Source organism: Apodemus sylvaticus, chromosome 7 (genome assembly GCF_947179515.1).
Source record: "Apodemus sylvaticus chromosome 7, mApoSyl1.1, whole genome shotgun sequence".
Classification (NCBI taxonomy): domain Eukaryota; kingdom Metazoa; phylum Chordata; class Mammalia; order Rodentia; family Muridae; genus Apodemus; species Apodemus sylvaticus.
Window position 1 is genome coordinate 93,288,973 of NC_067478.1, and position 72,089 is coordinate 93,361,061.

A 72,089-nucleotide genomic window follows, 5' to 3' on the forward strand; every position below is an offset into this window, starting at 1 on the left:
GAATTCAAGGCCCATATCTAAACATAGTAAAAGCAATATACAGCAAACCGGTTGCCAGCATCAAACTAAATGAAGAGAAACTTGAAGCAATCCCACTTAAATCAGGGACTAGACAAGGCTGCCCCCTCTCTCCATATCTTTTCAATATAGTTCTTGAAGTCCTAGCTAGAGCAATTAGACAACAGAAGGAAGTCAAGGGGATACAAATTGGAAAGGAAGAAGTCAAATTATCACTATTTGCAGATGTTATGATCGTATACTTAAGTGACCCTAAAAACTCTACTAGAGAACTCCTACAGCTGATAAACAACTTCAGCAAAGTGGCTGACTACAAAATCAACGCAAGCAAATCAGTAGCCTTTATATATTCAAAGGATAAGCAGACTGAGAAAGAAATTAGGGAAATGACCCCCTTCACAATAGCTACAAACAACATAAAGTATCTTGGGGTGACTCTAACCAAACAAGTGAAAGACCTATATGACAAGAACTTCAGATCTCTGAAGAAGGAAATCGAAGAAGATCTCAGAAAATGGGAAAACCTTCCATGCTTGTTCTAACACATGCCTTGACTCCTAGGCTCCAGCTGTCTGTATTCCACTGCTGCTGCTGTTCTTGGTGGTCATTGCATGGCACAGGCATCTACAAAACACTGCTGTTTTCTGCTGTAACTACACTTCACCAATAGCCTGGCATAGGCTCTTTTTCATGGTGCCAAGCCTCAACTCTTTGCATGACTCCTTCAGTCTTGGGCCTTCAATTGCATCTGAGGTTGCATCTTCACCAATGGCCTTCCACAGCCTCACACAGTGCAGAGCTTTAACTGTTCTTCATGACCACTTCATGCCTTCAAAACCAGGACCACCTGGGTGAATCTTCCAAAGTACCAACTCTAGCCACAGCACAAAATACAACCGTGGCTCTCTCAGGAACCCAGCCTCTGTGCTCTCAGAAAACACTTCCCAAAGTTTTCACCTCAGTGATGCTGGTCTCTTCTTAATCACCACTAATTTCTTAGCCCCTGTTAACCAGCATCAATATTCCCAGTAACACAAAGGATTGCTTTAGTGGTTCTGTTATCTTGTTAGTCACAGCTGATTCTTCAGCCCCAGGTAATCAAAACCACAGAATCTTCACAATCAAAACCTGCACCTGATAAGCGACTTTAATCTTCCCTCTGAAATGTCACAAGCCAGGCCACCATATCCTGCACTGTTCTTAACATTATCTTCCAAGCTCCTACAGAACTTTCCACAGAGCTCTTAACATCCTATTGGCTCTTCTAGCTCAAACTTCCACGCCCTCCCACAATCCTCCCCAAAACGTGGTAAAGTTGTCCCAGGAATACCCTACTACAGTGGTACCAATTTGTCTTAGGGTTTCTAGTCCTGTACAAACATCATGACCAAGAAGCAAGTTGAGGAGGAAAGTGTTTATTGAGCTTACACTTCCACACTGCTGTTCACCACTAAAGGAAGTCAGGACTGGAACTCAAGCAGGTCAGGAAGCAGGAACTGATGCAGAGGCCATGGAAAAATGTGTCTTACTAGCTTGATCCCCCTGGCTTGCTCAGCCTGCTCGCTTATAGAACCCTAGACTACCAGCCCAGAGATGGTACCACCCACAAGGGGCCCTCACCCTTTCATCACTAATTGAGAAAATGCCCCACAGATGGATCTCAATGAGGCCCTTCCCCCAACAGAAGCTCCTTTCTCTGTGATAAGTCCAGTGTGTGTCTAGTTGACACACAAAACCAGCCAGTATACAAGCCAATAAATTTCTTGCAAAAATAATTTATAATGAATATATGATCTCTCAAATACTGCAACTTAGTATTGACAAATTAAAGACACTGAATGATCTTTAAAAATAATTGGGAAATATTAACTGGACAAGACCTCATTTAAAAATTACCACAGGACAATTGCTTAATTTGTTTGACATTCTTAACGGAGATCCTGATCCTAAATCTAAAATACAGCTTACAAAAGAAGCATTAAAACAATCAGAATGGATAAAGCAAATGAATGATACAAGATGCTAAAGTAAATCAAAAAAACTATTTAAAAACTTGCTCGCTTATTATTCTTAAAACATCTTACACCCTACTGCAAGTTTATGGCAAGAAGTTTTATGGAAATGTATATATCTCACTCATAGTCAAGTGAAAATGATACCTTCTTATCCTGTTATGTGTAGTCAGTTAATTATTAAAGTGAGGTTAGGATCCAGGTAACTATTTGTCAAAGAAACTCATGACGTTTCTATTCCATATAATAAGGAACAATTGGGGTATTTACGTCAAACTGCAGATGATTGGGGAAATGCATTAGCTCATTATATGGGACAAATCAAATGTCATGTACCTCAACACCCTGAATTAAAGCTTGTAGAAGGAACAGGAATAATCTTTCCTTCTATACTAGCATCAGAACGTACTTCTGAAGCCCTCTTACTATTTACAGATGTGTCATCCATGGAATTTAAGCCATCTATATGAAAGATAGACCTGTGATTATTCAAAAGGCAAAAGAAATTTCTGCACATTAGGAGGAAATCATTGCAGTTATTACTGTTCTTGAACATATACTTGAAGAGGTCAACCTTTATACAAGTTCAAATTATGTAGTTTGATTATTTTCTGATATAGAGACAGCTCTTATATCTGGAAATTTTTAAATTATATCACTCTTGCTTCTGTTGCAAAAGATAATTCAATCAAGAAAAAGGAAATTTTATAGAACATATCAGAACACATACTGGCCTGCCCTGTCCAGTGGCTTAAGGAAATTCTATGGCAGATTTATTAACAAAAGAACCCTTGATTGCTAGTATGGTTGAACAAGCTTTAGAAAGTCATGCTTTTCATTATCAGATTGCACTGGCTTTGAGAAGGGTGTTCAGCACGGCAGTGGTGGCTCACGAGTTGAATCACAGTACTTTCTAGGCAGAGGTAGGTGGATTTCTGAGTTTGAGGCCAGCCTGGTCTGCATAGTGAGTTCCAGGACAACCAGGGCTATATAGAGAAAACCTCTCTTGAAACAACAAAAGACAGAGAGAGAGAGCAAGACAGAGAGAGATAGAGACATAGACACACACACACACAGAGTACAGAATGTTCAATTTGACATGAAAACAGCCTAGGCCAATTGTGAAGGACTGTGAACATTGTCCTGATATATAGCAACCATTAAAAATGGGAGTTAATCCAAAGGGCCTTAAGGCTCAAGTTTCATGACAAATGGACATAACAAGACAAATGGACATAACTCACTTCCAAGAATATGGAAAGTTGGCCTACGTATGTGTTACTGTAGATACCTACTCTCATGTGGTTATGGCCACTGCAAGAACCGTGGAGGCTGAGAAACATGTCATTCAACACCTTATTACATGCTCCTCCTCCTCAGGTAAGCCAAAAAGAATTAAAACTGATAATGCTCCAACTTATGCTTCTCAAGCTTTGGCAAAGTTTGCAGTCAACTGAGTATACAATGTACAATGGGAATTCCATATAACCCCCAAGGACAGGCTTTCATAGAAAGGACTCATCAAAATCTTAAGGTTCAACATCAAAGATTAAAATCTAGTAGTCTTTCTATTTGCCTCATCAATTTTTTGTTTGTTTTGTGGTTCTTTAGATTTTTTTTTTTTTTGAGACAGGTTTTCCCTGTGTAGCCCTGGCTGTCCTGCAACTCACTCTTTTGATTCAGCTGGCTTCGAACTCAGAAATCCTCCTGCCTCTGTGTCCCAGAGTGCTGGGATTAGAGGTGTGTGACACCTGTGCCCAGCCTTTTTTTTTTTGTTTTTTGAGACAGGGTTTCTCTGTGTAGCCATGGCTGTCCTGGAACTCATTCTGAAAATCAGGCTGGCCTCAAACTCAGAAATCGGCCTGCCTCTGCCTCCCAAGTGCCGGGATTAAAGGCATGTGCCACTATCACCTGTCTTCACCTCATCAATTATTAAGCTATGCTTTATTTACCATTAATCACCTTAATACAGATGATAAAGGATTTTATCTTATCCAAAAGCATTGAGCTCTCAGTACAGCAGACTGTTACAATTTTAATAATGAGGCTAGAGTTTTTCAGAGGCACCTGGATTTCAAGGACCCTCATTCCAGGGACCCCATTCCTGGCTGGGCTAGTCTGGGCAGGACCCTCATTATCCAGTCTCCATGGAGCCCCTGAGAGATCCTGGCTTCTTCTCCAATCACGGGGGATGCTTCCCATTCCCAAGACTTTTGCATTTCTCCAGACTTCCAGCCACCTGAGGGGTTCCTGTGTTTGCCTGCAAAAGGGGTGCGTCTCCTCTTAGGGAAGGTGAATCTTATGTGGAGACCCCTCCCAAAAGTATCCCCATTCCCACAAGAAATCATTTTGGGGCAGATTGTTTCTCTGATCCCTAAGTGAGGCAGTTCTACTTGTGAAAATACCTGTTGCAGTCCCACCTGTGGCGGTTTGTTCACAGACTTTGTTGGGCTGTGGAAGGGTCGAAGAGCAGCACCTGGATGTTCTAGTTCACATCCCTGATTTAAAGTGCTCTCAATGGACTGCAGTGCCGGGAAACATCCTGACAGTGTTTCTCGGGGAGCACATAAGGTCACCATGACTCTGGAATGATCATCCAGGACGGTTGTTTGTTTGTTTTATTTGAGTTAGACAATATTTCATTTTTTTATTTGATATATTTTTTATTTGCATTTCACATGATTTCACCTTTCCTGGCAATTCCCTGAAAGTTCCATAAGCTCTCTTCCCTCCCCCAGTTCCACCATCCACCCCTTCCCACATCCCTGTTATGGTATTGCCCTACACTGCTGCACTGAGCCTTTCCAGAATCAGGGGCCACTCCTCTGTTCTTGTTGGACATCATTTGATATGTGGATTATGTCTTGGGAATTGCAAGTTTCTAGGCTAATATCTGCTTATCAGTGAGTGCATACCGTGATTGATTTTTTGAGACTGGGTTACCTCACTTAGGATGATGTTCTCCTGCCCCATCCATTTGTAGAAGAATTTCATGAATTCATTGTTTCTAATGGTTGAATAATACGCAATTGTGTGTATATATACCACATTTTTTTTGTGTTCATTCTTCCGTGGAGGGACATCTGGGTTCTTTCCAGCTTCTGGCTATTATAAATAGGACTGCTAGGAATATAGTGGAGCATGTATCCTTATTACATGCTGGGGAATCCTCTGGGTATATGCCCAGGTGTGATATAGTAGGGTCCTCCGGAAGTGACATGCTCAGTTTCCTGTGGAAAAGTGAGACTGATTTCCAGATTGGTTGTACCAACTTGCAACTGCACCAGTAGTGGAGGAGTGTTCCTCTTTCTCAACATCCTTGCCAACACCTGCTGTCTCCTGAGATTTTAATTTTAGCCATTCTGATTGGTGTGAGGTGAAATCACAGGGTTGTTTTGATTTGCATTTCCCTAATGATTAATGATGTTCAACCCTTTTTAAGATGCTTCTTAGGCATCTGAAGTTCTTCAGGTGAAAATTCTTTGTTTAGCTCTGTACCCCTTTCTTAATAGGGTTATTTGTTTCCCTGGGGTCTAACTTCTTGTGTTCTTTGTATATATCGGGTATTAGCCCTCTTTCAGATGTAGGGTTGTTAAAGATCTTTTCCCAATTTGTTGGCTGCTGATTTGCCATTTTGGTGGTGTCCTTTGCCTTACAGAAACTTTCTAATTTTATGAGGTCCCATCTGTCAATTCTTGATCTTAGAGCATAAGCTATTGGTGTACTGTTCAGGATCTCCCCAGCCCCCATGTCCTCAAGGGTTTTCTCCTGTTTCTTTTCTAATAGTTTCAGTGTGCCTGGCTTTATGTGGAGGTCCTTGATCCACTTGGAGATGAGCTCTGTACAAGGAGATAAGAATGGATCAATTCACATTCTTCTGCTTGCTCACCTCCAGTTGAGCCAGCACCATTTGTTGAAAAGGCTATCTTTTTTCCCACTGCATGTTTTCAGCTTCTTTGTCAAAGAACAAGTGGCCATAGGTGTGTGGGTTCATTTCTACATCTTCAATCCTATTCCATTGATCCACCTGCCTGTACCAATACCATGCAGTTTTTAACACTATTGCTCTCTAGTACTGCTTGAGGTCTGGGATGCTGATTCCCCCAGAAGTTCTTTGACTGTTGAGAATAGTTTTAGCTACCCTGGTTTTTTTTTTTTTTTGTTTTTGTTTTTTTGTTTTTTTTTGTTATTGCTGATGAATTTGAAAATTGCTCTTTCTAACTCTATGAAGAACTGAGTTGAGATTTTGATGGGTATTCAATTGAATCTGTATATTGCTTTTGACAAGATGGCTTTTTTAACTATATTAATCGTGCCAATCCATGAGTATTGCAGATTTTTCCATTTTCTGAGTTCTTCTTCCATTTCCTTCTTCAGAAACTTGGACTTCTTGTCATACAGATCTTTCACTTGTTTGGTTAGGTTCACCCCAAGATACCTTACACTGTTTGTGGCTATTGTGAAGTGTGTCGTTTCCCTAATTTCTTTCTCAGCCTGCTTATCCTTTCAGTGTAGGAAGGTTACTGATTTGCTTGAGATGATGTTATAACCTGCCACATTGCTGAAGTTGTTTATCAGCTATAGGAGTTCTGTGGTGGAGTTTTTTGGGTCACTTAAGTATACTATCATATCATCTGCAAATAGTGATAGTTTGACTTCTTCCTTTCCTATTTATATCCCTTTGACCTCTTTATGTTGTCTAATTGCTCTAGCTAGTAGCTCCAGTACAATTTGGAAAAGATAGACTCTCCTATTGTGACATTCAGTGTCCCTGTGTCCGCTCCTGTAGACTTCCACACCCACTGGATGCCCCAGTATTCTCCTCTTGTGTCTGTGATTCCTAGCCAGGGCCTGTTGCCATGTTACCTCCCCTATTGGAGGACCCAGGATAATTTACCTCAGCTTTTAGTTGTTCACTCCCATTGTCAATTGGACCAACCTTGGGTGATGTTGATATCCTGGGCTGGCTTCATTGTTAATGTCCATGGGGCCTTTGCATCTGTTACCCTGGAGTCCTTAAGACTGTGTCACATTCCCAAGGCAAACAAAGATGTAATGTCACTAACCCATCTCACACACCCTGTGCATCCCTGCATGGCAGATTCTGGAAGTTTGCATTGTTTAGTCAACTGTGATCAAGAGAAACCACATAATCTATGATCTTTAATATTCTGTTTCCTTAAATGTATGTGTGAAAGGTCTGAGTCAAAATTTTGGAGCCTCATTTGAAATTAGAAATTTTGGTGTGAGGATGCCCAATAGGCAAGAGTATTTAGCACGATTACAGAGAACATATATTCAAATCTCATAAATCCCACAAACCATGATAGATGGCTTGTGATGAACATGCCCTAGAGGGCATGCCCATGAAACACACACACACACACACACACACACACACACAGAGAGAGAGAGAGAGAGAGAGAGAGAGAGAGAGAGAGAGAGAGAGAGCCTGAGAGGCAGAGAGGAACAGAGATAGACATAGGCATACAAAACAAACCAACTAAAAGCATGGTGACATACAGATCTCAGACATCAGGCCAGCCTGGAGCCTGATCTGTAAAATGAGGTCAAAGACCAGGCGGTGTGGTGGCCAACACCTGTAATCCAGGCACTTGGGAGGCAGAGGCAGGCAGATTTCTGAGTTCGATGCCAGCTTGGTCTACATAGTGCCCAGACAGCCAGGACTATAGAGAGAAAACCTGTCTCGAAAAACCAGAGAGAGAGAGAGAGAGAGAGAGAGAGAGAGAGAGAGAGCACAAGAGAGAGAGAGAAAGAGAGAGAGAGAGAGAGAGAGAGAGAGAGAGAGAGAGAGAGAGAAAGAGAGAGAGAGAGAGAGTTGATCCTTGTAATCCTGACTTTCCAGCAAGTGTATCTGTCGACCAGTCTTTTCTCAAATTCATTGAACCTCCAGGCTCTGCCTCCAGAGTGGGATAGAGTGCATACAACCCAATGCCCAGCAAAAATCTTTCTCATTCCTTTGTTTTGTGCTACTTTTTGGTTAAAATGTTTAGTTGTTCAGAACGTGGAGCCCCTGCTGTTCTCTTGTCTGTTTCAGGTTTAGAGGTAGTGGAAGAAAGACAAAGTCTGTCCAGCAAGAGCACAGACATGTTCTGGATGTCTCCGTTCTCTGACGCTCTGCCACATGCTCCCAGTTAGCCTTGGAAATTCTAAAACATTCTTATAGATTCTATGCACAGTTGCTGTTGTATCATTCTTTCTTCAATGTTTGCCATGTCTCCTAATGAGATTGTTTCCATTCTAGGGAAGCTGGGTGGGCCTAAGTCAGCTGAGAGCCAGTGATTGGTTGAGACCCCAGTGGGTGGGCAAGCTCTTCTTGCCTCAGATCTTCATGACTATAAAAGACGAAGCGATTAGTTTACCTGCTCATAGGAAGAGCAAGTCCTAAGGGGGAAGCTTCTCTCTGTGGCTGGATTGTCTCCTCACAGGTCTCCATTCCACTGGTGTTGGGTAAGTCCTATCTCTATTCACAGCTTTTGGAAATTTGTTCTTGTGAGGAAATGAGTCGTGGTAATAGTTGATAAGATTCAATCATTCTACAAAGCATTAGAAAATGCTGGTCAATTTTTGGCGTTAATGTGTGAGTTTCATTTCAGATTAATTTGTGTTCCTTTCTGACAAATATGGCATTCAGATGTGGTTACTATTAGGCAGGAACCAGAGAAGAGAGCAGGGAATGACTTTGAAACTGTAGAAAGACTTTATCAGCTTCCAGACATGGACTCTGGGTGTTGAGGATCCCTGGGTAGCACTGAGCTATTCTCAAGAGATCTTCATTTGGGAGTAAATCTCTCTCTACATGGGGCACAGAGGACCCAAAGCAAAGGCAGGATGTCTATAAAGTGTGTAATAGTTTCTTTCAATGTCTGATAATTTATTTTTACCCCGGTGGAAAACCCTGGTTATTGTTTTTGTTTTTTTGTTTTTGTTTTTGTTTTTGTTTTTTGAGACAGGGATTCTCTGTGTAGCCATACCTGTCCTGGAATTTACTCTGTTGACCAGGCTGGCCTCAAACTCAGAAATCCTCCTCCCTCTGCCTCCCAAGTGCTGGGATTAAAGGCATGTGCCACCACTGCCTGGCAGACTAGAACCCTAAAATTCCATACCAGCAATGTATTTTTTTGTTGTTGTTTTTTGAGACAGTGTTTCTCTGTGTAGCCCTGGCTATCTTGGAACCCACTCTGTAGACCAGGCTGGCCTCCTACCGAGAAATCTGCCTCCCTCTGCTTCGCAAGTGCTGGGATTGAAGGCATGCACCACCACTGCCTGGCTAAACACAGTAAGATGTAGAGCAGGCTGGCCTCGAACTCTGAAATCAACTGCCCCAGCATCCCAAGTGCTGGGATTAAAGGTGTGTGCCACCACTGCCTTGCAAGAAAAATCTCTCTCTCTCTCTCTTTTTCTTTTTGGATTTGGTTTTATTTTTGAGATTTGGTTTCTCTGTATAGCTCTGACTGTCCTGGAAATCACTCTGTAGACCAGGCTGGCTTGGAACTCAGAAATCTGCCTGCCTCTGCCCCCCAAGTGCTGAGATTAAAGGCGTGTTCCACCAATGCCCAGCTAAACAAAGTAAGATGTTTTTTGGGTTTTTTTTGTTTTTTTTTTTTTGGCGGGGGTGTTTTGTTGTCGTTGTTGTTTGTTTTTTGAGATAGGGTTTCTCTGTGTAACCCTGGCTGTCATGGAACTCACTCTGTATACCTGGCTGGCCTCAACTCAAAAATCAACTGCTTCAACACCACAAGTGCTGGGAATAAAGTTGTGTGCCACCACTGCCTAGCTGGTTAGAAGTCTTAAGGACCATACCAGTAATGAATATTTTTAGGTTTATTTATTTTATGTTTAGGTTTTTATTTTCAGGTTTAGAGGTGGTGGGAGAAAGAGAAAGCCTGTCCAGCAAGAGCACAGACACGTTCTGGATGTCTCAGTTCTCTGACTGCTCTGCCACATGCTCCCAGTTAGCCTTGGAAATTCTAAAACATTCTTATAGATTCTATGCATAGTTGGTGTTGTATCATTCTTTCTTCAATATTTGCCATGTCTCTTAATGAGATTGTTTCCATTCTAGGGAAGCTGGGTGGGCCTAAGTCAGCTGAGAGCCAGTGATTGGTTGAGACCCCAGTGGGTGAGCAAGCTCTCATTGCCTCAGGTCTTCCTGGCTATAAAAGACGAAGCCATTAGGTACCCTGCTCATAGGAAAAGCAAGTCCTAAGGGGGAAGCTTCTCTCTGTGGCTGGATTGTCTCCTCACAGGTCTCCATTCCACTGGTGTTGGGTAAGTCCTATCTCTATTCACAGCTTTTGGAAATTTGTTCTTGTGAGGAAATGAGTCGTGGTAATAGTTGATAAGATTCAATCATTCTACAAAGCATTAGAAAATGCTGGTCAATCTTTGGCGTTAATGTGTGAGTTTCATTTCAGATTAATTTGTGTTCCTTTTTGGCAAATATGGCATTCAGATGTGCTTACTATTGGGCAGTCACCAGAGAAGAGAGCAGGGAATGGGTTTGAAACTGTAGAAAGACTTTATCAGCTTCCAGACATGACCATGGGTGTTGGGGATCCCAGAGTAGCACTGAGCTGTTCTCAATAGAACTTCTTTTGGGAGCAAATCTCTCTCTACATGGAGCACAGAGGACCCAAAGCAAAGGCAGGATGTCTATCCAGTGTGTAATAGTTTCTTTCAATGTCTGATAATTTATTTTTACCCGGGTGTAAAACCCTGTTTGTTTGTTTTTTTTCCTGTTTTTTTGTTTTTAGTTTTTGGTTGTGTTTGTGTTTGTGTTGTTTTTTGAGACAGGGATTCTCTGTGTAGCCATACGTGTCCTGGAATTTATTCTGTTGACCAGGCTGGCCTCAAACTCAGAATTCCTCCTCCCTCTGCTTCCCAAGTGCTGGGATTAAAGGCATGTGCCACTACTGCCTGGCAGACTAGAACCCTAAAAGTCCATACCAGGAATGTATCTTTTGTTGTTGTTGTTTTTTGAGACAGTGTTTCTCTGTGTAACCCTGGCTATCTTGGAACTCTCTCTGTAGACCAGGCTGGCCTCGTACTGAGAAATCCACCTCCCTCTGCTTCGCAAGTGCTGGGATTAAAGGCATGTGCCACCACTCCCCGGCTAAACAAAGTAAGATGTAGAGCAGGCTAGCCTCGAACTCTGAAATTAACTGCCCCAGCATCCCAAGTGCTGGATTTAAAGGTGTGTGCCACCACTCCCTTGCAAGAAAAATCTCTCTCTCTCTCTCTCTCTCTCTCTCTCTCTCTCTCTCTCTCTCTCTCTCTCACTTTTTTTTTTTTGGATTTTTTTTTTTTTGTGAGATTTGGTTTCTCTGTATAGCTCTGGCTGTCCTGGAAATCACTCTGTACTAGGGTGGCTTGGAACTCAGAAACTGCCTACCTCTGCCTCCCTAGTGCTGAGATCAAAGGCGTGTTCCACCAATGCCCAGCTAAACAAAGTAAGATTTTTTGTTTGTTTGTTTTTTTGTTTTTTGGGGGTGTGTGTTTTGTTGTCGTTGTTGTTTGTTTTTTGAGATAGGGTTTCTCTTTGTAACCCTGGCTGTCATGGAACTCACTCTGTAGACCTGGCTGGCCTCGAACTCAGAAATCAACTGCCTCAACACCACAAGTGCTGGGAATAAAGGTGTGTGCCACCACTGCCTGTCTGGATAGAACTCTTAAGGTCCATACCAGTAATGAATATTTTTAATGCATGCCTAAACTTTAGCTATTGATTGAAAGGTTTGTAGCTGTGATAGCCAGGCCATTGTTGGACCCCACCCATATGGGAGGGCAAATCAGCAGACAAGGTCCTGGGGATCTTTTCAGCTACTGAGCATGATCAGTGAGAGTGGAGATGGGGCAGAGGGCTGCCTAGTTTGGATTTACTTGAGGACAGACCAACCTGGCTTCTGGCAGAGAAATCATCCCTTAGACCTTCTTTGGCCTAGGTGTGACTAGAAACAGAGAGCAGGTTTTGTATCCCGGATGAGTAACCTTGTGAAGGTCAGGTAGTAGATTCTACCAGTTCTTTTAGAATGACCAATCTTTCTGAGGTCCTCCCCCAGCCTGGATAAAATGGATCAGGTCTTCTCTCTGGGCTGAGAGTCTTGGCCTGGGCCCCAATAGTTCCAGTTACACTAAGGACTGCAGTACCCATGGAGCTAATGTCATCTCCCCTCATGTGACAGGCATAGATGAGCACCAGCAGATTGTCACCAGGCAAGAGAGTAGCAGGGTCCATGACAGTTGTTTAGGAGGTGAGCAAGGGCCCGGGTCCCACTGACACTAGACAGTCAGAATTCTGTTGCTCTCAGGAGGAGGCCTCAGCTGCAGTGTGGGATGTTGTGATCCAGATCAGCTGCTGTTTGTTTTTAGTTTTTCTAGTAGACTTGGGAGAGCGAACCCTAGGAGAGCTAACAACACTTGGGGCAATACCTCTTTATGTAGCCTTGGTCTGGTTAGAGGCTCAGTGCTCCCCAGCCCCACCTCCTGCTTGTATATGGAAGGCATGTTACTCCCACAACACTGCTACACAGAGGCTGCCATACTCTGACACAGCTGGAAAGACTCACAGCTCTTTTTAGTCTAAGCAGCTGGGATGACAAGGCTGGCAGCAGTCCTCCTCTGAGACAGCCTCCTTATGCCCGCCCTCAGCTGGGAGCCAAGACAGGTCGCCTCTGCTGGACAAATATGGGCCAGCATAACCAGCATGCTGGAACACAAAGTCAGTAATTCCTGAGGAACTATTAATTTAGTTTCAGAGACTAGGAGGCAATGATTTAAATATTTTGAGATCAGGTCCTGAGAAACCTCTGATGATTTTTGCCCATCTCAGTAAGAATCTTTGTCATATGAACCACCTATGATTGTTCCTTGGGTAGATGACTTTCTACTTAAAAGACGAAGGGCACTGAGCCTCCCCAATCAACACACAGTGACCAATGGAGTCCAAGGATGAGTGGGAATCAAGCGAGTGCTCCAGGAGTGGGATAGTGCTGTGCTCCCAGTGCTGCTGTAGTGGCATAGGGATTCTGCTCCATAGAAACTCAGTTTTTCAAGGTGAAAAGTGCTGACCAGTAAGAAGATGCCCTGGGAAACCAAACTATCAGCCAAGAAAGAAGGCTTCTTCTTTCTTACATTTTCTTGTCTTTTCTGTTGATTGTAGAGATTAGAAGGGTCTTGCTATATATACAGTGTTCTACTCAGACAAGCCATTCTCCTGAATTCAAATTTATCTTCAAAATGTTATCTTGTCCACCAGGAAACCTAAACCATAGAACACAGAGAAGAAGGCATAAAAGACAAGCCTAAGGACAGATCAGACTGTGAAGAAAATACAACAGGAAGTCAGGAAAACTCAGAGAGAGAGAGAAAGAGAGAGAGAGAGAGAGAGAGAGAGAGAGAGAGAGAGAGAGGGAGAGGGAGAGAGAGAGAGAGAAGTCTCAGAAAACATAAACACCCAGGGCAGCCAGGACCCCAGGCTGAGCTCCTGCATTGCTGTGGCCATGACAAACCCTGAGCAGGATATGTCCCAGAACCCAGGCTGTACCATCATGACCTTCCGCCCAAACATGGCAGAATTCTCAAACTTCAGCAAATACATCACCTACATGGAGTCCCAAGGCGCACACCGAGCTGGACTGGCCAAGGTCATCCCACCCAAGGAGTGGAAAGGCAGTGGAAAGTCCTGTGAGGATGTCCTGGATATGTCAATTCCTGCTCCTCTGCAGCAAGTGGTCTCGGGGCAGGCAGGTGTGTTCACCCAATTCCATAAGAAGAGGAAAGGCATGAGTGTGGGTGAGTATCGTGAGCTGGCCACCAGCAAAAAATACCAGACCCCGCCACACCTGGATTTTGATGATTTGGAGAGAAAATACTGGAAGAATCGTCTGTTTGGGTCACCAATTTATGGTGCTGATGTCAGCGGCTCCCTGTTTGATGAGAACACTCAACACTGGAACGTGGGCCACCTGGGGAGCCTTTTGGATGTGTTGAAGCAGGACCATGGCATAGTGATTGAGGGCGTCAACACGCCCTACCTGTACTTTGGCATGTGGAAGACCACCTTTGCGTGGCACACGGAGGACATGGACCTGTACAGTATCAACTACCTGCACTTTGGGCAGCCCAAGACTTGGTATGCTGTGCCCCCTGAGCATGGCAGGCGCCTGGAGCTCCTGGCCAGGCAACTCTTCCCTGGCAGCTCCAAGGGCTGCCAGGCCTTCCTGAGACACAAGGTGGCGCTCATCTCCCCCACCGTGCTCAAGGAGAATGGCATCCCCTTTGGCCGCATCACCCAGCAGGCTGGGGAGTTCATGGTCACCTTTCCCTATGGCTACCACGCGGGCTTCAACCATGGCTTCAACTGCGCAGAGGCCATCAATTTTGCCACCCCGAGGTGGATTGACTATGGCAAGGTGGCACGTCAGTGCAGCTGTGGGGAGGCCAGGGTGAGCTTCTCCATGGATGCCTTTGAAAGGCTCCTGCAGCCTGAGAGCTATGAGCTGTGGAAACAGCAAGGGGATCCTAGAGGAAAGGACCAGCTGGAGCTAACCTCCTGTCCCAGGCAGGAGCTGACACTTGGGACCTACACACTGGATCAGGGGAAGCCCACTTCCATCTGGAGGCATTCCCATTTGGGACCCCTCAGGAGTCGCGTGAGCAGGGGCCACAACAGCTGTCCTTATTACAAGGAGGTGCACCAAGAGTCCCTGTGCCTTTCCCCATCCAAGCTTTTGTATCCTGGATCTACTCCACAAGGGACAACATTCTCCAAACTCACTTCTGGAGCCTCCGGGATCCTTTTTGATTCTGCTGATGCTATAGGTCCCAGGGAACCACTCACAGGTCTGGAGAATCTTGCATAGGAGCCCCCAGGTCTTCCAGCCACTCCTGGTGGTGGAGTAGAAGTATCATCATGCATGATCACCTCCAAGGTCTGAGGCCATCAGACTCTCCTTCGGATGATGCATCTGAGTGTCCTCTTGGATTGGGCAGGGTCTCCTTCAGAATTTATGGTGATCTGCAGGATCTTGTGCCATTGTAGGAAGAGAAAGCTTCCAGATTCTTTATCTTCTAACAGTATCCTGCTGTTCGCCAAACTGGGACTTCCCTACACTCAGAAGGAAATGCTTGGCCTGAGGATGCTGAGGATACTGATACTACCTCCTTCACTGCCCGCTGGCCCTCCATTGATTTCAGTGTCCGGCAATAGCATGCCAGAGAGAGAAACCAAGCAGGTCTCAGGCTCACAGCATAGCCCTCGATGGACCTGCAAGTCTGACAAGATTCACCCGGAGATCATTGTCTTCAGAACATCAGTAAGGACCTACAAGAGACCCAGATGGGTTCATTGACTTTGACTTCTCCCTCCTAGGAGGAGGCAGGGAGGAGGGACAGAGAGCCTGCAGGCTGCTGCTCCCTTACTTTCTGTTCTGTCATTTGGTTGTAATGCTGCTCTCATTTCTCATAAACTCAGTGGGACTATAGATGAGACAGGGTGGGAGGTTTACAGTAGGTTGTGGGTGGGGACATTCGACATGTGAGGACATGAGTAACCTGCTGTTCACACTAGGGTAACCCGGTTCTTAAGGACAGGCATTTACTCCACACTTATTTCAATCCCTGGCTCTGTAACTAGGCCCAAGAAATAAATATTTTAGTTTGCTCACTAAACTGTAGTTAATACTTTACTATGTATTTGGGTTCTACGATGTTGGGTAGAGGGCATGTCTCCTAAGGCATGGGTTTTTTTGTTTGTGTTGTTTTGTTTTGTTTTTTTAGATTTTATTTTGAGACACGGTTTCTCTGTATAGCCCTGTCTGTCTCCTAATGCATGTAGTCTCCAGCATGTCCCTGTATTAGTCTGAATGGGGCAGAGACTCCATGTGTCCCTGTTAGTAAGCTCTCCCCACACGCCATAGCTCTTCTGTAAGGGTTTCTCTTTATAGCCATGGCTCTCCCGAAATTCAATCTGTGGACCATGCTGGCCTCCAAGTCAGAAATCTGCCTGCCTCTGTCTCCCAAATGCTGGGAGTAAAGGCATGAACCACCACCACCGGCCAGCCTGCTCTTTATAGAACCCAAGAATACCAGTCCAGAGATGGTACCACCCACAAGGTGCCCTCCCCTTTTGATCCCTATAGTGAGAAAATGACCCACAGACAGATCTCCTGGAGGCACTTCCCAACTGAAACTCCTTTCTCTGTGATAACTCCAGTCTCTGTCAAGTAGACACACAGAACCTGCCAGTACCATTGACCCCTTGACAACTTGACACAAAAACACACCACTATTAAGCCTTCTTGCCCACCGAATCCAAGAACACATCAAAACGATCATCCACCATGATCAAGTAGGCTTCATCCCAGGGATGCAGGGATGGTTCAATATACGGAAATCCATAAATGCTATCTACTACATAAACAAACTCAAAGAAAAAAAACCACATGATCATTTCATTAGATGCTGAAAAAGCATTTGACAAAATTCAGCATCCTTTCATGCTAAAAGTCTTGGAAAGGACAGGAATTCAAGGTCCATATCTAAACATAGTAAAAGCAATATACAGCAAACCGGTTGCCAACATCAAACTAAATGAAGAGAACTTGAAGCAATCCCACTTAAATCAGGGACTAGACAAGGCTGCCCCCTCTCTCCATATCTTTTCAATATAGTTCTTGAAGTCCTAGCTAGAGCAATTAGACAACAGAAGGAAGTCAAGGGGATACAAATTGGAAAGGAAGAAGTCAAATTATCACTATTTGCAGATGTTATGATCGTATACTTAAGTGACCCTAAAAACTCTACTAGAGAACTCCTACAGCTGATAAACAACTTCAGCAAAGTGGCTGACTACAAAATCAACGCAAGCAAATCAGTAGCCTTTATATATTCAAAGGATAAGCAGACTGAGAAAGAAATTAGGGAAATGACCCCCTTCAAAATAGCTACAAACAACATAAAGTATCTTGGGGTGACTCTAACCAAACAAGTGAAAGACCTATATGACAAGAACTTCAGATCTCTGAAGAAGGAAATCGAAGAAGATCTCAGAAAATGGGAAAACCTTCCATGCTTGTTCTAACACACACCTTGACTCCTAGGCTCCAGCTGTCTGTATTCCACTGCTGCTGCTGTTCTTGGTGGTCATTGCATGGCACAGGCATCTACAAAAAACTGTGTTTTCTGCTGTAACTACGCTTCACCAATAGCCTGGCATAGGCTCTTTTTCATGGTGCCAAGCCTCAACTCTTTGCATGACTCCTTCAGTCTTGGGCCTTCAATTGCATCTGACGTTGCATCTTCACCAATGGCCTTCCACAGCCTCACACAGTGCAGAGCTTTAACTGTTCTTCATGACCACTTCATGCCTTCAAAACCAGGACCACCTGGGTGAATCTTCCAAAGTACCAAGTCTAGCCACAGCACAAAATACAACCGTGGCTCTCTCAGGAACCCAGCCTCTGTGCTCTCAGAAAACACTTCCCAAAGTTTTCACCTCAGTGATGCTGGTCTCTTCTTAATCACCACTAATTTCTTAGCCCCTGTTAACCAGCATCAATATTCCCAGTAACACAAAGGATTGCTTTAGTGGTTCTGTTATCTTGTTAGTCACAGCTGATTCTTCAGCCCCAGTTAATCAAAACCACAGAATCTTCACAATCAAAACCTGCACCTGATAAGAGACTTTAATCTTCCCTCTGAAATGTCACAAGCCAGGCCACCATATCCTGCACTGTTCTTAACATTATCTTCCAAGCTCCTACAGAACTTTCCACAGAGCTCTTAACATCCTATTGGCTCTTCTAGCTCAAACTTCCACGCCCTCCCACAATCCTCCCCAAAACATGGTAAAGTTGTCCCAGGAATACCCCACTACAGTGGTACCAATTTGTCTTAGGGTTTCTAGTCCTGTACAAACATCATGACCAAGAAGCAAATTGAGGAGGAAAGTGTTTATTGAGCTTACACTTCCACACTGCTGTTCACCACTAAAGGAAGTCAGGACTGGAACTCAAGCAGGTCAGGAAGCAGGAACTGATGCAGAGGCCATGGAAAAATGTGTCTTACTAGCTTGATCCCCCTGGCTTGCTCAGCCTGCTCGCTTATAGAACCCTAGACTACCAGCCCAGAGATGGTACCACCCACAAGGGGCCCTCACCCTTTCATCACTAATTGAGAAAATGCCCCACAGATGGATCTCAATGAGGCCCTTCCCCCAACAGAAGCTCCTTTCTCTGTGATAAGTCCAGTGTGTGTCTAGTTGACACACAAAACCAGCCAGTATACAAGCCAATAAATTTCTTGCAAAAATAATTTATAATGAATATATGATCTCTCAAATACTGCAACTTAGTATTGACAAATTAAAGACACTGAATGATCTTTAAAAATAATTGGGAAATATTAACTGGACAAGACCTCATTTAAAAATTACCACAGGACAATTGCTTAATTTGTTTGACATTCTTAAGGGAGATCCTGATCCTAAGTCTAAAATACAGCTTACAAAAGAAGCATTAAAACAATCAGAATGGATAAAGCAAATGAATGATACAAGATGCTAAAGTAAATCAAACAAACTATTTAAAAACTTGCTCGCTTATTATTCTTAAAACATCTTACACCCTACTGCAAGTTTATGGCAAGAAGTTTTATGAAAATGTATATATCTCACTCATAGTCAAGTGAAAATGATACCTTCTTATCCTGTTATGTGTAGTCAGTTAATTATTAAAGTGAGGTTAGGATCCAGGTAACTATTTGTCAAAGAAACTCATGAAGTTTGTATTCCATATAATAAGGAACAATTGGGGTATTTACGTCAAACTGCAGATGATTGGGGAAATGCATTAGCTCATTATATGGGACAAATCAAATGTCATGTACCTCAACACCCTGAATTAAAGCTTGTAGAAGGAACAGGAATAATCTTTCCTTCTATACTAGCATCAGAACCTACTTCTGAAGCCCTCTTACTATTTACAGATGTGTCATCCATGGAATTTAAGCCATCTATATGAAAGATAGACCTGTGATTATTCAAAAGGCAAAAGAAATTTCTGCACATTAGGAGGAAATTATTGCAGTTATTACTGCCCTTGAACATATACTTGAAGAGGTCAACCTTTATACAAGTTCAAATTATAAAGCTTGATTATTTTCTGATATAGAGACTGCTCTTATATCTGGAAATTTTTAAATTATATCACTCTTGCTTCTGTTGCAAAAGATAATTCAATCAAGAAAAAGGAAATTTTATAGAACATATCAGAACACATACTGGCCTGCCCTGTCCAGTGGCTTAAGGAAATTCTATGGCAGATTTATTAACAAAAGAACCCTTGATTGCTAGTATGGTTGAACAAGCTTTAGAAAGTCATGCTTTTCATTATCAGATTGCACTGGCCTTGAGAAGGGTGTTCAGCACGGCAGTGGTGGCTCACGAGTTGAATCACAGTACTTGCTAGGCAGAGGTAGGTGGATTTCTGAGTTTGAGGCCAGCCTGGTCTGCATAGTGAGTTCCAGGACAACCAGGGCTATATAGAGAAAACCTCTCTTGAAACAACAAAAGACAGAGAGAGAGAGCAAGACAGAGAGAGACAGAAACATAGACACACACACACACACACAGAGTACAGGATGTTCAATTTGACATGAAAACAGCCTAGGCCAATTGTGAAGGACTGTGAACATTGTCCTGATGTATAGCAATCATTAAAAATGGGAATTATCCAAAGGGCCTTAAGGCTCAAGTTTCATGACAAATGGACATAACAAGACAAATGGACATAACTCACTTCCCAGAATATGGAAAGTTGGCCTACGTATGTGTTCCTGTAGATACCTACTCTCATGTGGTTATGGCCACTGCAAGAACCGTGGAGGCTGAGAAACATGTCATTCAACACCTTATTACATGCTCCTCCTCCTCAGGTAAGCCAAAAAGAATTAAAACTGATAATGCTCCAACTTATGCTTCTCAAGCTTAGGCAAAGTTTGCAGTCAACTGAGTATACAATATACAATGGGAATTCCATATAACCCCCAAGGACAGGCTATCATAGAAAGGACTCATCAAAATCTTAAGGTTCAACATCAAAGATTAAAATCTAGTAGTCTATCTATATGCCTCATTTTTGTTTGTTTTGTGGTTCTTTGGATTTTTTTTTTTTGAGACAGGTTTTCCCTGTGTAGCCCTGGCTGTCCTGAAACTCACTCTTTTGACCTGGCTGGCTTCGAACTCAGAAATCCTCCTGCCTCTGTGTCCCAGAGTGCTGGGATTAGAGGTGTGTGACACCTGTGCCCAGCCTTTTTTTGTTTTTTTGAGACAGGGTTTCTCTGTGTAGCCATGGCTGTCCTGGAACACACTCTGAAAATCAGGCTGGCCTCAAACCCAGAAATTGGCCTGCCTCTGCCTCCCAAGTGCCGGGATTAAAGGCATGTGCCACTATCACCTGTCTTCACCTCATCAAATATTAAGCTATGTTTATTTACCATTAATCACCTTAAAACAGATGATAAAGGATTTTCTCTTATACAAAAGCATTGAGCTCTCAGTACAGCAGACTGTTACAATTTTAATAATGAGGCTAGAGATTTTCAGAGGCACCTGGATTTCAAGGACCCTCATTCCAGGGACCCCATTCCTGGCTGGGCTAGTCTTGGCAGGACCCTCATTATCCAGTCTCCATGGAGCCCCTGAGAGATCCTGGCTTCTTCTCCATTCCTGGGGGATGCTTCCCATTCCCAAGACTTTTGCATTTCTCCAGACTTCCAGCCACCTGAGGGGTTCCTGTGTTTGCCTGAAAAATGGGTGCGTCTCCTCTTAGGGAAGGTGAATCTTATGTGGAGACCCCTCCCAAAAGTATCCCCATTCCCACAAGAAACCATTTTGGGGGAGGTTGTTTCTCTGATCCCTGAGTGAGGCAGTTCTACTTGTGAAAATACCTGTTGCAGTCCCACCTGTGGCGGTTTGTTCACAGACTTTGTTGGGCTGTGGAAGGGTTGAGGAGCAGCACCTGGATGCTCTAGTTCACATCCCTGATTTAAAGAAGTGCTCTCAATGGACTGCAGTGCCGGGAAACAACCTGACAGTGTTTCTCTGGGAGCACATAAGGTCACCATGCCTCTGGAATGATCATCCAGGACGATTGTTTGTTTGTTTTATTTGAGTTAGACAATATTTCATTTTTTTTTATTTGATATATTTTTTATTTGCATTTCACATGATTTCACCTTTCCTGGCTCCCCACTCCCTGAAAGTTCCATAAGCTCTCTTCCCTCCCCGAGTTCCACCATCCACCCCTTCCCACATCTCTGTTATGGTACTGCCCTACACTGCTGCACTGAGCCTTTCCAGAATCAGGGGCCACTCCTCTGTTCTTTTTGGACATCATTTGATATGTGGATTATGTCTTGGGAATTGCAAGTTTCTAGGCTAATATCTGCTTATCAGTGAGTGCATACCGTGATTGATTTTTTGAGACTGGGTTACCTCACATAGGATGATGTTCCCTGCCCCATCCATTTGTATAAGAATTTCATGAATTCATTGTTTCTAATAGTTGAATAATACTCAATTGTGTGTATATATACCACATTTTTTGTGTTCATTCTTCCGTGGAGGGACATCTGGGTTCTTTCCAGCTTCTGGCTATTATAAATAGGACTGCTATGAATATAGTGGAGCACGTATCCTTATTACATGCTGGGGAATCCTCTGGGTATATGCCCAGGTGTGATATAGTAGGGTCCTCCGGAAGTGACATGCTCAGTTTCCTGAGGAAAAGTGAGACTGATTTCCAGATTGGTTGTACCAACTTGCAACTGCACCAGTAGTGGAGGAGTGTTCCTCTTTCTCAACATCCTTGCCAACACCTGCTGTCTCCTGAGATTTTAATTTTAGCCATTCTGATTGGTGTGAGGTGAAATCTCAGGGTTGTTTTGATTTGCATTTCCCTAATAATTAATGATGTTCAACCCTTTTTAAGATGCTTCTTAGGCATCTGAAGTTCTTCAGGTGAAAATTCTTTGTTTAGCTCTGTACCCTTTTCTTAATAGGTTTATTTGTTTCCCTGGGATCTAACTTCTTGTGTTCTTTGTATATATCGGGTATTAGCCCTCTTTCAGATGTAGGGTTGTTAAAGATCTTTTCCCAATTTGTTGGCTGCTGATTTGGATTTTGGTGGTGTCCTTTGCCTTACAGAAACTTTGTAATTTTATGAGGTCCCATCTGTCAATTCTTGATCTTAGAGCATAAGCTATTGGTGTTCTGTTCAGGATCTCCCCCCCCCATGTCCTCAAGGGTTTTCTCCTGTTTCTTTTCTAATAGTTTCAGTGTGCCTGGCTTTATGTGGAGGTCCTTGATCCACTTGGAGATGATCTCTGTACAAGGAGATAAGAATGGATCAATTCACATTCTTCTGCATGCTGACCTCCATTTGAGCCATCACCATTTGTTGAAAAGGCTATCTTTTTTCCCACTGCATGTTTTCAGCTTCTTTGTCAAAGATCAAGTGGCCATAGGTGTGTGGGTTCATTTCTACATCTTCAATCCTATTCCATTGATCCACCTGCCTCTCACTGTACCAATACCATGCAGTTTTTAACACTATTGCTCTCTAGAACTGCTTGAAGTCTGGGATGCTGATTCCCCCAGAAGTTCTTTGACTGTTGAGAATAGTTTTAGCTACCCTGTTTTTTTTTTTTTTTTTTTTTTTTTTTTTTTTTTTATTGGTGATGAATTTGAAAATTGCTCTTTCTAACTCTATGAAGAACAGAGTTGAGTTTTTGATGGGTATTCAATTGAATCTGTATATTGCTTTTGGCAAGATGCCTATTTTACTATATTAATCGTGCCAAATATGAGTATGGCAGATTTTTCCATTTTCTGAGTTCTTCTTCCATTTCTTTCTTCAGAAACTTGGACTTCTTGTCATACAGATCTTTCACTTGTTTGGTTAGGGTCACCCCAAGATACCTTACACTGTTTGTGGCTATTGTGAAGTGTGTCGTTTCCCTAATTTCTTTCTCAGCCTGTTTATCCTTTCAGTGTAGGAAGGCTACTGATTTGCTTGAGATGATGTTATAACCTGCCACATTGCTGAAGTTGTTTATCAGCTATAGGAGTTCTGTGGTGGAGTTTTTTGGATCACTTAAGTATACTATCATATCATCTGCAAATAGTGATAGTTTGACTTCTTCCTTTCCTATTTATATCCCTTTGACCTCTTTATGTTGTCTAATTGCTCTAGCTAGTAGCTCCAGTACAATTTGGAAAAGATAGACTCTCCTATTGTGACATTCAGTGTCCCTTTGTCCACTCCTGTAGACTTCCACACCCACTGGATGCCCCAGTATTCTCCTCTTGTGTCTGTGACTCCTAGCCAGGGCCTGTTGCCATGTTACCTCCCCTATTGGAGGACCCAGGATAATTTACCTCAGCTTTTGGTTGTTCACTCCCATTGTCAATTGGACCAACCTTGGGTGATGTTGATATCCTGGGCTGGCTTCATTGTTAATGTCCATGGGGCTGTTGCATCTGTTACCCTGGATTCCTTAAGACTGTGTCACATTCCCAAGGCAAACAAAGATGTAATGTCACTAACCCATCTCACACACACTGTGCATCCCTGCATGGCAGATTCTGGAAGTTTGCATTGTTTAATCAACTGTGATCAAGAGAAACCACATAATCTATGATCTTTAATATTCTGTTTCCTTAAATGTATGTGCGAAATGTCTGAGTCAAAATTTTGGAGTCTCATTTGAAATTAGAAATTTTGGTGTGAGGATACCCAATAGGCAAGAGTATTTAGCACGATTACAGAGAACATATATTCAAATCTCATAAATCCCACAAACCATGATAGATGGCTTGTGATGAACATGTACTAGAGGGCATGCCCATGAAACACACACACACACACACACACAGAGAGAGAGAGAGAGAGAGAGAGAGAGAGAGAGAGAGAGAGAGAGAGAGAGCCTGAGAGGCAGAGAGGAACAGAGATAGACATAGGCATACAAAACAAACCAACCAAAAGCATGGTGACATACAGATCTCAGACATCAGGCCAGCCTGGAGTCTGGTCTGTAAAATGAGGTCAAAGACCAGGCGGTGTGGTGGCCAACACCTGTAATCCAGGCACTTGGGGGGCAGAGGCAGGCAGAATTCTGAGTTCGATGCCAGCTTGGTCTACAGAGTGCCCAGACAGCCAGGACTACACAGAGAAAACCTGTCCCGAAAAACCAGAGAGAGAGAGAGAGAGAGAGAAGGGGGGAGAGAGAGAGAGAGAGACAGAAAGAGAGAGAGAGAGAGAGTTGATCCTTGTAATCCTGACTTTCCAGGAAGTGTATCTGTCGACCAGTCTTTTCTCAAATTCATTGAACCTCCAGGCTCTGCCTCCAGAGTGGGATAGAGTGCATACAACCCAATGCCCAGCAAAAATCTTTCTCATTCCTTTGTTTTGTGCTACTTTTTGGTTAAAATGTTTAGTTGTTCAGAACGTGGAGCCCCTGCTGTTCTCTTGTCTGTTTCAGGTTTAGAGGTGGTGGAAGAAAGACAAAGTCTGTCCAGCAAGAGCACAGACATGTTCTGGATGTCTCAGTTCTCTGACGCTCTGCCACATGCTCCCAGTTAGCCTTGGAAATTCTAAAACATTCTTATAGATTCTATGCACAGTTGCTGTTGTATCATTCTTTCTTCAATGTTTGTCATGTCTCCTAATGAGATTGTTTCCATTCTAGGGAAGCTGGGTGGGCCTAAGTCAGCTGAGAGCCGGTGATTGTTTGAGACCCCAGTGGGTGGGCAAGCTCTCCTTGCCTCAGATCTTCATGACTATAAAAGACGAAGCCATTAGGTTACCTGCTCATAGGAAGAGCAAGTCCTAAGGGGGAAGCTTCTCTCTGTGGCTGGATTGTCTCCTCACAGGTCTCCATTCCACTGGTGTTGGGTAAGTCCTATCTCTATTCACAGCTTTTGGAAATTTGTTCTTGTGAGGAAATGAGTCGTGGTAATAGTTGATAAGATTCAATCATTCTACAAAGCATTAGAAAATGCTGGTCAATCTTTGGCGTTAATGTGTGAGTTTCATTTCAGATTAATTTGTGTTCCTTTCTGACAAATATGGCATTCAGATGTGGTTACTATTAGGCAGGAACCAGAGAAGAGAGCAGGGAATGGCTTTGAAACTGTAGAAAGACTTTATCAGCTTCCAGACATGGACTCTGGGTGTTGAGGATCCCTGCATAGCACTGAGCTATTCTCAAGAGAACTTCATTTGGGAGTAAGTGTCTCTCTACATGGGGCACAGAGGACCCAAAGCAAAGGCATGATGTCTATTCAGTGTGTAATAGTTTCTTTCAATGTCTGATAATTTATTTTTACCCCGTTGGAAAACCCTGGTTTTTGTTTTTGTTTTTTTGTTTTTGTTTTTGTTTTTTGAGACAGGTATTCTCTGTGTAGCCATACCTGTCCTGGAATTTACTCTGTTGACCAGGCTGGCCTCAAACTCAGAAATCCTCCTTCCTCTGCCTCCCAAGTGCTGGGATTAAAGGTATGTGCCACCACCGCCTGGCAGACTAGAACCCTAAAATTCCATACCAGCAATGTATTTTTTTGTTGTTGTTTTTTGAGACATTGTTTCTCTGTGTAGCCCTGGCTATCTTGGAACCCACTCTGTAGACCAGGCTGGCCTCCTACCGAGAAATCTGCCTCCCTCTGTTTCGCAAGTGCTGGGACTAAAGGCATGCACCACCACTGCCTGGCTAAACACAGTAAGATGTAGAGCAGGCTGGCCTCGAACTCTGAAATCAACTGCCCCAGCATCCCAAGTGCTGGGATTAAAGGTGTGTGCCACCACTGCCTTGCAAGAAAAATCTCTCTCTCTCTCTCTTTTTCTTTTTGGATTTGGTTTTATTTTCGAGATTTGGTTTCTCTGTATAGCTCTGACTGTCCTGGAAATCACTCTGTAGATCAGGCTGGCTTGGAACTCAGAAATCTGCCTGCCTCTGCATCCCAAGTGCTGAGATTAAAGGCGTGTTCCACCAATGCCCAGCTAAACAAAGTAAGATGTTTTTTGTTTTTTGTTTTTTTTTTTTTTTTTTTTTTTTTGGCGGGGGTGTTTTGTTGTCGTTGTTGTTTGTTTTTTGAGATAGGGTTTCTCTGTGTAACCCTGGCTGTCATGGAACTCACTCTGTAGACCTGGCTGGCCTCAACTCAAAAATCAACTGCTTCAGCACCACAAGTGTTGGGAATAAAGGTGTGTGCCACCACTGCCTGGATGGTTAGAAGTCTTAAGGTCCATACCAGTAATGAATATTTTTAGGTTTATTTATTTTATTTTTAGGTTTTTATTTTCAGGTTTAGAGGTGGTGGGAGAAAGAGAAAGCCTGTCCAGCAAGAGCACAGACACATTCTGGATGTCTCAGTTCTCTGACTGCTCTGCCACATGCTCCCAGTTAGCTTTGGAAATTCTAAAACATTCTTATAGATTCTATCCACAGTTGGTGTTGTATCATTCTTTCTTCAATATTTGCCATGTCTCTTAATGAGATTGTTTCCATTCTAGGGAAGCTGGGTGGGCCTAAGTCAGCTGAGAGCCAGTGATTGGTTGAGACCCCAGTGGGTGGGCAAGCTCTCATTGCCTCAGGTCTTCCTGGCTATAAAAGACGAAGCCATTAGGTTCCCTGCTCATAGGAAAAGCAAGTCCTAAGGGGGAAGCTTCTCTCTGTGGCTGCATTGTCTCCTCACAGGTCTCCATTCCACCGGTGTTGGGTAAGTCCTATCTCTTTTCACAGCTTTTGGAAATTTGTTCTTTGCAAGTGCTGGGATTAAAGGCATGCTCCACCACTCCCCGGCTAAACACAGTAAGATGTAGAGCAGGCTGGCCTCGAACTCTGAAATTAACTGCCCCAGCATCCCAAGTGCTGGATTTAAAGGTGTGTGCCACCACTCCCTTGCAAGAAAAATATCTCTCTCTCTCTCTCTCTCTCTCTCTCTCTCTCTCTCTCTCTCTCTCTCTCTCTCTCTCTCTCTTTGGGGGGGGGATTTTTTTTTCTGAGATTTGGTTTCTCTGTATAGCTCTGGCTGTCCTGGAAATCACTCTGTAGACTAGGGTGGCTTGGAACTCAGAAACTGCCTACCTCTGCCTCCCAAGTGCTGAGATCAAAGGCATGTTCCACCAATGCCCAGCTAAACAAAGTAAGATTTTTTTTGTTTGTTTTTTTGTTTTTTTTGGGGGGGGTGTTTTGTTGTCGTTGTTGTTTGTTTTTTTGAGATAGGGTTTCTCTTTGTAACCCTGGCTGTCATGGAACTCACTCTGTAGACCTGGCTGGCCTCGAACTCAGAAATCAACTGCCTCAACACCACAAGTGCTGGGAATAAAGGTGTGTGCCACCACTGCCTGTCTGGATAGAACTCTTAAGGTCCATACCAGTAATGAATATTTTTAATGCATGCACACACACACACACACACACACACACAGAGAGAGAGAGAGAGAGAGAGAGAGAGAGAGAGAGGAGAGAGAGAGAGAGAGAGAGAGAGCCTGAGAGGCAGAGAGGAACAGAGATAGACATAGGCATACAAAACAAACTAACCAAAAGCATGGTGACATGCAGATCTCAGACATCAGGCCAGCCTGTAGCCTGGTCTGTAAAATGAGGTCAAAGACCAGGCGGTGTGGTGGCCAACACCTGTAATCCAGGCACTTGGGAGGCAGAGGCAGGCAGATTTCTGAGTTTGATGCCAGCTTGGTCTACAGAGTGCCCAGACAGCCAGGACTACACAGAGAAAACCTGTCTCGAAAAACCAGACAGAGAGAGAGAAAGAGAGAGAGAGAGAGAGAGAGAGAGAGAGAGAGAGAGAGAGAGAGAGTTGATCCTTGTAATCCTGACTTTCCAGCAAGTGTATCTGTAGACCAGTCTTTTCTCAAATTCATTGAACCTCCAGGCTCTGCCTCCAGAGTGGGATAGAGTGCATACAACCCAATGCCCAGCAAAATCTTTCTCATTCTTTTGTTTTGTGCTACTTTTTGGTTAAAATGTTTAGTTGTTCAGAATGTGGAGCCCCTGCTGTTCTCTTGTCTGTTTCAGGTTTAGAGGTGGTGGAAGAAAGACAAAGTCTGTCCAGCAAGAGCAAAGACATGTTCTGGATGTCTCAGTTCTCTGACGCTCTGCCACATGCTCCCAGTTAGCCTTGGAAATTCTAAAACATTCTTATAGATTCTATGCACAGTGGCTGTTGTATCATTCTTTCTTCAATGTTTGTCATGTCTCCTAATGAGATTGTTTCCATTCTAGGGAAGCTGGGTGGGCCTAAGTCAGCTGAGAGCCAGTGATTGGTTGAGACCCCAGTGGGTGGGCAAGCTCTCCTTGCCTCAGATCTTCATGACTATAAAAGACGAAGCCATTAGGTTACCTGCTCATAGGAAGAGCAAGTCCTAAGGGGGAAGCTTCTCTCTGTGGCTGGATTGTCTCCTCACAGGTCTCCATTCCACTGGTGTTGGGTAAGTCCTATCTCTATTCACAGCTTTTGGAAATTTGTTCTTGTGAGGAAATGAGTCGTGGTAATAGTTGATAAGATTCAATCATTCTACAAAGCATTAGAAAATGCTGGTCAATCTTTGGCGTTAATGTGTGAGTTTCATTTCAGATTAATTTGTGTTCCTTTCTGACAAATATGGCATTCAGATGTGGTTACTATTAGGCAGGAACCAGAGAAGAGAGCAGGGAATGACTTTGAAACTGTAGAAAGACTTTATCAGCTTCCAGACATGGACTCTGGGTGTTGAGGATCCCTGGGTAGCACTGAGCTATTCTCAAGAGAACTTCATTTGGGAGTAAATCTCTCTCTACATGGGGCACAGAGGACCCAAAGCAAAGGCAGGATGTCTATCCAGTGTGTAATAGTTTCTTTCAATGTCTGATAATTTATTTTTACCCCGGTGGAAAACCCTGGTTTTTGATTTGTTTTTTTGTTTTTGTTTTTGTTTTTGTTTTTTGAGACAGGGATTCTCTGTGTAGCCATACCTGTCCGGGAATTTACTCTGTTGACCAGGATGGCCTCAAACTGAGAAATCCTCCTCCCTCTGCCTCCCAAGTGCTGGGATTAAAGGCATGTGCCACCACTGCCTGGCAGACTAGAACCCTAAAATTCCATATCAGCAATGTATTTTTTTGTTGTTGTTTTTTGAGACAGTGTTTCTTGTGTAGCCCTGGCTATCTTGGAACCCACTCTGTAGACCAGGCTGGCCTCCTACCGAGAAATCTGCCTCCCTCTGCTTCGCAAGTGCTGGGATTAAAGGCATGCACCACCACTGCCTGGCTAAACACAGTAAGATGTAGAGCAGGCTGGCCTTGAACTCTGAAATCAACTGCCCCAGCATCCCAACTGCTGGGATTAAAGGTGTGTGCCACCACTGCCTTGCAAGAATAATCTCTCTCTCTCTCTTTTTCTTTTTGGATTTGGTTTTATTTTCGAGATTTGGTTTCTCTGTACAGCTCTGACTGTCCTGGAAATCACTCTGTAGACCAGGCTGGCTTGGAAATACGAAATCTGCCTGCCTCTGCCTCCCAAGTGCTGAGATTAAAGGCATGTTCCACCAATGCCCAGCTAAACAAAGTAAGATGTTTTTTGTTTTTTGTTTTTTTTTGGCGGGGGTGTTTTGTTGTCGTTGTTGTTTGTTTTTTGAGATAGGGTTTCTCTGTGTAAACCTGGCTGTCATGGAACTCACTCTGTAGACCTGGCTGGCCTCAACTCAAAAATCAACTGCTTTAGCACCACAAGTGCTGGGAATAAAGGTGTGTGCCACCACTGCCTGGCTGGTTAGAAGTCTTAAGGTCCATACCAGTAATGAATATTTTTAGGTTTATTTATTTTATGTTTAGGTTTTTATTTTCAGGTTTAGAGGTGGTGGGAGAAAGAGAAAGCCTGTCCAGCAAGAGCACAGACACTTTCTGGATGTCCAGTTCTCTGACTGCTCTGCCACATGCTCCCAGTTAGCCTTGGAAATTCTAAAACATTCTTATAGATTCTATGCACAGTTGGTGTTGTATCATTCTTTCTTCAATATTTGCCATGTCTCCTAATGAGATTGTTTCCATTCTAGGGAAGCTGGGTGGGCCTAAGTCAGCTGAGAGCCAGTGATTGGTTGAGACCCCAGTGGGTGGGCAAGCTTTCCTTGCCTCAGATCTTCATGACTATAAAAGACGAAGCCATTAGGTTACCTGCTCATAGGAAGAGCAAGTCCTAAGGGGGAAACTTCTCTCTGTGGCTGGATTGTCTCCTCACAGGTCTCCATTCCACTGGTGTTGGGTAAGTCCTATCTCTATTCACAGCTTTTGGAAATTTGTTCTTGTGAGGAAATGAGTCGTGGTAATAGTTGATAAGATTCAATCATTCTACAAAGCATTAGAAAATGCTGGTCAATCTTTGGCGTTAATGTGTGAGTTTCATTTCAGATTAAATTGTGTTCCTTTTTGACAAATATGGCATTCAGATGTGGTTACTATTGGGCACTCACCAGAGAAGAGAGCAGGGAATGGGTTTGAAACTGTAGAAAGACTTTATCAGCTTCCAGACATGACCATGGGTGTTGGGGATCCCAGGGTAGCACTGAGCTGTTCTCAATAGAACTTCTTTTGGGAGCAAATCTCTCTCTACATGGAGCACAGAGGACCCAAAGCAAAGGCAGGATGTCTATCCAGTGTGTAATAGTTTCTTTCAATATCTGATAATTTACTTTTACCCAGGTGTAAAACCCTGTTTGTTTGTTTTTTTCCTGTTTTTTTGTTTTTAGTTTTTGGTTGTGTTTGTGTTTGTGTTTGTGTTGTTTTTTGAGACAGGGATTCTCTGTGTAGCCATACGTGTCCTGGAATTTATTCCTTTGACCAGGCTGGCCTCAAACTCAGAAATCCTCCTCCCTCTGCCTCCCAAGTGCTGGGATTAAAGGCATGTGCCCCTACTGCCTGGCAGACTAGAACCCTAAAAGTCCATACCAGGAATGTATTTTTTGTTGTTGTTGTTTTTTGAGACAGTGTTTCTCTGTGTAGCCCTGGCTATCTTGGAATTCTCTCTGTAGACCAGGCTGGCCTCGTACTGAGAAATCCACCTCCCTCCGCTTTGCAAGTGCTGGGATTAAAGGCATGTGCAACCACTCCCCGGCTAAACACAGTAAGATGTAGAGCAGGCTGGCCTCGAACTCTGAAATTAACTGCCCCAGCATCCCAAGTGCTGGATTTAAAGGTGTGTGCCACCACTCCCTGGCAAGAAAAATCTCTCTCTCTCTCTCTCTCTCTTTTTTTTTTTTTTGGATTTTTTTTTCTAAGATTTGGTTTCTCTGTATAGCTCTGGCTGTCCTGGAAATCACTCTGTAGACTAGCGTGGCTTGGAACTCAGAAACTGCCTACCTCTGCCTCCCAAGTGCTGAGATCAAAGGCGTGTTCCACCAATGCCCAGCTAAACAAAGTAAGATTTTTTTTGTTTGTTTTTTTGTTGTTTTGGGGGTGTGTGTTTTGTTGTTGTTGTTGTTTGTTTTTTGAGATAGGGTTTCCCTTTGTAACCCTGGCTGTCATGGAACTCACTCTGTAGACCTGGCTGGCCTCGAACTCAGAAATCAACTGCCTCAACACCACAAGTGCTGGGAATAAAGGTGTGTGCCACCACTGCCTGTCTGGATAGAACACTTAAGGTCCATACCAGTAATGAATATTTTTAATGCATGCCTAAACTTTAGCTATTGATTGAAAGGTTTGTAGCTGTGATAGCCAGGCCATTGTTGGACCCCACCCATATGGGAGGGCAAATCAGCAGACAAGGTCCTGGGGATCTTTTCAGCTACTGAGCATGATCAGTGAGAGTGGAGATGGGGCAGAGGGCTGCCTAGTTTGGATTTACTTCAGGACAGACCAACCTGGCTTCTGGCAGAGAAATCATCCCTTAGACCTTCTTTGGCCTAGGTGTGACTAGAAACAGAGAGCAGGTTTTGTATCCCAGATGAGTAACCTTGTGAAGGTCAGGTAGTAGATTCTACCAGTTCTTTTAGAATGATCAATCTTTCTGAGGTCCTCCCCCAGCCTGGATAAAATGGATCAGGTCTTCTCTCTGGGCTGAGAGTCTTGGCCTGGGCCCCAATAGTTCCAGTTACACTAAGGACTGCAGTACCCATGGAGCTAATGTCATCTCCCCTCATGTGACAGGCATAGATGAGCACCAGGAGATTGTCACCAGGCAAGAGAGTAGCAGGGTCCATGACAGTTGTTTAGGAGGTGGGCAAGGGCCTGGGTCCCACTGACACTAGACAGTCAGAATTCTGTTGCTCTCAGGAGGAGGCCTCAGCTGCAGTGTGGGATGTTGTGATCCAGATCAGCTGCTGTTTGTTTTTAGTTTTTCCATTAGACTAGGGAGAGCGAACCCTAGGAGAGCTAACAACACTTGGGGTAATACCTCTTTATGTAGCCTTGGTCTGGTTAGAGGCTCAGTGCTCCCCAGCCCCACCTCCTGCTTGTATATGGAAGGCATGTTACTCCCACAACACTGCTACACAGAGGCTGCCATACTCTGACACAGCTGGAAAGACTCACAGCTGTCTTTAGTCTAAGCAGCTGGGATGACAAGGCTGGCAGCAGTCCTCCTCTGAGACAGCCTCCTTATGCCCGCCCTCAGCTGGGAGCCAAGACAGGTCGCCTCTGCTGGACAAATACGGGCCAGCATAACCAGCATGCTGGAACCCAAAGTCAGTAATTCCTGAGGAACTTTTAATTTAGTTTCAGAGACTAGGAAGCAATGATTTAAATATTTTGAGATCAGGTCCTGAGAAACCTCTGATGATTTTTGCCCATCTCAGTGAGAATCTTTCTCATATGAACCACCTATGATTGTTCCTTGGGTAGATGAATTTCTACTTAAAAGGCGAATGGCACTGAGCCTCCCCAATCAACACACAGTGACCAATGGAGTCCAAGGATGAGTGGGAATCAAGGGAGTGCTCCAGGAGTGGGATAGTGCTGTGCTCCCAGTGCTGCTGTAGTGGCATAGGGATTCTGCTCCATAGAAACTCAGTTTTTCAAGGTGAAAAGCGCTGACCAGTAAGAGGATGCCCTGGGAAACCAAACTATCAACCAAGAAAGAAGGCTTCTTCTTTCTTACATTTTCTTGTCTTTTCTGTTGATTGTAGAGATTAGAAGGGTCTTGCTATATATACAGTGTTCTACTCAGACAAGCCATTCTCCTGAATTCAAATTTATCTTCAAAATGTTATCTTGTCCACCAGGAAACCTAAACCATAGAGAGAGAGAAGTCTCAGAAAACATAAACACCCAGGGCAGCCAGGACCCCAGGCTGAGCTCCTGCATTGCTGTGGCCATGACAAACCCTGAGCAGGATATGTCCCAGAACCCAGGCTGTACCATCATGACCTTCCGCCCAAACATGGCAGAATTCTCAAACTTCCGCAAATACATCACCTACATGGAGTCCCAAGGCGCACACCGAGCTGGACTGGCCAAGGTCATCCCACCCAAGGAGTGGAAAGGCAGTGGAAAGTCCTGTGAGGATGTCCTGGATATGTCAATTCCTGCTCCTCTGCAGCAAGTGGTCTCGGGGCAGGCAGGTGTGTTCACCCAATTCCATAAGAAGAGGAAAGGCATGAGTGTGGGTGAGTATCGTGAGCTGGCCACCAGCAAAAAATACCAGACCCCGCCACACCTGGATTTTGATGATTTGGAGAGAAAATACTGGAAGAATCGTCTGTTTGGGTCACCAATTTATGGTGCTGATGTCAGCGGCTCCCTGTTTGATGAGAACACTCAACACTGGAACGTGGGCCACCTGGGGAGCCTTTTGGATGTGTTGAAGCAGGACCATGGCATAGTGATTGAGGGCGTCAACACGCCCTACCTGTACTTTGGCATGTGGAAGACCACCTTTGCGTGGCACACGGAGGACATGGACCTGTACAGTATCAACTACCTGCACTTTGGGCAGCCCAAGACTTGGTATGCTGTGCCCCCTGAGCATGGCAGGCGCCTGGAGCTCCTGGCCAGGCAACTCTTCCCTGGCAGCTCCAAGGGCTGCCAGGCCTTCCTGAGACACAAGGTGGCGCTCATCTCCCCCACTGTGCTCAAGGAGAATGGCATCCCCTTTGGCCGCATCACCCAGCAGGCTGGGGAGTTCATGGTCACCTTTCCCTATGGCTACCACGCGGGCTTCAACCATGGCTTCAACTGCGCAGAGGCCATCAATTTTGCCACCCCGAGGTGGATTGACTATGGCAAGGTGGCACGTCAGTGCAGCTGTGGGGAGGCCAGGGTGAGCTTCTCCATGGATGCCTTTGAAAGGCTCCTGCAGCCTGAGAGCTATGAGTTGTGGAAACAGCAAGGGGATCCTAGAGGAAAGGACCAGCTGGAGCTCACCTCCTGTCCCAGGCAGGAGCTGACACTTGGGACCTACACACTGGATCAGGGGAAGCCCACTTCCATCTGGAGGCATTCCCATTTGGGACCCCTCAGGAGTCGCGTGAGCAGGGGCCACAACAGCTGTCCTTATTACAAGGAGGTGCACCCAGAGTCCCTGCGCCTTTCCCCATCCAAGCTTTTGTATCCTGGATCTACTCCACAAGGGACAACATTCTCCAAACTCACTTCTGGAGCCTCCGGGATCCTTTTTGATTCTGCTGATGCTATAGGTCCCAGGGAACCACTCACAGGTCTGGAGAATCTTGCATAGGAGCCCCCAGGTCTCCCAGCCACTCCTGGTGGTGGAGTAGAAGTATCATCATGCAGGATCACCTCCAAGGTCTGAGGCCATCAGACTCTCCTTCGGATGATGCATCTGAGTGTCCTCTTGGATTGGGCAGGGTCTCCTTCAGAATTTATGGTGATCTGCAGGATCTTGTGCCATTGTAGGAAGAGAAAGCTTCCAGATTCTTTATCTTCTAACAGTATCCTGCTGTTCGCCAAACTGGGACTTCCCTACACTCAGAAGGAAATGCTTGGCCTGAGGATGCTGAGGATACTGATACTTCCTCCTGCACTGCCCACTGACCCTCCATTGATTTCAGTGTCCGGCAATAGCATGCCAGAGTGAGAAACCAAGCAGGTCTCAGGCTCACAGCATAGCCCTCGATGGACCTGCAAGTCTGACAAGATTCACCCGGAGATCATAGTCTTCAGAACATCAGTAAGGACCTACAAGAGACCCAGATGGGTTCATTGACTTTGACTTCTCCCTCCTAGGAGGAGGCAGGGAGGAAGGACAGAGAGCCTGCAGGCTGCTGCTCCCTTCCTTTCTGTCCTTGCATTTGGTTGTAATGCTGCTCTCATTTCTCATAAACTCAGTGGGACTATAGATGAGACAGGGTGGGAGGTTTACAGTAGGTTGTGGGTGGGGACATTCGACATTTGAGGACATGAGTAACCTGCTGTTCACACTAGGGTAACCCGGTTCTTAAGGACAGGCATTTACTCCACACTTATTTCAATCCCTGGCTCTGTAACTAGGCCCAAGAAATAAATATTTTAGTTTGCTAACTAAAGTGTGGTTAATACTTTACTATGTATTTGGGTTCTATGATGTTGGGTAGAGGGTATGTCTCCTAAGGCATGGGTTTTTTGTTTGTTTTGTTTTGTTTTGTTTTGTTTTGTTTTGTTTTGTTTTGTTAGATTTGATTTTTTGAGACACGGTTTCTCTGTATAGCCCTGTCTGTCTCCTAATGCATGTAGTCTCCAGCATGTCCCTGTATTAGTCTGAATGGGGCAGAGACTCCATGTGTCCCTGTTAGTCAGCTCTCCCCACACTCCATAGCACTTCTGTAAGGGTTTCTCTTTATAGCCATGGCTCTCCCGGAATTCAATCTGTGGACCATGCTGGCCTCCAAGTCAGAAATCTGCCTGCCTCTGTCTCCCAAATGCTGGGAGTAAAGGCATGAACCACCACCACCGGCCAGCCTGCTCTTTATAGAACCCAAGAATACCAGTCCAGAGATGGTACCACCCACAAGGAGCCCTCCCCTTTTGATCCCTATAGTGAGAAAATGACCCACAGACGGATCTCCTGGAGGTACTTCCCAACTGAAACTCCTTTCTCTGTGATAACTCCAGTCTCTGTCAAGTAGACACACAGAACCTGCCAGTACCATTGACCCCTTGACAACTTGACACAAAAACACACCACTATTAAGCCTTCTTGCCCACCGAATCCAAGAACACATCAAAACGATCATCCACCATGATCAAGTAGGCTTCATCGCAGGGATGCAGGGATGGTGCAATATACGGAAATCCATAAATGCTATCTACTACATAAACAAACTCAAAGAAAAAAAAACACATGATCATTTCACTAGATGCTGAAAAAGCATTTGACAAAATTCAGCATCCTTTCATGCTAAAAGTCTTGGAAAGGACAGGAATTCAAGGCCCCTATCTAAACATAGTAAAAGCAATATACAGCAAACCGGTTGCCAACATCAAACTAAATGAAGAGAAACTTGAAGCAATCCCACTTAAATCAGGGACTAGACAAGGCTGCCCCCTCTCTCCATATCTTTTCAATATAGTTCTTGAAGTCCTAGCTAGAGCAATTAGACAACAGAAGGAAGTCAAAGGGATACAAATTGGAAAGGAAGAAGTCAAATTATCACTATTTGCAGATGATATGATCATATACTTAAGTGACCCTAAAAACTCTACTAGAGAACTCCTACAGCTGATAAACAACTTCAGCAAAGTGGCTGACTACAAAATCAACGCAAGCAAATCAGTAGCCTTTATATATTCAAAGGATAAGCAGACTGAGAAAGAAATTAGGGAAATGACCCCCTTCACAATAGCTACAAACAACATAAAGTATCTTGGGGTGACTCTAACCAAACAAGTGAAAGACCTATATGACAAGAACTTCAGATCTCTGAAGAAGGAAATCGAAGAAGATCTCAGAAAATGGGAAAACCTTCCATGCTTGTTCTAACACACACCTTGACTCCTAGGCTCCAGCTGTCTGTATTCCACTGCTGCTGCTGTTCTTGGTGGTCATTGCATGGCACAGGCATCTACAAAACACTGCTGTTTTCTGCTGTAACTACGCTTCACCAATAGCCTGGCATAGGCTCTTTTTCATGGTGCCAAGCCTCAACTCTTTGCATGACTCCTTCAGTCTTGGGCCTTCAATTGCATCTGACGTTGCATCTTCACCAATGGCCTTCCACAGCCTCACACAGTGCAGAGCTTTAACTGTTCTTCATGACCACTTCATGCCTTCAAAACCAGGACCACCTGGGTGAATCTTCCAAAGTACCAAGTCTAGCCACAGCACAAAATACAACCGTGGCTCTCTCAGGAACCCAGCCTCTGTGCTCTCAGAAAACACTTCCCAAAGTTTTCACCTCAGTGATGCTGGTCTCTTCTTAATCACCACTAATTTCTTAGCCCCTGTTAACCAGCATCAATATTCCCAGTAACACAAAGGATTGCTTTAGTGGTTCTGTTATCTTGTTAGTCACAGCTGATTCTTCAGCCCCAGGTAATCAAAACCACAGAATCTTCACAATCAAAACCTGCACCTGATAAGAGACTTTAATCTTCCCTCTGAAATGTCACAAGCCAGGCCACCATATCCTGCACTGTTCTTAACATTATCTTCCAAGCTCCTACAGAACTTTCCACAGAGCTCTTAACATCCTATTGGCTCTTCTAGCTCAAACTTCCACGCCCTCCCACAATCCTCCCCAAAACATGGTAAAGTTGTCCCAGGAATACCCCACTACAGTGGTACCAATTTGTCTTAGGGTTTCTAGTCCTGTACAAACATCATGACCAAGAAGCAAATTGAGGAGGAAAGTGTTTATTGAGCTTACACTTCCACACTGCTGTTCACCACTAAAGGAAGTCAGGACTGGAACTCAAGCAGGTCAGGAAGCAGGAACTGATGCAGAGGCCATGGAAAAATGTGTCTTACTAGCTTGATCCCCCTGGCTTGCTCAGCCTGCTCTCTTATAGAACCCTAGACTACCAGCCCAGAGATGGTTCCACCCACAAGGGGCCCTCACCCTTTCATCACTAATTGAGAAAATGCCCCACAGATGGATCTCAATGAGGCCCTTCCCCCAACAGAAGCTCCTTTCTCTGTGATAAGTCCAGTGTGTGTCTAGTTGACACACAAAACCAGCCAGTATACAAGCCAATAAATTTCTTGCAAAAATAATTTATAATGAATATATGATCTCTCAAATACTGCAACTTAGTATTGACAAATTAAAGACACTGAATGATCTTTAAAAATAATTGGGAAATATTAACTGGACAAGACCTCATTTAAAAATTACCACAGGACAATTGCTTAATTTGTTTGACATTCTTAACGGAGATCCTGATCCTAAGTCTAAAATACAGCTTACAAAAGAAGCATTAAAACAATCAGAATGAATAAAGCAAATGAATGATACAAGATGCTAAAGTAAATCAAACAAACTATTTAAAAACTTGCTCGCTTATTATTCTTAAAACATCTTACACCCTAATGCAAGTTTATGGCAAGAAGTTTTATGAAAATGTATATATCTCACTCATAGTCAAGTGAAAATGATACCTTCTTATCCTGTTATGTGTAGTCAGTTAATTATTAAAGTGAGGTTAGGATCCAGGTAACTATTTGTCAAAGAAACTCATGAAGTTTGTATTCCATATAATAAGGAACAATTGGGGTATTTACGTCAAACTGCAGATGATTGGGGAAATGCATTAGCTCATTATATGGGACAAATCAAATGTCATGTACCTCAACACCCTGAATTAAAGCTTGTAGAAGGAACAGGAATAATCTTTCCTTCTATACTAGCATCAGAACGTACTTCTGAAGCCCTCTTACTATTTACAGATGTGTCATCCATGGAATTTAAGCCATCTATATGAAAGATAGACCTGTGATTATTCAAAAGGCAAAAGAAATTTCTGCACATTAGGAGGAAATTATTGCAGTTATTACTGCCCTTGAACATATACTTGAAGAGGTCAACCTTTATACAAGTTCAAATTATGTAGTTTGATTATTTTCTGATATAGAGACAGCTCTTATATCTGGAAATTTTTAAATTATATCACTCTTGCTTCTGTTGCAAAAGATAATTCAATCAAGAAAAAGGAAATTTTATAGAACATATCAGAACACATACTGGCCTGCCCTGTCCAGTGGCTTAAGGAAATTCTATGGCAGATTTATTAACAAAAGAACCCTTGATTGCTAGTATGGTTGAACAAGCTTTAGAAAGTCATGCTTTTCATTATCAGATTGCACTGGCTTTGAGAAGGGTGTTCAGCACGGCAGTGGTGGCTCACGAGTTGAATCACAGTACTTGCTAGGCAGAGGTAGGTGGATTTCTGAGTTTGAGGCCAGCCTGGTCTGCATAGTGAGTTCCAGGACAACCAGGGCTATATAGAGAAAACCTCTCTTGAAACAACAAAAGACAGAGAGAGAGAGCAAGACAGAGAGAGACAGAGACATAGACACACACACACACACAGAGTACAGGATGTTCAATTTGACATGAAAACAGCCTAGGCCAATTGTGAACATTGTCCTGATGTATAGCAACCATTAAAAATGGGAGTTAATCCAAAGGGCCTTAAGGCTCAAGTTTCATGACAAATGGACATAACAAGACAAATGGACATAACTCACTTCCCAGAATATGGAAAGTTGGCCTACGTATGTGTTACTGTAGATACCTACTCTCATGTGGTTATGGCCACTGCAAGAACCGTGGAGGCTGAGAAACATGTCATTCAACACCTTATTACATGCTCCTCCTCCTCAGGTAAGCCAAAAAGAATTAAAACTGATAATGCTCCAACTTATGCTTCTCAAGTTTGGCAAAGTTTGCAGTCAACTGAGTACACAATGTACAATGGGAATTCCATATAACCTCCAAGGACAGGCTATCATAGAAAGGACTCATCAAAATCTTAAGGTTCAACATCAAAGATTAAAATCTAGTAGTCTTTCTATTTGCCTCATCAATTTTTTGTTTGTTTTGTGGTTCTTTGGATTTTTTTTTTTTTTTGAGACAGGTTTTCCCTGTGTAGCCCTGACTGTCCTGCAACTCACTCTTTTGACCCGGCTGGCTTCGAACTCAGAAATCCTCCTGCCTCTGTGTCCCAGAGTGCTGGGATTAGAGGTGTGTGACACCTGTGCCCAGCCTTTTTTTTTTTTTTTTGTTTTTTGAGACAGGGTTTCTCTGTGTAGCCATAGCTGTCCTGGAACTCACTCTGAAAATCAGGCTGGCCTCAAACTCAGAAATCGGCCTGCCTCTGCCTCCCAAGTGCCGGGATTAAAGGCATGTGCCACTATCACCTGTCTTCACCTCATCAATTATTAAGCTATGCTTTATTTACCATTAATCACCTTAATACAGATGATAAAGGATTTTCTCTTATACAAAAGCATTGAGCTCTCAGTACAACAGACTGTTACAATTTTAATAATGAGGCTAGAGTTTTTCAGAGGCACCTGGATTTCAAGGACCCTCATTCCAGGGACCCCATTCCTGGCTGGGCTAGTCTCGGCAGGACCCTCATTATCCAGTCTCCATGGAGCCCCTGAGAGATCCTGGCTTCTTCTCCAATCACGGGGGATGCTTCCCATTCCCAAGACTTTTGCATTTCTCCAGACTTCCAGCCACCTGAGGGGTTCCTGTGTTTGCCTGCAAAAGGGGTGCGTCTCCTCTTAGGGAAGGTGAATCTTATGTGGAGACCCCTCCCAAAAGTATCCCCATTCCCACAAGAAACCATTTTGGGGCAGGTTGTTTCTCTGATCCCTGAGTGAGGCAGTTCTACTTGTGAAAATACCTGTTGCAGTCCCACCTGTGGCGGTTTGTTCACAGACTTTGTTGGGCTGTGGAAGGGTTGAGGAGCAGCACCTGGATGCTCTAGTTCACATCCCTGATTTAAAGAAGTGCTCTCAATGGACTGCAGTGCCGGGAAACATCCTGACAGTGTTTCTCTGGGAGCACATAAGGTCACCATCCCTCTGGAATGATCATCCAGGACGATTGTTTGTTTGTTTTATTTGAGTTAGACAATATTTCATTTTTTTTATTTGATATATTTTTTATTTGCATTTCACATGATTTCACCTTTCCTGGCAATTCCCTGAAAGTTCCATAAGCTCTCTTCCCTCCCCGAGTTCCACCATCCACCCCTTCCCACATCCCTGTTATGGTATTGCCCTACACTGCTGCACTGAGCCTTTCCAGAATCAGGGGCCACTCCTCTGTTCTTTTTGGACATCATTTGATATGTGGATTATGTCTTGGGAATTGCAAGTTTCTAGGCTAATATCTGCTTATCAGTGAGTGCATGCCGTGATTGATTTTTTGAGACTGGGTTACCTCACTTAGGATGATGTTCTCCTGCCCCATCCATTTGTATAAGAATTTCATGAATTCATTGTTTCTAATAGTTGAATAATACGCAATTGTGTGTATATATATACCACATTTTTTGTGTTCATTCTTCCGTGGAGGGACATCTGGGTTCTTTCCAGCTTCTGGCTATTATAAATAGGACTGCTATGAATATAGTGGAGCATGTATCCTTATTACATGCTGGGGAATCCTCTGGGTATATGCCCAGGTGTGATATAGTAGGGTCCTCCGGAAGTGACATGCTCAGTTTCCTGAGGAAAAGTGAGACTGATTTCCAGATTGGTTGTACCAACTTGCAACTGCACCAGTAGTGGAGGAGTGTTCCTCTTTCTCAACATCCTTGCCAACACCTGCTGTCTCCTGAGATTTTAATTTTAGCCATTCTGATTGGTGTGAGATGAAATCTCAGGGTTGTTTTGATTTGCATTTCCCTAATGATTAATGATGTTCAACCCTTTTTAAGATGCTTCTTAGGCATCTGAAGTTCTTCAGGTGAAAATTCTTTGTTTAGCTCTGTACCCCTTTCTTAATAGGGTTATTTGTTTCCCTGGGGTCTAACTTCTTGTGTTCTTTGTATATATCGGGTATTAGCCCTATTTCAGATGTAGGGTTGTTAAAGATCTTTTCCCAATTTGTTGGCTGCTGATTTGCCATTTTGGTGGTGTCCTTTGCCTTACAGAAACTTTGTAATTTTATGAGGTCCCATCTGTCAATTCTTTATCTTAGAGCATAAGCTATTGGTGTTCTGTTCAGGATCTTCCCCCCCACCCCATGTCCTCAAGGGTTTTCCCCAGTTTCTTTTCTAATAGTTTCAGTGTGCCTGGCTTTATGTGGAGGTCCTTGATCCACTTGGAGATGAGCTCTGTACAAGGAGATAAGAATGGATCAATTCACATTCTTCTGCATGTTGACCTCCAGTTGAGCCTGCACCATTTGTTGAAAAGGCTATCTTTTTTCCCACTGCATGTTTTCAGCTTCTTTGTCAAAGATCAAGTGGCCATAGGTGTGTGGGTTCATTTCTACATCTTCAATCCTATTCCATTGATCCACCTGCCTGTCACTGTACCAATACCATGCAGTTTTTAACACTATTGCTCTCTAGTACTGCTTGAGGTCTGGGATGCTGATTCCCCCAGAAGTTCTTTGACTGTTGAGAATAGTTTTAGCTACCCTGGTTTTTTTTTTTTTTTTTTTTTTTTGTTATTGCTGATGAATTTGAAAATTGCTCTTTCTAACTCTATGAAGAACTGAGTTGAGATTGTGATGGGTATTCAATTGAATCTGTATATTGCTTTTGGCAAGATGGCTACTTTAACTATATTAATCGTGCCAATCCATGAGTATGGCAGATTTTTCCATTTTCTGAGTTCTTCTTCCATTTCCTTCTTCAGAAACTTGGACTTCTTGTCATACAGATCTTTCACTTGTTTGGTTAGGGTCACCCCAAGATACCTTACACTATTTGTGGCTATTGTGAAGTGTGTCGTTTCCCTAATTTCTTTCTCAGCCTGCTTATCCTTTGAGTGTAGGAAGGCTACTGATTTGCTTGAGATGATGTTATAACCTGCCACATTGCTGAAGTTGTTTATCAGCTATAGGAGTTCTGTGGTGGAGTTTTTTGGATCACTTAAGTATACTATCATATCATCTGCAAATAGTGATAGTTTGACTTCTTCCTTTCCTATTTATATCCCTTTGACCTCTTTATGTTGTCTAATTGCTCTAGCTAGTAGCTCCAGTACAATTTGGAAAAGATAGACTCTCCTATTGTGACATTCAGTGTCCCTGTGTCCACTCCTGTAGACTTCCACACCCACTGGATGCCCCAGTATTCTCCCCTTGTGTCTGTGACTCCTAGCCAGGGCCTGTTGCCATGTTACCTCCCCTATTGGAGGACCCAGGATAATTTACCTCAGCTTTTGGTTGTTCACTCCCATTGTCAATTGGACCAACCTTGGGTGATGTTGATATCCTGGGCTGGCTTCATTGTTAATGTCCATGGGGCCTTTGCATCTGTTACCCTGGATTCCTTAAGACTGTGTCACATTCCCAAGGCAAACAAAGATGTAATGTCACTAACCCATCTCACACACCCTGTGCATCCCTGCATGGCAGATTCTGGAAGTTTGCATTGTTTAGTCAACTGTGATCAAGAGAAACCACATAATCTATGATCTTTAATATTCTGTTTCCTTAAATGTATGTGTGAAAGGTCTGAGTCAAAATTTTGGAGCCACATTTGAAATTAGAAATTTTGGTGTGAGGATGCCCAATAGGCAAGAGTATTTAACACGATTACAGAGAACATATATTCAAATCTCATAAATCCCACAAACCATGATAGATGGCTTGTGATGAACATGCACTACAGGGCATGCCCATGAAACGCACACACACACACACACACAGAGAGAGAGAGAGAGAGAGAGAGAGACAGAGAGACAGAGAGACAGAGACAGAGACAGAGACAGAGAGAGATGGAGAGAGACAGAGAGAGACAGAGAGAAAAAGAGAGAAACCGAGAGAGAGAGAGAGAGAGAGAGAGAGAGAGCCTGAGGCAGAGAGGAACAGAGATAGACATAGGCATACAAAACAAACTAACCAAAAGCATGGTGACATACAGATCTCAGACATCAGGCCAGCCTGTAGCCTGGTCTGTAAAATGAGGTCAAAGACCAGGTGGTGTGGTGGCCAACACCTGTAATCCAGGCACTTGGGAGGCAGAGGCAGGCAGATTTCTGAGTTTGATGCCAGCTTGGTCTACAGAGTGCCCAGACAGCCAGGACTACACAGAGAAAACCTGTCTCGAAAAACCAGACAGAGAGAGAGAAAAAGAGAGAGAGAGAGAGAGAGAGAGAGAGAGAGAGAGAGTTGATCCTTGTAATCCTGACTTTCCAGCAAGGGTATCTGTAGACCAGTCTTTTCTCAAATTCATTGAACCTCCAGGCTCTGCCTCCAGAGTGGGATAGAGTGCATACAACCCAATGCCCAGCAAAAATCTTTCTCATTCTTTTGTTTTGTGCTACTTTTTGGTTAAAATGTTTAGTTGTTCAGAATGTGGAGCCCCTGCTGTTCTCTTGTCTGTTTCAGGTTTAGAGGTGGTGGAAGAAAGACAAAGTCTGTCCAGCAAGAGCAAAGACATGTTCTGGATGTCCAGTTCTCTGACTGCTCTGCCACATGCTCCCAGTTAGCCTTGGAAATTCTAAAACATTCTTATAGATTCTATGCACAGTGGCTGTTGTATCATTCTTTCTTCAATGTTTGTCATGTCTCCTAATGAGATTGTTTCCATTCTAGGGAAGCTGGGTGGGCCTAAGTCAGCTGAGAGCCAGTGATTGGTTGAGACCCCAGTGGGTGGGCAAGCTCTCCTTGCCTCAGATGTTCATGACTATAAAAGACGAAGCCATTAGGTTACCTGCTCATAGGAAGAGCAAGTCCTAAGGGGGAAGCTTCTCTCTGTGGCTGGATTGTCTCCTCACAGGTCTCCATTCCACTGGTGTTGGGTAAGTCCTATCTCTATTCACAGCTTTTGGAAATTTGTTCTTGTGAGGAAATGAGTCGTGGTAATAGTTGATAAGATTCAATCATTCTACAAAGCATTAGAAAATGCTGGTCAATCTTTGGAGTTAATGTGTGAGTTTCATTTCAGATTAATTTGTGTTCCTTTCTGACAAATATGGCATTCAGATGTGGTTACTATTAGGCAGGAACCAGAGAAGAGAGCAGGGAATGACTTTGAAACTGTAGAAAGACTTTATCAGCTTCCAGACATGGACTCTGGGTGTTGAGGATCCCTGGGTAGCACTGAGCTATTCTCAAGAGAACTTCATTTGGGAGTAAATCTCTCTCTACACGGGGCACAGAGGACCCAAAGCAAAGGCAGGATGTCTATCCAGTGTGTAATAGTTTCTTTCAATGTCTGATAATTTATTTTTACCCCGGTGGAAAACCCTGGTTTTTGATTTGTTTTTTTGTTTTTGTTTTTGTTTTTGTTTTTTGAGACAGGGATTCTCTGTGTAGCCATACCTGTCCTGGAATTTACTCTGTTGACCAGGATGGCCTCAAACTGAGAAATCCTCCTCCCTCTGCCTCCCAAGTGCTGGGATTAAAGGCATGTGCCACCACTGCCTGGCAGACTAGAACCCTAAAATTCCATATCAGCAATGTATTTTTTTGTTGTTGTTTTTTGAGACAGTGTTTCTTGTGTAGCCCTGGCTATCTTGGAACCCACTCTGTAGACCAGGCTGGCCTCCTACCGAGAAATCTGCCTCCCTCTGCTTCGCAAGTGCTGGGATTAAAGGCATGCACCACCACTGCCTGGCTAAACACAGTAAGATGTAGAGCAGGCTGGCCTCAAACTCTGAAATCAACTGCCCCAGCATCCCAACTGCTGGGATTAAAGGTGTGTGCCACCACTGCCTTGCAAGAATAATCTCTCTCTCTCTCTTTTTCTTTTTGGATTTGGTTTTATTTTCGAGATTTGGTTTCTCTGTACAGCTCTGACTGTCCTGGAAATCACTCTGTAGACCAGGCTGGCTTGGAAATAAGAAATCTGCCTGCCTCTGCCTCCCAAGTGCTGAGATTAAAGGCGTGTTCCACCAATGCCCAGCTAAACAAAGTAAGATGTTTTTTGTTTTTTGTTTTTTTTTTTGGCGGGGGTGTTTTGTTGTCGTTGTTGTTTGTTTTTTGAGATAGGGTTTCTCTGTGTAAACCTGGCTGTCATGGAACTCACTCTGTAGACCTGGCTGGCCTCAACTCAAAAATCAACTGCTTTAGCACCACAAGTGCTGGGAATAAAGGTGTGTGCCACCACTGCCTGGCTGGTTAGAAGTCTTAAGGTCCATACCAGTAATGAATATTTTTAGGTTTATTTATTTTATGTTTAGGTTTTTATTTTCAGGTTTAGAGGTGGTGGGAGAAAGAGAAAGCCTGTCCAGCAAGAGCACAGACACTTTCTGGATGTCCAGTTCTCTGACTGCTCTGCCACATGCTCCCAGTTAGCCTTGGAAATTCTAAAACATTCTTATAGATTCTATGCACAGTTGGTGTTGTATCATTCTTTCTTCAATATTTGCCATGTCTCCTAATGAGATTGTTTCCATTCTAGGGAAGCTGGGTGGGCCTAAGTCAGCTGAGAGCCAGTGATTGGTTGAGACCCCAGTGGGTGGGCAAGCTTTCCTTGCCTCAGATCTTCATGACTATAAAAGACGAAGCCATTAGGTTACCTGCTCATAGGAAGAGCAAGTCCTAAGGGGGAAACTTCTCTCTGTGGCTGGATTGTCTCCTCACAGGTCTCCATTCCACTGGTGTTGGGTAAGTCCTATCTCTATTCACAGCTTTTGGAAATTTGTTCTTGTGAGGAAATGAGTCGTGGTAATAGTTGATAAGATTCAATCATTCTACAAAGCATTAGAAAATGCTGGTCAATCTTTGGAGTTAATGTGTGAGTTTCATTTCAGATTAATTTGTGTTCCTTTCTGACAAATATGGCATTCAGATGTGGTTACTATTGGGCAGTCACCAGAGAAGAGAGCAGGGAATGGGTTTGAAACTGTAGAAAGACTTTATCAGCTTCCAGACATGACCATGGGTGTTGGGGATCCCAGGGTAGCACTGAGCTGTTCTCAATAGAACTTCATTTGGGAGCAAATCTCTCTCTACATGGAGCACAGAGGACCCAAAGCAAAGGCAGGATGTCTATCCAGTGTGTAATAGTTTCTTTCAATATCTGATAATTTATTTTTACCCGGGTGTAAAACCCTGTTTGTTTGTTTTTTTCCTGTTTTTTTGTTTTTAGTTTTTGGTTGTGTTTGTGTTTGTGTTTGTGTTGTTTTTTGAGACAGGGATTCTCTGTGTAGCCATACGTGTCCTGGAATTTATTCCTTTGACCAGTCTGGCCTCAAACTCAGAAATCCTCCCCCCTCTGCCTCCCAAGTGCTGGGATTAAAGGCATGTGCCCCTACTGCCTGGCAGACTAGAACCCTAAAAGTCCATACCAGGAATGTATTTTTTGTTGTTGTTGTTTTTTGAGACAGTGTTTCTCTGTGTAGCCCTGGCTATCTTGGAATTCTCTCTGTAGACCAGGCTGGCCTCGTACTGAGAAATCCACCTCCCTCCGCTTTGCAAGTGCTGGGATTAAAGGCATGTGCAACCACTCCCCGGCTAAACACAGTAAGATGTAGAGCAGGCTGGCCTCGAACTCTGAAATTAACTGCCCCAGCATCCCAAGTGCTGGATTTAAAGGTGTGTGCCACCACTCCCTTGCAAGAAAAATCTCTCTCTCTCTCTCTCTCTCTCTCTCTCTCTTTTTTTTTTTTGGATTTTTTTTTCTAAGATTTGGTTTCTCTGTATAGCTCTGGCTGTCCTGGAAATCACTCTGTAGACTAGCGTGGCTTGGAACTCAGAAACTGCCTACGTCTGCCTCCCAAGTGCTGAGATCAAAGGCGTGTTCCACCAATGCCCAGCTAAACAAAGTAAGATTTTTTTTGTTTGTTTTTTTGTTGTTTTGGGGGTGTGTGTTTTGTTGTCGTTGTTGTTTGTTTTTTGAGATAGGGTTTCCCTTTGTAACCCTGGCTGTCATGGAACTCACTCTGTAGACCTGGCTGGCCTCGAACTCAGAAATCAACTGCCTCAACACCACAAGTGCTGGGAATAAAGGTGTGTGCCACCACTGCCTGTCTGGATAGAACTCTTAAGGTCCATACCAGTAATGAATATTTTTAATGCATGCCTAAACTTTAGCTATTGATTGAAAGGTTTGTAGCTGTGATAGCCAGGCCATTGTTGGACCCCACCCATATGGGAGGGCAAATCAGCAGACAAGGTCCTGGGGATCTTTTCAGCTACTGAGCATGATCAGTGAGAGTGGAGATGGGGCAGAGGGCTGCCTAGTTTGGATTTACTTCAGGACAGACCAACCTGGCTTCTGGCAGAGAAATCATCCCTTAGACCTTCTTTGGCCTAGGTGTGACTAGAAACAGAGAGCAGGTTTTGTACCCCAGATGAGTAACCTTGTGAAGGTCAGGTAGTAGATTCTACCAGTTCTTTTAGAATGATCAATCTTTCTGAGGTCCTCCCCCAGCCTGGATAAAATGGATCAGGTCTTCTCTCTGGGCTGAGAGTCTTGGCCTGGGCCCCAATAGTTCCAGTTACACTAAGGACTGCAGTACCCATGGAGCTAATGTCATCTCCCCTCATGTGACAGGCATAGATGAGCACCAGGAGATTGTCACCAGGCAAGAGAGTAGCAGGGTCCATGACAGTTGTTTAGGAGGTGGGCAAGGGCCCGGGTCCCACTGACACTAGACAGTCAGAATTCTGTTGCTCTCAGGAGGAGGCCTCAGCTGCAGTGTGGGATGTTGTGATCCAGATCAGCTGCTGTTTGTTTTTAGTTTTTCCATTAGACTAGGGAGAGCGAACCCTAGGAGAGCTAACAACACTTGGGGTAATACCTCTTTATGTAGCCTTGGTCTGGTTAGAGGCTCAGTGCTCCCCAGCCCCACCTCCTGCTTGTATATGGAAGGCATGTTACTCCCACAACACTGCTACACAGAGGCTGCCATACTCTGACACAGCTGGAAAGACTCACAGCTGTCTTTAGTCTAAGCAGCTGGGATGACAAGGCTGGCAGCAGTCCTCCTCTGAGACAGCCTCCTTATGCCCGCCCTCAGCTGGGAGCCAAGACAGGTCGCCTCTGCTGGACAAATACGGGCCAGCATAACCAGCATGCTGGAACCCAAAGTCAGTAATTCCTGAGGAACTTTTAATTTAGTTTCAGAGACTAGGAAGCAATGATTTAAATATTTTGAGATCAGGTCCTGAGAAACCTCTGATGATTTTTGCCCATCTCAGTGAGAATCTTTCTCATATGAACCACCTATGATTGTTCCTTGGGTAGATGAATTTCTACTTAAAAGGCGAATGGCACTGAGCCTCCCCAATCAACACACAGTGACCAATGAAGTCCAAGGATGAGTGGGAATCAAGGGAGTGCTCCAGGAGTGGGATAGTGCTGTGCTCCCAGTGCTGCTGTAGTGGCATAGGGATTCTGCTCCATAGAAACTCAGTTTTTCAAGGTGAAAAGCGCTGACCAGTAAGAGGATGCCCTGGGAAAACAAACTATCAACCAAGAAAGAAGGCTTCTTCTTTCTTACATTTTCTTGTCTTTTCTGTTGATTGTAGAGATTAGAAGGGTCTTGCTATATATACAGTGTTCTACTCAGACAAGCCATTCTCCTGAATTCAAATTTATCTTCAAAATGTTATCTTGTCCACCAGGAAACCTAAACCATAGAACACAGAGAAGAAGGCATAAAAGACAAGCATAAGTACAGATCAGACTGTGAAGAAAATACAACAGGAAGTCAGGAAAACTCAGAGAGAGAGAGAAACAGACAGACAGAGAGAGAGAGAGAGAGAGAGAGAGAGAGAGAGAGAGAGAGAGAGAGAAGTCTCAGAAAACATAAACACCCAGGGCAGCCAGGACCCCAGGCTGAGCTCCTGCATTGCTGTGGCCATGACAAACCCTGAGCAGGATATGTCCCAGAACCCAGGCTGTACCATCATGACCTTCCGCCCAAACATGGCAGAATTCTCAAACTTCCGCAAATACATCACCTACATGGAGTCCCAAGGCGCACACCGAGCTGGACTGGCCAAGGTCATCCCACCCAAGGAGTGGAAAGGCAGTGGAAAGTCCTGTGAGGATGTCCTGGATATGTCAATTCCTGCTCCTCTGCAGCAAGTGGTCTCAGGGCAGGCAGGTGTGTTCACCCAATTCCATAAGAAGAGGAAAGGCATGAGTGTGGGTGAGTATCGTGAGCTGGCCACCAGCAAAAAATACCAGACCCCACCACACCTGGATTTTGATGATTTGGAGAGAAAATACTGGAAGAATCGTCTGTTTGGGTCACCAATTTATGGTGCTGATGTCAGCGGCTCCCTGTTTGATGAGAACTCTCAACACTGGAACGTGGGCCACCTGGGGAGCCTTTTGGATGTGTTGAAGCAGGACCATGGCATAGTGATTGAGGGCGTCAACACGCCCTACCTGTACTTTGGCATGTGGAAGACCACCTTTGCGTGGCACACGGAGGACATGGACCTGTACAGTATCAACTACCTGCACTTTGGGCAGCCCAAGACTTGGTATGCTGTGCCCCCTGAGCATGGCAGGCGCCTGGAGCTCCTGGCCAGGCAACTCTTCCCTGGCAGCTCCAAGGGCTGCCAGGCCTTCCTGAGACACAAGGTGGCGCTCATCTCCCCCACCGTGCTCAAGGAGAATGGCATCCCCTTTGGCCGCATCACCCAGCAGGCTGGGGAGTTCATGGTCACCTTTCCCTATGGCTACCACGCGGGCTTCAACCATGGCTTCAACTGCGCAGAGGCCATCAATTTTGCCACCCCGAGGTGGATTGACTATGGCAAGGTGGCACGTCAGTGCAGCTGTGGGGAGGCCAGGGTGAGCTTCTCCATGGATGCCTTTGAAAGGCTCCTGCAGCCTGAGAGCTATGAGTTGTGGAAACAGCAAGGGGATCCTAGAGGAAAGGACCAGCTGGAGCTCACCTCCTGTCCCAGGCAGGAGCTGACACTTGGGACCTACACACTGGATCAGGGGAAGCCCACTTCCATCTGGAGGCATTCCCATTTGGGACCCCTCAGGAGTCGCGTGAGCAGGGGCCACAACAGCTGTCCTTATTACAAGGAGGTGCACCCAGAGTCCCTGCGCCTTTCCCCATCCAAGCTTTTGTATCCTGGATCTACTCCACAAGGGACAACATTCTCCAAACTCACTTCTGGAGCCTCCGGGATCCTTTTTGATTCTGCTGATGCTATAGGTCCCAGGGAACCACTCACAGGTCTGGAGAATCTTGCATAGGAGCCCCCAGGTCTCCCAGCCACTCCTGGTGGTGGAGTAGAAGTATCATCATGCAGGATCACCTCCAAGGTCTGAGGCCATCAGACTCTCCTTCGGATGATGCATCTGAGTGTCCTCTTGGATTGGGCAGGGTCTCCTTCAGAATTTATGGTGATCTGCAGGATCTTGTGCCATTGTAGGAAGAGAAAGCTTCCAGATTCTTTATCTTCTAACAGTATCCTGCTGTTCGCCAAACTGGGACTTCCCTACACTCAGAAGGAAATGCTTGGCCTGAGGATGCTGAGGATACTGATACTTCCTCCTGCACTGCCCACTGACCCTCCATTGATTTCAGTGTCCGGCAATAGCATGCCAGAGTGAGAAACCAAGCAGGTCTCAGGCTCACAGCATAGCCCTCGATGGACCTGCAAGTCTGACAAGATTCACCCGGAGATCATAGTCTTCAGAACATCAGTAAGGACCTACAAGAGACCCAGATGGGTTCATTGACTTTGACTTCTCCCTCCTAGGAGGAGGCAGGGAGGAAGGACAGAGAGCCTGCAGGCTGCTGCTCCCTTCCTTTCTGTCCTTGCATTTGGTTGTAATGCTGCTCTCATTTCTCATAAACTCAGTGGGACTATAGATGAGACAGGGTGGGAGGTTTACAGTAGGTTGTGGGTGGGGACATTCGACATTTGAGGACATGAGTAACCTGCTGTTCACACTAGGGTAACCCGGTTCTTAAGGACAGGCATTTACTCCACACTTATTTCAATCCCCGGCTCTGTAACTAGGCCCAAGAAATAAATATTTTAGTTTGCTAACTAAAGTGTGGTTAATACTTTACTATGTATTTGGGTTCTATGATGTTGGGTAGAGGGTATGTCTCCTAAGGCATGGGTTTTTTGTTTGTTTTGTTTTGTTTTGTTTTGTTTTGTTTTCTTTTGTTTTGTTAGATTTGATTTTTTGAGACACGGTTTCTGTGTATAGCCCTGTCTGTCTCCTAATGCATGTAGTCTCCAGCATGTCCCTGTATTAGTCTGAATGGGGCAGAGACTCCATGTGTCCCTGTTAGTCAGCTCTCCCCACACTCCATAGCACTTCTGTAAGGGTTTCTCTTTATAGCCATGGCTCTCCCGGAATTCAATCTGTGGACCATGCTGGCCTCCAAGTCAGAAATCTGCCTGCCTCTGTCTCCCAAATGCTGGGAGTAAAGGCATGAACCACCACCACCGGCCAGCCTGCTCTTTATAGAACCCAAGAATACCAGTCCAGAGATGGTACCACCCACAAGGAGCCCTCCCCTTTTGATCCCTATAGTGAGAAAATGACCCACAGACGGATCTCCTGGAGGTACTTCCCAACTGAAACTCCTTTCTCTGTGATAACTCCAGTCTCTGTCAAGTAGACACACAGAACCTGCCAGTACCATTGACCCCTTGACAACTTGACACAAAAACACACCACTATTAAGCCTTCTTGCCCACCGAATCCAAGAACACATCAAAACGATCATCCACCATGATCAAGTAGGCTTCATCGCAGGGATGCAGGGATGGTGCAATATACGGAAATCCATAAATGCTATCTACTACATAAACAAACTCAAAGAAAAAAAAACACATGATCATTTCACTAGATGCTGAAAAAGCATTTGACAAAATTCAGCATCCTTTCATGCTAAAAGTCTTGGAAAGGACAGGAATTCAAGGCCCATATCTAAACATAGTAAAAGCAATATACAGCAAACCGGTTGCCAACATCAAACTAAATGAAGAGAAACTTGAAGCAATCCCACTTAAATCAGGGACTAGACAAGGCTGCCCCCTCTCTCCATATCTTTTCAATATAGTTCTTGAAGTCCTAGCTAGAGCAATTAGACAACAGAAGGAAGTCAAAGGGATACAAATTGGAAAGGAAGAAGTCAAATTATCACTATTTGCAGATGATATGATCATATACTTAAGTGACCCTAAAAACTCTACTAGAGAACTCCTACAGCTGATAAACAACTTCAGCAAAGTGGCTGACTACAAAATCAACGCAAGCAAATCAGTAGCCTTTATATATTCAAAGGATAAGCAGACTGAGAAAGAAATTAGGGAAATGACCCCCTTCACAATAGCTACAAACAACATAAAGTATCTTGGGGTGACTCTAACCAAACAAGTGAAAGACCTATATGACAAGAACTTCAGATCTCTGAAGAAGGAAATCGAAGAAGATCTCAGAAAATGGGAAAACCTTCCATGCTTGTTCTAACACACACCTTGACTCCTAGGCTCCAGCTGTCTGTATTCCACTGCTGCTGCTGTTCTTGGTGGTCATTGCATGGCACAGGCATCTACAAAACACTGCTGTTTTCTGCTGTAACTATGCTTCACCAATAGCCTGGCATAGGCTCTTTTTCATGGTGCCAAGCCTCAACTCTTTGCATGACTCCTTCAGTCTTGGGCCTTCAATTGCATCTGACGTTGCATCTTCACCAATGGCCTTCCACAGCCTCACACAGTGCAGAGCTTTAACTGTTCTTCATGACCACTTCATGCCTTCAAAACCAGGACCACCTGGGTGAATCTTCCAAAGTACCAAGTCGAGCCACAGCACAAAATACAACCGTGGCTCTCTCAAGAACCCAGCCTCTGTGCTCTCAGAAAACACTTCCCAAAGTTTTCACCTCAGTGATGCTGGTCTCTTCTTAATCACCACTAATTTCTTAGCCCCTGTTAACCAGCATCAATATTCCCAGTAACACAAAGGATTGCTTTAGTGGTTCTGTTATCTTGTTAGTCACAGCTGATTCTTCAGCCCCAGGTAATCAAAACCACAGAATCTTCACAATCAAAACCTGCACCTGATAAGAGACTTTAATCTTCCCTCTGAAATGTCACAAGCCAGGCCACCATATCCTGCACTGTTCTTAACATTATCTTCCAAGCTCCTACAGAACTTTCCACAGAGCTCTTAACATCCTATTGGCTCTTCTAGCTCAAACTTCCACGCCCTCCCACAATCCTCCCCAAAACATGGTAAAGTTGTCCCAGGAATACCCCACTACAGTGGTACCAATTTGTCTTAGGGTTTCTAGTCCTGTACAAACATCATGACCAAGAAGCAAATTGAGGAGGAAAGTGTTTATTGAGCTTACACTTCCACACTGCTGTTCACCACTAAAGGAAGTCAGGACTGGAACTCAAGCAGGTCAGGAAGCAGGAACTGATGCAGAGGCCATGGAAAAATGTGTCTTACTAGCTTGATCCCCCTGGCTTGCTCAGCCTGCTCTCTTATAGAACCCTAGACTACCAGCCCAGAGATGGTTCCACCCACAAGGGGCCCTCACCCTTTCATCACTAATTGAGAAAATGCCCCACAGATGGATCTCAATGAGGCCCTTCCCCCAACAGAAGCTCCTTTCTCTGTGATAAGTCCAGTGTGTGTCTAGTTGACACACAAAACCAGCCAGTATACAAGCCAATAAATTTCTTGCAAAAATAATTTATAATGAATATATGATCTCTCAAATACTGCAACTTAGTATTGACAAATTAAAGACACTGAATGATCTTTAAAAATAATTGGGAAATATTAACTGGACAAGACCTCATTTAAAAATTACCACAGGACAATTGCTTAATTTGTTTGACATTCTTAAGGGAGATCCTGATCCTAAGTCTAAAATACAGCTTACAAAAGAAGCATTAAAACAATCAGAATGAATAAAGCAAATGAATGATACAAGATGCTAAAGTAAATCAAACAAACTATTTAAAAACTTGCTCGCTTATTATTCTTAAAACATCTTACACCCTAATGCAAGTTTATGGCAAGAAGTTTTATGAAAATGTATATATCTCACTCATAGTCAAGTGAAAATGATACCTTCTTATCCTGTTATGTGTAGTCAGTTAATTATTAAAGTGAGGTTAGGATCCAGGTAACTATTTGTCAAAGAAACTCATGAAGTTTGTATTCCATATAATAAGGAACAATTGGGGTATTTACGTCAAACTGCAGATGATTGGGGAAATGCATTAGCTCATTATATGGGACAAATCAAATGTCATGTACCTCAACACCCTGAATTAAAGCTTGTAGAAGGAACAGGAATAATCTTTCCTTCTATACTAGCATCAGAACCTACTTCTGAAGCCCTCTTACTATTTACAGATGTGTCATCCATGGAATTTAAGCCATCTATATGAAAGATAGACCTGTGATTATTCAAAAGGCAAAAGAAATTTCTGCACATTAGGAGGAAATTATTGCAGTTATTACTGCCCTTGAACATATACTTGAAGAGGTCAACCTTTATACAAGTTCAAATTATGTAGTTTGATTATTTTCTGATATAGAGACAGCTCTTATATCTGGAAATTTTTAAATTATATCACTCTTGCTTCTGTTGCAAAAGATAATTCAATCAAGAAAAAGGAAATTTTATAGAACATATCAGAACACATACTGGCCTGCCCTGTCCAGTGGCTTAAGGAAATTCTATGGCAGATTTATTAACAAAAGAACCCTTGATTGCTAGTATGGTTGAACAAGCTTTAGAAAGTCATGCTTTTCATTATCAGATTGCACTGGCTTTGAGAAGGGTGTTCAGCACGGCAGTGGTGGCTCACGAGTTGAATCACAGTACTTGCTAGGCAGAGGTAGGTGGATTTCTGAGTTTGAGGCCAGCCTGGTCGGCATAGTGAGTTCCAGGACAACCAGGGCTATATAGAGAAAACCTCTCTTGAAACAACAAAAGACAGAGAGAGAGAGCAAGACAGAGAGAGACAGAGACATAGACACACACACACACACAGAGTACAGGATGTTCAATTTGACATGAAAACAGCCTAGGCCAATTGTGAAGGACTGTGAACATTGTCCTGATGTATAGCAACCATTAAAAATGGGAGTTAATCCAAAGGGCCTTAAGGCTCAAGTTTCATGACAAATGGACATAACAAGACAAATGGACATAACTCACTTCCCAGAATATGGAAAGTTGGCCTACGTATGTGTTACTGTAGATACCTACTCTCATGTGGTTATGGCCACTGCAAGAACCGTGGAGGCTGAGAAACATGTCATTCAACACCTTATTACATGCTCCTCCTCCTCAGGTAAGCCAAAAAGAATTAAAACTGATAATGCTCCAACTTATGCTTCTCAAGCTTTGGCAAAGTTTGCAGTCAACTGAGTACACAATGTACAATGGGAATTCCATATAACCTCCAAGGACAGGCTATCATAGAAAGGACTCATCAAAATCTTAAGGTTCAACATCAAAGATTAAAATCTAGTAGTCTTTCTATTTGCCTCATCAATTTTTTGTTTGTTTTGTGGTTCTTTGGATTTTTTTTTTTTTTTTGAGACAGGTTTTCCCTGTGTAGCCCTGACTGTCCTGCAACTCACTCTTTTGACCCGGCTGGCTTCGAACTCAGAAATCCTCCTGCCTCTGTGTCCCAGAGTGCTGGGATTAGAGGTGTGTGACACCTGTGCCCAGCCTTTTTTTTTTTTTTTTTTGTTTTTTGAGACAGGGTTTCTCTGTGTAGCCATAGCTGTCCTGGAACTCACTCTGAAAATCAGGCTGGCCTCAAACTCAGAAATCGGCCTGCCTCTGCCTCCCAAGTGCTGGGATTAAAGGCATGTGCCACTATCACCTGTCTTCACCTCATCAATTATTAAGCTATGCTTTATTTACCATTAATCACCTTAATACAGATGATAAAGGATTTTCTCTTATACAAAAGCATTGAGCTCTCAGTACAGCAGACTGTTACAATTTTAATAATGAGGCTAGAGTTTTTCAGAGGCACCTGGATTTCAAGGACCCTCATTCCAGGGACCCCATTCCTGGCTGGGCTAGTCTCGGCAGGACCCTCATTATCCAGTCTCCATGGAGCCCCTGAGAGATCCTGGCTTCTTCTCCAATCACGGGGGATGCTTCCCATTCCCAAGACTTTTGCATTTCTCCAGACTTCCAGCCACCTGAGGGGTTCCTGTGTTTGCCTGCAAAAGGGGTGCGTCTCCTCTTAGGGAAGGTGAATCTTATGTGGAGACCCCTCCCAAAAGTATCCCCATTCCCACAAGAAACCATTTTGGGGCAGGTTGTTTCTCTGATCCCTGAGTGAGGCAGTTCTACTTGTGAAAATACCTGTTGCAGTCCCACCTGTGGCGGTTTGTTCACAGACTTTGTTGGGCTGTGGAAGGGTTGAGGAGCAGCACCTGGATGCTCTAGTTCACATCCCTGATTTAAAGAAGTGCTCTCAATGGACTGCAGTGCCGGGAAACATCCTGACAGTGTTTCTCTGGGAACACATAAGGTCACCATGCCTCTGGAATGATCATCCAGGACGATTGTTTGTTTGTTTTATTTGAGTTAGACAATATTTCATGTTTTTTATTTGATATATTTTTTATTTGCATTTCACATGATTTCACCTTTCCTGGCAATTCCCTGAAAGTTCCATAAGCTCTCTTCCCTCCCCCAGTTCCACCATCCACCCCTTCCCACATCCCTGTTATGGTATTGCCCTACACTGCTGCACTGAGCCTTTCCAGAATCAGGGGCCACTCCTCTGTTCTTTTTGGACATCATTTGATATGTGGATTATGTCTTGGGAATTGCAAGTTTCTAGGCTAATATCTGCTTATCAGTGAGTGCATACCGTGATTGATTTTTTGAGACTGGGTTACCTCACTTAGGATGATGTTCTCCTGCCCCATCCATTTGTATAAGAATTTCATGAATTCATTGTTTCTAATGGTTGAATAATACGCAATTGTGTGTATATATATACCACATTTTTTGTGTTCATTCTTCCGTGGAGGGACATCTGGGTTCTTTCCAGCTTCTGGCTATTATAAATAGGACTGCTATGAATATAGTGGAGCATGTATCCTTATTACATGCTGGGGAATCCTCTGGGTATATGCCCAGGTGTGATATAGTAGGGTCCTCCGGAAGTGACATGCTCAGTTTCCTGAGGAAAAGTGAGACTGATTTCCAGATTGGTTGTACCAACTTGCAACTGCACCAGTAGTGGAGGAGTGTTCCTCTTTCTCAACATCCTTGCCAACACCTGCTGTCTCCTGAGATTTTAATTTTAGCCATTCTGATTGGTGTGAGATGAAATCTCAGGGTTGTTTTGATTTGCATTTCCCTAATGATTAATGATGTTCAACCCTTTTTAAGATGCTTCTTAGGCATCTGAAGTTCTTCAGGTGAAAATTCTTTGTTTAGCTCTGTACCCCTTTCTTAATAGGGTTATTTGTTTCCCTGGGGTCTAACTTCTTGTGTTCTTTGTATATATCGGGTATTAGCCCTATTTCAGATGTAGGGTTGTTAAAGATCTTTTCCCAATTTGTTGGCTGCTGATTTGCCATTTTGGTGGTGTCCTTTGCCTTACAGAAACTTTGTAATTTTATGAGGTCCCATCTGTCAATTCTTTATCTTAGAGCATAAGCTATTGGTGTTCTGTTCAGGATCTTCCCCCCCACCCCATGTCCTCAAGGGTTTTCCCCAGTTTCTTTTCTAATAGTTTCAGTGTGCCTGGCTTTATGTGGAGGTCCTTGATCCACTTGGAGATGAGCTCTGTACAAGGAGATAAGAATGGATCAATTCACATTCTTCTGCATGTTGACCTCCAGTTGAGCCTGCACCATTTGTTGAAAAGGCTATCTTTTTTCCCACTGCATGTTTTCAGCTTCTTTGTCAAAGATCAAGTGGCCATAGGTGTGTGGGTTCATTTCTACATCTTCAATCCTATTCCATTGATCCACCTGCCTGTCACTGTACCAATACCATGCAGTTTTTAACACTATTGCTCTCTAGTACTGCTTGAGGTCTGGGATGCTGATTCCCCCAGAAGTTCTTTGACTGTTGAGAATAGTTTTAGCTACCCTGGTTTTTTTTTTTTTTTTTTTTTTTTTTGTTATTGCTGATGAATTTGAAAATTGCTCTTTCTAACTCTATGAAGAACTGAGTTGAGATTGTGATGGGTATTCAATTGAATCTGTATATTGCTTTTGGCAAGATGGCTACTTTAACTATATTAATCGTGCCAATCCATGAGTATGGCAGATTTTTCCATTTTCTGAGTTCTTCTTCCATTTCCTTCTTCAGAAACTTGGACTTCTTGTCATACAGATCTTTCACTTGTTTGGTTAGGGTCACCCCAAGATGCCTTACACTATTTGTGGCTATTGTGAAGTGTGTCGTTTCCCTAATTTCTTTCTCAGCCTGCTTATCCTTTGAGTGTAGGAAGGCTACTGATTTGCTTGAGATGATGTTATAACCTGCCACATTGCTGAAGTTGTTTATCAGCTATAGGAGTTCTGTGGTGGAGTTTTTTGGATCACTTAAGTATACTATCATATCATCTGCAAATAGTGATAGTTTGACTTCTTCCTTTCCTATTTATATCCCTTTGACCTCTTTATGTTGTCTAATTGCTCTAGCTAGTAGCTCCAGTACAATTTGGAAAAGATAGACTCTCCTATTGTGACATTCAGTGTCCCTGTGTCCACTCCTGTAGACTTCCACACCCACTGGATGCCCCAGTATTCTCCCCTTGTGTCTGTGACTCCTAGCCAGGGCCTGTTGCCATGTTACCTCCCCTATTGGAGGACCCAGGATAATTTACCTCAGCTTTTGGTTGTTCACTCCCATTGTCAATTGGACCAACCTTGGGTGATGTTGATATCCTGGGCTGGCTTCATTGTTAATGTCCATGGGGCCTTTGCATCTGTTACCCTGGATTCCTTAAGACTGTGTCACATTCCCAAGGCAAACAAAGATGTAATGTCACTAACCCATCTCACACACCCTGTGCATCCCTGCATGGCAGATTCTGGAAGTTTGCATTGTTTAGTCAACTGTGATCAAGAGAAACCACATAATCTATGATCTTTAATATTCTGTTTCCTTAAATGTATGTGTGAAAGGTCTGAGTCAAAATTTTGGAGCCACATTTGAAATTAGAAATTTTGGTGTGAGGATGCCCAATAGGCAAGAGTATTTAGCACGATTACAGAGAACATATATTCAAATCTCATAAATCCCACAAACCATGATAGATGGCTTGTGATGAACATGCACTACAGGGCATGCCCATGAAACGCACACACACACACACACACACACAGAGAGAGAGAGAGACAGAGAGACAGAGACAGAGACAGAGACGGAGACAGAGAGAGATGGAGAGAGACAGAGAGAGACAGAGAGAAAAAGAGAGAAAACGAGAGAGAGAGAGAGAGAGAGAGAGAGAGAGAGAGAGAGAGAGAGAGAGCCTGAGGCAGAGAGGAACAGAGATAGACATAGGCATACAAAACAAACTAACCAAAAGCATGGTGACATACAGATCTCAGACATCAGGCCAGCCTGTAGCCTGGTCTGTAAAATGAGGTCAAAGACCAGGCGGTGTGGTGGCCAACACCTGTAATCCAGGCACTTGGGAGGCAGAGGCAGGCAGATTTCTGAGTTTGATGCCAGCTTGGTCTACAGAGTGCCCAGACAGCCAGGACTACACAGAGAAAACCTGTCTCGAAAAACCAGACAGAGAGAGAGAAAGAGAGAGAGAGAGAGAGAGAGAGAGAGAGAGAGAGAGTTGATCCTTGTAATCCTGACTTTCCAGCAAGTGTATCTGTAGACCAGTCTTTTCTCAAATTCATTGAACCTCCAGGCTCTGCCTCCAGAGTGGGATAGAGTGCATACAACCCAATGCCCAGCAAAAATCTTTCTCATTCTTTTGTTTTGTGCTACTTTTTGGTTAAAATGTTTAGTTGTTCAGAATGTGGAGCCCCTGCTGTTCTCTTGTCTGTTTCAGGTTTAGAGGTGGTGGAAGAAAGACAAAGTCTGTCCAGCAAGAGCAAAGACATGTTCTGGATGTCTCAGTTCTCTGACGCTCTGCCACATGCTCCCAGTTAGCCTTGGAAATTCTAAAACATTCTTATAGATTCTATGCACAGTGGCTGTTGTATCATTCTTTCTTCAATGTTTGTCATGTCTCCTAATGAGATTGTTTCCATTCTAGGGAAGCTGGGTGGGCCTAAGTCAGCTGAGAGCCAGTGATTGGTTGAGACCCCAGTGGGTGGGCAAGCTCTCCTTGCCTCAGATCTTCATGACTATAAAAGACGAAGCCATTAGGTTACCTGCTCATAGGAAGAGCAAGTCCTAAGGGGGAAGCTTCTCTCTGTGGCTGGATTGTCTCCTCACAGGTCTCCATTCCACTGGTGTTGGGTAAGTCCTATCTCTATTCACAGCTTTTGGAAATTTGTTCTTGTGAGGAAATGAGTCGTGGTAATAGTTGATAAGATTCAATCATTCTACAAAGCATTAGAAAATGCTGGTCAATCTTTGGCGTTAATGTGTGAGTTTCATTTCAGATTAATTTGTGTTCCTTTCTGACAAATATGGCATTCAGATGTGGTTACTATTAGGCAGGAACCAGAGAAGAGAGCAGGGAATGACTTTGAAACTGTAGAAAGACTTTATCAGCTTCCAGACATGGACTCTGGGTGTTGAGGATCCCTGGGTAGCACTGAGCTATTCTCAAGAGAACTTCATTTGGGAGTAAATCTCTCTCTACATGGGGCACAGAGGACCCAAAGCAAAGGCAGGATGTCTATCCAGTGTGTAATAGTTTCTTTCAATGTCTGATAATTTATTTTTACCCCGGTGGAAAACCCTGGTTTTTGATTTGTTTTTTTGTTTTTGTTTTTGATTTTGTTTTTTGAGACAGGGATTCTCTGTGTAGCCATACCTGTCCTGGAATTTACTCTGTTGACCAGGATGGCCTCAAACTGAGAAATCCTCCTCCCTCTGCCTCCCAAGTGCTGGGATTAAAGGCATGTGCCACCACTGCCTGGCAGACTAGAACCCTAAAATTCCATATCAGCAATGTATTTTTTTGTTGTTGTTTTTTGAGACAGTGTTTCTTGTGTAGCCCTGGCTATCTTGGAACCCACTCTGTAGACCAGGCTGGCCTCCTACCGAGAAATCTGCCTCCCTCTGCTTCGCAAGTGCTGGGATTAAAGGCATGCACCACCACTGCCTGGCTAAACACAGTAAGATGTAGAGCAGGCTGGCCTCGAACTCTGAAATCAACTGCCCCAGCATCCCAAGTGCTGGGATTAAAGGTGTGTGCCACCACTGCCTTGCAAGAATAATCTCTCTCTCTCTCTTTTTCTTTTTGGATTTGGTTTTATTTTCGAGATTTGGTTTCTCTGTACAGCTCTGACTGTCCTGGAAATCACTCTGTAGACCAGGCTGGCTTGGAAATAAGAAATCTGCCTGCCTCTGCCTCCCAAGTGCTGAGATTAAAGGCGTGTTCCACCAATGCCCAGCTAAACAAAGTAAGATGTTTTTTGTTTTTTGTTTTTTTTTTTGGCGGGGGTGTTTTGTTGTCGTTGTTGTTTGTTTTTTGAGATAGGGTTTCTCTGTGTAAACCTGGCTGTCATGGAACTCACTCTGTAGACCTGGCTGGCCTCAACTCAAAAATCAACTGCTTTAGCACCACAAGTGCTGGGAATAAAGGTGTGTGCCACCACTGCCTGGCTGGTTAGAAGTCTTAAGGTCCATACCAGTAATGAATATTTTTAGGTTTATTTATTTTATGTTTAGGTTTTTATTTTCAGGTTTAGAGGTGGTGGGAGAAAGAGAAAGCCTGTCCAGCAAGAGCACAGACACTTTCTGGATGTCCAGTTCTCTGACTGCTCTGCCACATGCTCCCAGTTAGCCTTGGAAATTCTAAAACATTCTTATAGATTCTATGCACAGTTGGTGTTGTATCATTCTTTCTTCAATATTTGCCATGTCTCCTAATGAGATTGTTTCCATTCTAGGGAAGCTGGGTGGGCCTAAGTCAGCTGAGAGCCAGTGATTGGTTGAGACCCCAGTGGGTGGGCAAGCTTTCCTTGCCTCAGATCTTCATGACTATAAAAGACGAAGCCATTAGGTTACCTGCTCATAGGAAGAGCAAGTCCTAAGGGGGAAACTTCTCTCTGTGGCTGGATTGTCTTTTCACAGGTCTCCATTCCACTGGTGTTGGGTAAGTCCTATCTCTATTCACAGCTTTTGGAAATTTGTTCTTGTGAGGAAATGAGTCGTGGTAATAGTTGATAAGATTCAATCATTCTACAAAGCATTAGAAAATGCTGGTCAATCTTTGGCGTTAATGTGTGAGTTTCATTTCAGATTAAGTTGTGTTCCTTTTTGACAAATATGGCATTCAGATGTGGTTACTATTGGGCAGTCACCAGAGAAGAGAGCAGGGAATGGGTTTGAAACTGTAGAAAGACTTTATCAGCTTCCAGACATGACCATGGGTGTTGGGGATCCCAGGGTAGCACTGAGCTGTTCTCAATAGAACTTCTTTTGGGAGCAAATCTCTCTCTACATGGAGCACAGAGGACCCAAAGCAAAGGCAGGATGTCTATCCAGTGTGTAATAGTTTCTTTCAATATCTGATAATTTATTTTTACCCGGGTGTAAAACCCTGTTTGTTTGTTTTTTTCCTGTTTTTTTGTTTTTAGTTTTTGGTTGTGTTTGTGTTTGTGTTTGTGTTGTTTTTTGAGACAGGGATTCTCTGTGTAGCCATACGTGTCCTGGAATTTATTCCTTTGACCAGGCTGGCCTCAAACTCAGAAATCCTCCTCCCTCTGCCTCCCAAGTGCTGGGATTAAAGGCATGTGCCCCTACTGCCTGGCAGACTAGAACCCTAAAAGTCCATACCAGGAATGTATTTTTTGTTGTTGTTGTTTTTTGAGACAGTGTTTCTCTGTGTAGCCCTAGCTATCTTGGAATTCTCTCTGTAGACCAGGCTGGCCTCGTACTGAGAAATCCACCTCCCTCCGCTTTGCAAGTGCTGGGATTAAAGGCATGTGCAACCACTCCCCGGCTAAACACAGTAAGATGTAGAGCAGGCTGGCCTCGAACTCTGAAATTAACTGCCCCAGCATCCCAAGTGCTGGATTTAAAGGTGTGTGCCACCACTCCCTTGCAAGAAAAATCTCTCTCTCTCTCTCTCTCTTTTTTTTTTTTTTTGGATTTTTTTTTCTAAGATTTGGTTTCTCTGTATAGCTCTGGCTGTCCTGGAAATCACTCTGTAGACTAGCGTGGCTTGGAACTCAGAAACTGCCTACGTCTGCCTCCCAAGTGCTGAGATCAAAGGCGTGTTCCACCAATGCCCAGCTAAACAAAGTAAGATTTTTTTTGTTTGTTTTTTTGTTGTTTTGGGGGTGTGTGTTTTGTTGTCGTTGTTGTTTGTTTTTTGAGATAGGGTTTCCCTTTGTAACCCTGGCTGTCATGGAACTCACTCTGTAGACCTGGCTGGCCTCGAACTCAGAAATCAACTGCCTCAACACCACAAGTGCTGGGAATAAAGGTGTGTGCCACCACTGCCTGTCTGGATAGAACTCTTAAGGTCCATACCAGTAATGAATATTTTTAATGCATGCCTAAACTTTAGCTATTGATTGAAAGGTTTGTAGCTGTGATAGCCAGGCCATTGTTGGACCCCACCCATATGGGAGGGCAAATCAGCAGACAAGGTCCTGGGGATCTTTTCAGCTACTGAGCATGATCAGTGAGAGTGGAGATGGGGCAGAGGGCTGCCTAGTTTGGATTTACTTCAGGACAGACCAACCTGGCTTCTGGCAGAGAAATCATCCCTTAGACCTTCTTTGGCCTAGGTGTGACTAGAAACAGAGAGCAGGTTTTGTATCCCAGATGAGTAACCTTGTGAAGGTCAGGTAGTAGATTCTACCAGTTCTTTTAGAATGATCAATCTTTCTGAGGTCCTCCCCCAGCCTGGATAAAATGGATCAGGTCTTCTCTCTGGGCTGAGAGTCTTGGCCTGGGCCCCAATAGTTCCAGTTACACTAAGGACTGCAGTACCCATGGAGCTAATGTCATCTCCCCTCATGTGACAGGCATAGATGAGCACCAGGAGATTGTCACCCCGCAAGAGAGTAGCAGGGTCCATGACAGTTGTTTAGGAGGTGGGCAAGGGCCCGGGTCCCACTGACACTAGACAGTCAGAATTCTGTTGCTCTCAGGAGGAGGCCTCAGCTGCAGTGTGGGATGTTGTGATCCAGATCAGCTGCTGTTTGTTTTTAGTTTTTCCATTAGACTAGGGAGAGCGAACCCTAGGAGAGCTAACAACACTTGGGGTAATACCTCTTTATGTAGCCTTGGTCTGGTTAGAGGCTCAGTGCTCCCCAGCCCCACCTCCTGCTTGTATATGGAAGGCATGTTACTCCCACAACACTGCTACACAGAGGCTGCCATACTCTGACACAGCTGGAAAGACTCACAGCTGTCTTTAGTCTAAGCAGCTGGGATGACAAGGCTGGCAGCAGTCCTCCTCTGAGACAGCCTCCTTATGCCCGCCCTCAGCTGGGAGCCAAGACAGGTCGCCTCTGCTGGACAAATACGGGCCAGCATAACCAGCATGCTGGAACCCAAAGTCAGTAATTCCTGAGGAACTTTTAATTTAGTTTCAGAGACTAGGAAGCAATGATTTAAATATTTTGAGATCAGGTCCTGAGAAACCTCTGATGATTTTTGCCCATCTCAGTGAGAATCTTTCTCATATGAACCACCTATGATTGTTCCTTGGGTAGATGAATTTCTACTTAAAAGGCGAATGGCACTGAGCCTCCCCAATCAACACACAGTGACCAATGGAGTCCAAGGATGAGTGGGAATCAAGGGAGTGCTCCAGGAGTGGGATAGTGCTGTGCTCCCAGTGCTGCTGTAGTGGCATAGGGATTCTGCTCCATAGAAACTCAGTTTTTCAAGGTGAAAAGCGCTGACCAGTAAGAGGATGCCCTGGGAAAACAAACTATCAACCAAGAAAGAAGGCTTCTTCTTTCTTACATTTTCTTGTCTTTTCTGTTGATTGTAGAGATTAGAAGGGTCTTGCTATATATACAGTGTTCTACTCAGACAAGCCATTCTCCTGAATTCAAATTTATCTTCAAAATGTTATCTTGTCCACCAGGAAACCTAAACCATAGAACACAGAGAAGAAGGCATAAAAGACAAGCATAAGGACAGATCAGACTGTGAAGAAAATACAACAGGAAGTCAGGAAAACTCAGAGAGAGAGAGAAACAGACAGACAGACAGAGAGAGAGAGAGAGAGAGAGAGAGAGAGAGAAGTCTCAGAAAACATAAACACCCAGGGCAGCCAGGACCCCAGGCTGAGCTCCTGCATTGCTGTGGCCATGACAAACCCTGAGCAGGATATGTCCCAGAACCCAGGCTGTACCATCATGACCTTCCGCCCAAACATGGCAGAATTCTCAAACTTCCGCAAATACATCACCTACATGGAGTCCCAAGGCGCACACCGAGCTGGACTGGCCAAGGTCATCCCACCCAAGGAGTGGAAAGGCAGTGGAAAGTCCTGTGAGGATGTCCTGGATATGTCAATTCCTGCTCCTCTGCAGCAAGTGGTCTCGGGGCAGGCAGGTGTGTTCACCCAATTCCATAAGAAGAGGAAAGGCATGAGTGTGGGTGAGTATCGTGAGCTGGCCACCAGCAAAAAATACCAGACCCCACCACACCTGGATTTTGATGATTTGGAGAGAAAATACTGGAAGAATCGTCTGTTTGGGTCACCAATTTATGGTGCTGATGTCAGCGGCTCCCTGTTTGATGAGAACACTCAACACTGGAACGTGGGCCACCTGGGGAGCCTTTTGGATGTGTTGAAGCAGGACCATGGCATAGTGATTGAGGGCGTCAACACGCCCTACCTGTACTTTGGCATGTGGAAGACCACCTTTGCGTGGCACACGGAGGACATGGACCTGTACAGTATCAACTACCTGCACTTTGGGCAGCCCAAGACTTGGTATGCTGTGCCCCCTGAGCATGGCAGGCGCCTGGAGCTCCTGGCCAGGCAACTCTTCCCTGGCAGCTCCAAGGGCTGCCAGGCCTTCCTGAGACACAAGGTGGCGCTCATCTCCCCCACCGTGCTCAAGGAGAATGGCATCCCCTTTGGCCGCATCACCCAGCAGGCTGGGGAGTTCATGGTCACCTTTCCCTATGGCTACCACGCGGGCTTCAACCATGGCTTCAACTGCGCAGAGGCCATCAATTTTGCCACCCCGAGGTGGATTGACTATGGCAAGGTGGCACGTCAGTGCAGCTGTGGGGAGGCCAGGGTGAGCTTCTCCATGGATGCCTTTGAAAGGCTCCTGCAGCCTGAGAGCTATGAGTTGTGGAAACAGCAAGGGGATCCTAGAGGAAAGGACCAGCTGGAGCTCACCTCCTGTCCCAGGCAGGAGCTGACACTTGGGACCTACACACTGGATCAGGGGAAGCCCACTTCCATCTGGAGGCATTCCCATTTGGGACCCCTCAGGAGTCGCGTGAGCAGGGGCCACAACAGCTGTCCTTATTACAAGGAGGTGCACCCAGAGTCCCTGCGCCTTTCCCCATCCAAGCTTTTGTATCCTGGATCTACTCCACAAGGGACAACATTCTCCAAACTCACTTCTGGAGCCTCCGGGATCCTTTTTGATTCTGCTGATGCTATAGGTCCCAGGGAACCACTCACAGGTCTGGAGAATCTTGCATAGGAGCCCCCAGGTCTCCCAGCCACTCCTGGTGGTGGAGTAGAAGTATCATCATGCAGGATCACCTCCAAGGTCTGAGGCCATCAGACTCTCCTTCGGATGATGCATCTGAGTGTCCTCTTGGATTGGGCAGGGTCTCCTTCAGAATTTATGGTGATCTGCAGGATCTTGTGCCATTGTAGGAAGAGAAAGCTTCCAGATTCTTTATCTTCTAACAGTATCCTGCTGTTCGCCAAACTGGGACTTCCCTACACTCAGAAGGAAATGCTTGGCCTGAGGATGCTGAGGATACTGATACTTCCTCCTGCACTGCCCACTGACCCTCCATTGATTTCAGTGTCTGGCAATAGCATGCCAGAGTGAGAAACCAAGCAGCTCTCAGGCTCACAGCATAGCCCTCGATGGACCTGCAAGTCTGACAAGATTCACCCGGAGATCATAGTCTTCAGAACATCAGTAAGGACCTACAAGAGACCCAGATGGGTTCATTGACTTTGACTTCTCCCTCCTAGGAGGAGGCAGGGAGGAAGGACAGAGAGCCTGCAGGCTGCTGCTCCCTTCCTTTCTGTCCTTGCATTTGGTTGTAATGCTGCTCTCATTTCTCATAAACTCAGTGGGACTATAGATGAGACAGGGTGGGAGGTTTACAGTAGGTTGTGGGTGGGGACATTCGACATTTGAGGACATGAGTAACCTGCTGTTCACACTAGGGTAACCCGGTTCTTAAGGACAGGCATTTACTCCACACTTATTTCAATCCCCAGCTCTGTAACTAGGCCCAAGAAATAAATATTTTAGTTTGCTAACTAAAGTGTGGTTAATACTTTACTATGTATTTGGGTTCTATGATGTTGGGTAGAGGGTATGTCTCCTAAGGCATGGGTTTTTTGTTTGTTTTGTTTTGTTTTGTTTTGTTTTGTTAGATTTGTTTTTTTGAGACACGGTTTCTCTGTATAGCCCTGTCTGTCTCCTAATGCATGTAGTCTCCAGCATGTCCCTGTATTAGTCTGAATGGGGCAGAGACTCCATGTGTCCCTGTTAGTCAGCTCTCCCCACACTCCATAGCACTTCTGTAAGGGTTTCTGTTTATAGCCATGGCTCTCCCGGAATTCAATCTGTGGACCATGCTGGCCTCCAAGTCAGAAATCTGCCTGCCTCTGTCTCCCAAATGCTGGGAGTAAAGGCATGAACCACCACCACCGGCCAGCCTGCTCTTTATAGAACCCAAGAATACCAGTCCAGAGATGGTACCACCCACAAGGAGCCCTCCCCTTTTGATCCCTATAGTGAGAAAATGACCCACAGACGGATCTCCTGGAGGTACTTCCCAACTGAAACTCCTTTCTCAGTGATAACTCCAGTCTCTGTCAAGTAGACACACAGAACCTGCCAGTACCATTGACCCCTTGACAACTTGACACAAAAACACACCACTATTAAGCCTTCTTGCCCACCGAATCCAAGAACACATCAAAACGATCATCCACCATGATCAAGTAGGCTTCATCGCAGGGATGCAGGGATGGTGCAATATACGGAAATCCATAAATGCTATCTACTACATAAACAAACTCAAAGAAAAAAAAACACATGATCATTTCACTAGATGCTGAAAAAGCATTTGACAAAATTCAGCATCCTTTCATGCTAAAAGTCTTGGAAAGGACAGGAATTCAAGGCCCATATCTAAACATAGTAAAAGCAATATACAGCAAACCGGTTGCCAACATCAAACTAAATGAAGAGAAACTTGAAGCAATCCCACTTAAATCAGGGACTAGACAAGGCTGCCCCCTCTCTCCATATCTTTTCAATATAGTTCTTGAAGTCCTAGCTAGAGCAATTAGACAACAGAAGGAAGTCAAAGGGATACAAATTGGAAAGGAAGAAGTCAAATTATCACTATTTGCAGATGATATGATCATATACTTAAGTGACCCTAAAAACTCTACTAGAGAACTCCTACAGCTGATAAACAACTTCAGCAAAGTGGCTGACTACAAAATCAACGCAAGCAAATCAGTAGCCTTTATATATTCAAAGGATAAGCAGACTGAGAAAGAAATTAGGGAAATGACCCCCTTCACAATAGCTACAAACAACATAAAGTATCTTGGGGTGACTCTAACCAAACAAGTGAAAGACCTATATGACAAGAACTTCAGATCTCTGAAGAAGGAAATCGAAGAAGATCTCAGAAAATGGGAAAACCTTCCATGCTTGTTCTAACACACACCTTGACTCCTAGGCTCCAGCTGTCTGTAGTCCACTGCTGCTGCTGTTCTTGGTGGTCATTGCATGGCACAGGCATCTACAAAACACTGCTGTTTTCTGCTGTAACTACGCTTCACCAATAGCCTGGCATAGGCTCTTTTTCATGGTGCCAAGCCTCAACTCTTTGCATGACTCCTTCAGTCTTGGGCCTTCAATTGCATCTGAGGTTGCATCTTCACCAATGGCCTTCCACAGCCTCACACAGTGCAGAGCTTTAACTGTTCTTCATGACCACTTCATGCCTTCAAAACCAGGACCACCTGGGTGAATCTTCCAAAGTACCAAGTCTAGCCACAGCACAAAATACAACCGTGGCTCTCTCAGGAACCCAGCCTCTGTGCTCTCAGAAAACACTTCCCAAAGTTTTCACCTCAGTGATGCTGGTCTCTTCTTAATCACCACTAATTTCTTAGCCCCTGTTAACCAGCATCAATATTCCCAGTAACACAAAGGATTGCTTTAGTGGTTCTGTTATCTTGTTAGTCACAGCTGATTCTTCAGCCCCAGGTAATCAAAACCACAGAATCTTCACAATCAAAACCTGCACCTGATAAGAGACTTTAATCTTCCCTCTGAAATGTCACAAGCCAGGCCACCATATCCTGCACTGTTCTTAACATTATCTTCCAAGCTCCTACAGAACTTTCCACAGAGCTCTTAACATCCTATTGGCTCTTCTAGCTCAAACTTCCACGCCCTCCCACAATCCCCCCCAAAACGTGGTAAAGTTGTCCCAGGAATACCCTACTACAGTGGTACCAATTTGTCTTAGGGTTTCTAGTCCTGTACAAACATCATGACCAAGAAGCAAATTGAGGAGGAAAGTGTTTATTGAGCTTACACTTCCACACTGCTGTTCACCACTAAAGGAAGTCAGGACTGGAACTCAAGCAGGTCAGGAAGCAGGAACTGATGCAGAGGCCATGGAAAAATGTGTCTTACTAGCTTGATCCCCCTGGCTTGCTCAGCCTGCTCTCTTATAGAACCCTAGACTACCAGCCCAGAGATGGTTCCACCCACAAGGGGCCCTCACCCTTTCATCACTAATTGAGAAAATGCCCCACAGATGGATCTCAATGAGGCCCTTCCCCCAACAGAAGCTCCTTTCTCTGTGATAAGTCCAGTGTGTGTCTAGTTGACACACAAAACCAGCCAGTATACAAGCCAATAAATTTCTTGCAAAAATAATTTATAATGAATATATGATCTCTCAAATACTGCAACTTAGTATTGACAAATTAAAGACACTGAATGATCTTTAAAAATAATTGGGAAATATTAACTGGACAAGACCTCATTTAAAAATTACCACAGGACAATTGCTTAATTTGTTTGACATTCTTAACGGAGATCCTGATCCTAAGTCTAAAATACAGCTTACAAAAGAAGCATTAAAACAATCAGAATGGATAAAGCAAATGAATGATACAAGATGCTAAAGTAAATCAAACAAACTATTTAAAAACTTGCTCGCTTATTATTCTTAAAACATCTTACACCCTAATGCAAGTTTATGGCAAGAAGTTTTATGAAAATGTATATATCTCACTCATAGTCAAGTGAAAATGATACCTTCTTATCCTGTTATGTGTAGTCAGTTAATTATTAAAGTGAGGTTAGGATCCAGGTAACTATTTGTCAAAGAAACTCATGAAGTTTGTATTCCATATAATAAGGAACAATTGGGGTATTTACGTCAAACTGCAGATGATTGGGGAAATGCATTAGCTCATTATATGGGACAAATCAAATGTCATGTACCTCAACACCCTGAATTAAAGCTTGTAGAAGGAACAGGAATAATCTTTCCTTCTATACTAGCATCAGAACCTACTTCTGAAGCCCTCTTACTATTTACAGATGTGTCATCCATGGAATTTAAGCCATCTATATGAAAGATAG